The sequence below is a fragment of the Oncorhynchus clarkii genome, chromosome 28, assembly GCF_045791955.1.
Source record: "Oncorhynchus clarkii lewisi isolate Uvic-CL-2024 chromosome 28, UVic_Ocla_1.0, whole genome shotgun sequence".
NCBI classification, from domain to species: domain Eukaryota; kingdom Metazoa; phylum Chordata; class Actinopteri; order Salmoniformes; family Salmonidae; genus Oncorhynchus; species Oncorhynchus clarkii.
Genome location: NC_092174.1, coordinates 5,917,272 through 5,989,360, shown reverse-complemented (window position 1 = coordinate 5,989,360; position 72,089 = coordinate 5,917,272). Strand labels below are relative to the sequence as shown.

The 72,089-nt window shown below is 43.3% G+C and overlaps 1 long non-coding RNA gene across 1 annotated transcript; it reads right to left on the bottom strand.

Annotated features, from left to right (window-relative positions):
• Window positions 1-16,985: 16,985 nt before the first annotated feature.
• On the bottom strand, window positions 16,986-43,552 carry LOC139387421 (uncharacterized). The gene is made up of 3 exons (XR_011629159.1): window positions 43,415-43,552; window positions 42,210-42,443; window positions 16,986-18,973 (listed from the first exon to the last, which is right to left on the bottom strand). It is a non-coding gene; the product is annotated as an uncharacterized lncRNA (long non-coding RNA).
• Window positions 43,553-72,089: the final 28,537 nt, after the last annotated feature.

The window sequence follows — 72,089 nt, the reverse complement described above, 5'->3', positions numbered from 1 at the left end:
TCTGGACCGTTTTTCGAAATTCTTTCATTTTTTTGTGTCAATTACACATGTATAAGAACTGTATCAACATACTTCAGTCATATTTTATTATCATTTTTTTTTACTTGTGCATAAGGCATATGTTTTCTCCATTTGCAATATGATTTCATAGGAAGTCAAAAGTAAAAAATAGCAAAAAGTTTGAAAAAACGTATCACCCCCTTAAAAAAGTGCTTTCTGGACCGTTTTTCGAAATTCTTTAGATTTTTTTTGTCAATGAATCATGTGTAAGAACTATATGAATATACTTTTGTCAAATTTTATTAATGCATTTGAGCCAAGCAGTTGTGACAAGGTGGGAGTGGTATACAAAAGATAACCCTATTTGGTTAAAGTCCATATTATTGTCATGGTTCCACCTGTCACCAGAGGGCGACAGAGACTGTCCTAGAATCATTAACGACACCCAGGTGTGTCCAATTTACTCATTAATGATTTCCCTGTTAAAAGAGGTGTGTTTTCTGTTGTCATTTGCAGAAGTTTTAATTGTTTACTGTGTGCGGTCGTTTCCTGAGTGAGTTGTCGAGACTTAGTGTTTTATTTTTTTTCAAGTGTACTGTGATCCTGTGGGAGTAAAGTATTATGTTTATCCTTAACCACTGATACCTCCTCTGATCTCTTCTCTGAACCTGGGTCCAACCTTATCATGTCTCAATTATGTCAAGCACAGCTCAAATAAGGAAAGAGAAACAATAGTCCATCGTTACTTTAGACATGAAGGGAAATGTGAAACATTTCAAGAACGTTTAAACTTTTTTCAAGTGCAGTTGCAAAAACTATCAAGCGCTACGATAAAACTGGCTCTCATGAGGACTGCTACAGGAACGGAAGACCCAGAGTTACCTCTGCTGCAGAGGATAAGTTCTTTAGATTGAACTGTAACTCAGATTGCTGCCCAAATAAATGCTTCACAGAGTTCAAGTAACAGACACATCAAAACTGTTCAGAGGAGACATTGTGAATCAGGCCTTCGTGGTAAAATTGCTGCCTAGAAACCACTATTAAATGACACAATTAATAAGAAGAGACTTGCTTGGGCCAAGAAACACGAGCAATGGATATTAGACCGGTGGAAATATGTCCTCTGGTCTGATGAGTCCAAATTTGAGATTTTTGGTTATTTTGTGTGACACAGAGTAGGTGAACGGATGTCTTCATCTGTGGTTCCCACCGTGAAGCATGGAGGAGGGGGTGCTTTGCTGGTAACACTGTCTGAATTCAAGGCACACTTAACCTCTAGCGACGAGCAATCCCGTATCCGGGAGCGTAATCATAGCCTCAAGCGCATTACCATAACGCAACGTTTCCTATTCATGAAAATCGCAAATGAAATGAAATAAATATATTGAAACACAAGCTTAGCCTTTTGTTAACAACACTGTCATCTCAGATTTTCAAAATATGCGTTACAGCCAACGCTAGACAAGCATTTGTGTAAGTTTAGCATGGCATAATGATATGCTAGGCTGTGCTGGCAGCAGGCAACATTTTCACAAAAATAAGAAAAACAACCAAATTAAATCATTTACCTTTGAAGAACTTCAGATGCTTTCACTCAGGAGATTCCCAGTTAGATAGCAAATGTTCCTTTTGTTCCAAAAATAATATTTTTGCAGGCGAAAAACGTCACGTTTGTTCATCCTGCTTGGCTGAGAAATCGACCGAAAATACTTCAGCTATAACGCCAAACTTTTTTCAATATTTGCTCCATAATATCGACAGAAACACGGCAAACGTTGTTTAGGATCCATCCTCAAAGTGTTTTTAACATATGTATTCAATAATATATCCGTGGAGGCAGTTGGTTTCTCATTAGAAACTATTGGAAAAATGGCTACCTCAGTATTTTACGCAACGTTTTCTCCGGGAGACACCATGCGTCCACTTGCCCTATTTGGTCTCTTACAGCCATTCTCCAATGGAAATGCCTAAAAAGACGTCACAATGCTGCAGACACCTTGGGGAAAACGTGGAAACCATAAGCTGACTCCTAGCTGCTTCACAGCCATATAAGGAGTCATTGGCATGAGTCTGTTTCAAAAAATGGAAACGTCAGAGTGTTTTCTTATCAAAGCTGTCAATTATATGCATAGTCGAGCATTTTTTCGTGACAAAATATCTTGTTTAAAACGGGAACGTTTTTCATCCAATAATTAAAATAGCGCCCCCTATATACATGAAGTTAACCAACATCGCTACCACAGCACTCTGCAGCGATGCAGCGATACACCATCCCATCCAGTTTGCGCTTAGTGGGACTATCATTATCAACAGGGAGATGAGATGAGATGAGTTGGACTGCAGAGTGAACGAAAAGCAGCCAGCTAATGTGTGAACTCCTTCAAGGCCATTGGAAAAGCATTCCAGGTAAAGCTGGTTGAGAATGATTGTGCAAAGGGTAGCTATTTTGAACAGTCTAAATATTTTGATTTGTTTGACACTTTGTTGGTTACTACATGATTCCACATGTATCATTTAATAGTTTTGATTTCTTCACTATTATACAATGTAGAAAATAGTAAAAAATAAAGAAAAACCCTTGAACGAGTAGGTGTGTCCAAACTTTTGACTGGTACTGTATACATATATACAAATCTTGCATGTCTTTATTTACTTTCACAATTAACAAATAATATGCGTAATAATGTATGCAGTTCATACCAACGATTGTTACCTATAACCAGGATTGGCAATAGAAAAATGTCATTTTTGGCAGGAAATTATTATTATTATTATTTGACAAACAAGTATTGTGATTCATCCTGTATTGTCCCTAACATCCATTACCCCATAGCAACATATATGGGACACACACATATAAGTGCAGATGTTCAACAGTTGTTCCAACCCGAGCCCAACTTAAGAGAAGACTTGATGTGCGAATGCATATACAGTTGTAGCTGTTTGAGAAGGCATGCAAAATTGAATAAGAATGGGGAGATATGATTAACCAATGTCATGTCCTAGCTGATGGCGCTCAGACACACCACCCTACTCTGAAAGAGACGCACACACTGGTCCCCCGTTGTCACCATTTTCCCAAGCATCTCTGTGCAGTCAGACCTCTAGATTATTTTGTGTGCCACCAGGGCCACAATAATTTGCTTGTAATTGTTATTTGAGTTGACTGAGAAAGCATTTTAACTCAAATGACCCAGGGAAAGTTCACAGTTGACCAGATGAATGGTGATCTTTGAACAGAGGGAGTAGTTCTGCCTACTGGCCCACCAAACCCATTAGGTACCAAATGGAAAAAAGTGTAATGAAACATGGAGGAACTACCTGGATTTGTCAAAAAATAAGCAGCAATTTTCGTTTTCTGTTGCAAAACGTTTTTAAAGGTTGTGTGCCCTAATGAATACGACCCATCTCCCATTCAAGTACCAGTGTCACTCAGGTCCAACCCTGCTTAAAACGAAAGCCAGATGAAAGCCTGCCCTGTGGAGGGATGCAGGTTGGTTTTGATGAGTCACTGAACAACTACGCAGAGTATGATACCGCTACAAAACCCACTGCAGAAAACCAAAGGATGTCAGGGGTTGTTCACCTGTTTGTCGAATCACAATGCATGAGTCCCTGCCCAGACGACCAGGAATTGGAACTACCTCAATATCTTATTTTTACAGAAGTATTTTTAGAAGTCCAACCTCGGTTCGACCTTGTTTAAAACCACCAGGCCTACAGTACTTATGCTTATCAACCTTAAACTTGTTTTGGGTGGACTTTCGCTAAACCAACTCTATTAATATCACACCCACACTTGATGGCTATGGTGAGTAAATGAAGGCCATGGTGACTTCTATGTTCCCTCTTAATATGATGGTGTTTCTTCTTCTTCTTTGTTCCTCTGGTGAAGCTAATAGAAAGTGAAATAATACATTAACCCCTTTCTTTGGCATTTGGTGGTCCAAATGGGGGGTCCAGCATGCTGCGTAGGGGGGATTGGGTGTGTGTATGTAATGGAGTCATGAAGGGGTCAGATGAGTGAGCTTGGCTGATAGTTGGAGGGTATATGTGTGCGTGTGGTGGGTGTTATGCGCACTGGGTGGGAGAGTGCTGGTGGGAGTGCGTCAGGCTTGGGGGGGTGTTGCCGGCAGGGTGGTGTGTGTCTGAGGTTGGTGGTTAAGGAAGTGGGGGTGTGTTAGAGGCCCTGTGTGTGGTAGTGGAGTCATCGCCCCCTACCACACAAACAAAACACACTTCCTTTAGAAGACACCCCCCCCCCCCCATCCAGAGGAGCTGTGACTAAAAGGCAAGACACCCTCCAGCAGGAAATCAGGAGTGGCGCTCCCGACATGAAGTGACAGCGATGAGCCCACCCGTAAATCTTGTTTTTATTCTAATTAGCCTCAAAAAAGAGGGGAAAGAAAGGAAGGAGAATGGCAGAAAGACTTGAATACCCCATTTCCCCTCGATACACTCAGGGGGAAAGTATTTGTATTTATAATTATTATGGATCCCCATTACTGACAAAGCAGCAGATACTCTTCCTTGGGTCCAGCAAAATTTAGGCAGGTTATACAATTTTAAAACATTGCAATACATTCACAGATTTCACAAAACACTGTGTGCCCTCAGGCCCCTGCTCCACCACTACCACGTATCTACAGTACTAAATCCATGTGTATGTATAGTGTGTATGTTATCGTGTGTGTGTGTGTGTGTGTGTGTGTGTGTGTGTGTGTGTGTGTGTGTTATGCTTCTCGACCAGTTTAGGCCAAACATTGGTGTCAAGAAGCGTGTTTTAGCGGACTGGTAAGGCAATGCAAGACCCGTGGGTTGAAATATATATTTTTAAAATTACGTTACATAAATGCAAAATAAATATCCGCTTCTTGTGAGTCGTATAATGTGTCATTTCTGGATTGTGGCTTACGTTGGCACATGTGGCCTTCGGTTTGGCTGCTGGTTACTTGTTTGATTTTCAATGGACTTGATGCTGATTATAAGCAGAGCGTGGTATTTTGGCTAAAGTCTCTTACCGAACTTCATTTGACTGTACCTGCCTTTTCATGCATGAGGTAACGATGAAAAGTGAACCCTAGTGCTGACATTTATTTTTAACTTGTTAACAACTTCTTAATGCACCCATCCCGTTAGCGGGATTTTTTTCGTCAACATTTGCTGAATTGCAGAGAGCCAAATTCAAATTAAATTACTAAAAATATTTAATTTTCATGAAATCACAAGTGCAATATAGTGAAACACAGCTTAGCTCGTTGTTAATCCACCTGGCGTGTCATATTTCAAAAAAGCTTTTCGGAGAAAGCATACCAAGCGTTTATGTAAGGACATCTCTCTCAGCAGACAAAACATTACAAACCGCTAGCAGCAAAGTAGATTGGTCACGAAAGTCAGAAAAGCAATAAAATGAATCGCTTACCTTTGATGATCTTTGGATGTTTGCACTCACGAGACTCCCTGTTACATAAAGATTATTTTTATATCCAAAATACCTCCATTTGTTTGGCGCGTTATGTTCAGAAATTCACAGGCTCGAGCGGTAACGACGGGGCAGACGAAAATTACAAATAGTATCCGTAAAGTTCGTAGAAACATGTCAAACCTTTTTTATAATCAATCCTCAGGTTGTTTTTACAATATATAATCGATAATATTTCAACCGGACGGTAGCTTCTTCAATAGGAGAGAGAGAGAAAATGTCGGCTCCAAACTGTTGCGCATGCAAACAGCTCCAAGCTGTTGCGCTGCTGGCACCCAGCCATCCAATGATGCAATGTGATCTTTCTCGCTAATTTTTCAAAATAAAAGCCTGAAACTATGGCTAAAGACTGTTCACACCATGTGGAAGCCATAGGAAAAGGAATCTGGTTGATATCCCTTTAAATGGAGCGAAGGCATGCAATGGAACAGAGAGCTTTCAGGAAAAACAGCACTTCCGGGTTGGATTTTCCTTAGGTTTTCACCTGCAATATCAGTTATGTTATACTCACAGACAATGTTTTTGACAGTTTTGGAAACTTTAGAGTGTTTTCTATGCTAATCTGACAATTATATGCATATTCTCGATTCTGGGCCTGAGAAATAGGCAGTTTCATTTGGGTACGTTTTTCATCCAAACATCAAAATACTGCCCCTTACACTCGAGGTTAAAATGTGAAAATGAGTGTATGACTTTCTGAACATACTTTGGACAACAAAATGAGGAAGATTGTTTAGTATTTTTGTTCCACTCACTACAAAGAGGTGTGTATAAGGCAGAGACATATTTTACTTAATTATACACATTTTAAAGAGGTAGAAGTAGATCAGCATAACTAAGTTACAGCAGGATGCATACTGCAACCTGTTTCAAACAACCAGTCTTGCTCAGACAGCTATTGTTTTGGATTCTACTGTGTAAGGGGCCTATTGTTTTACACTGATCTTCACTAATACAGAATTGAAAAGCGCAAGAGTAACAACTTATCTGGATGGTTGTTTGGGTCTCCTGTTTATTTCTAGGTTGATTGATACTCAGCAAGGCATCCTTCCCTGTGTGAAAAACTGTTTACGGATATTCATAATACAACCTAGGCTTTTTGTGCATGTGAGATAAGAACATAGCGTGCATTTTTGTTTAGTTTTAAATACCAGGATATTAATTTATCCTGTCCATTTTGCAGGTATTTGCTGTATTCTAGTTCTATTCAGGAAGTAAATTACTATTTCAGTCCCACAATTGATTGGAACCGGAAAATGGTAGAAGGAGTAGATAGGAGTTGACCTATAGAGATAGGCCTATGATGTTGCAAGAGAAATTATGTTTAGGAAGAGACATAACACTTTAACTAGTGAGTGTTGGAGAATTTTAAATAGTTCATGTTTTCATAAAATGACTAACAGGCTGCAAACTCAAGAAGCTGTCAGAATCACACCAATTTAGCCATATAGTATCCCAATTAGATAATAAATCTCATTAGCAGCACATTTCTTTCTAACTCCCCGCTTCCACATCAATAGAAAAACATATCCTATGTTGTTTATCTTTGTTGTCAAGTTACCAAAGACAACAATGTTTGTGGCGCAAAATACATGTACAACGGGATCCATATTAGGACAACCTTAGTCACAAGGAGTTGGTGTCAAATTATGGTCACTGTACCGGTACAGTAACTTCTGCTACAAAACATTGGTTGTCATAAAATGTCAACTTACTTAAGAATTGGAAATTATTTCCATTGAAAACCAGATTGGATAAATTCACATACCTCTGCTATTTCAGCATTTTGTGGCATTTACTTTTGGGGTATTAGCTCCTTTGAGGATAATCTTTATCGCTAAGTAAACAGCGATAAAATAAAATCATGGCTGATTCTCGAGTGAGGCATTAAATATGTTATTGGATTTAAAATGAATACATTATAATAGAATATTTTTCAAAGCAATGTCAACCACGGAACCTTTTAGTATTTTTTTTATGGTGGCTTTGAGCTCCAGAAAGGGCTGACTCTAGCCTTTAGGGGCCCTTAAGCAAGCTTTTGTTGCCCCCCCAACAAGAGGGCCAAAAGAAATTGAAGTTGGTCACCCCTTTGCTGCTATAACAGCCTCCACTCTTCTGGGAAGGCTTTCCACCTGAACATTGCTGCAGAGAATTAATTCCATTCAGCCACAAGAGCATTAGCGAGGTCGGGCACTTATGTTGGGCGATTAGGCCTGGCTCGCAGTCGGTGTTCCAATTCATCCCAAAGGTGTTTGATGAACCATTTCTGTATGAACCTTGCTTTGTGCATGAGGGCATTGTCATGCTGAAACAGGAAAGGGCCTTCCCCAAACTGTTTCCACAAAGTTGGAAGTACAGAATTGTCTAGAATGTCATTTTATGCTGTAAGCATTAAGATTTCCCTTCACTGAAATTAAGGGGACTAGCCCAAACCATGAAAAACAGCCCTAGACCATTATTCCTACTCCACCAAAATTTACAGTTGGCAATTTGCATTGGGGCAGGTAGCGTTCTCCTGGCATCCGTCAAACTCAGATTCATCCGTCGGACTGCTAGATGGTGAAGCGTGATTTATCACTCCAGAGAACTCCAGTTTCCACTGCTCCAGAGTCCAATGGCGGTGAGCTTTACATCACTCCAGTCGACACTTGGCATTGCGCATGTCAGACAAATCAGCCCAATGCAATTTTACTGTTAACAAACTGACAACAGATATTCACCACGCTTATAAGGAAGGACTACAAGCACAGCACTTACACAAAAGACTGATGATTGGCTGAGAGAAATAATTGAAAAAATATTTTTGGAGCTGTTTTGTTAGACTTCAGTGCAGCTTTTGACATTATCGATCATAATCTGATGATGGAAAATCTTAGGTGTTATGGCTTTATTGTGGATAAGCTATATTGTGGATAAAGAGCTACCTGTTTTACAGAATACAGATTAATGGAAGCCTCTCTAACATAATCCAGGAAGAATCTGAATTTCTCCAGGGCAGCTGTCATGGCCCCTTACTTTATTCAAACTTTACTAATGACGTGCCACTGGCTTTGAGTAAAGATGACTCAACACTATACACGTCAGCTACTATAGCGACTGAAATGACTGCAACACTTAACAAAGAGCTGCAGTTTGTTTCAGAGTGGGTGGCAAGGAATAAGTTAGTCATAAATATAAAAAAATAAAAAAACATTGTAATTTGGGACAAATCATTCACTAAACCCTAAACGTCAAATCTTGTAATAAATAATTTGGAAATTTAGCCAGTTGAAGTGACTAAACGGCTTGGAGTAACCCTGGATTGTAAACTATCATGGTCAAAACATGTTGTACAACAGCAGCTAAAATTGGGAGTCTGTCAATAATAACTCTCTGCTCTTCCTTTTGAACAACACTATAAACAAGGCCGATCTTACAGGCTCTACTTTTGTGGCATCTGGACTACTGTTCAGTCACGTGGTCAGGTGCCACAGAGAGACCTCGGAACATTACAATTGGCTCAGAACAGGGCAGCACGGCTGGCACTTAATCGTACACGGAGAGATAACAATGCATGTCAATCTCTCATGGCCCAAAGTGGAGGAGAGATTGACTACATCACTACTTGTTTTTGTAAGAAGTGTTGACATACTGAATGCACCGAGGTGTCTGTTTAAACTACTAGCATACAGCTCAGATACCCATGCATACCCCGCAAGACATGCCACCAGAGGTCTCTTCACAATCCCAAAGCCCAGAACATAGTATGGGAGGCACAGAGTACTACTTAGAGCCATGGCTATATGGAACTCTATTCTACATCAGGTAACTGATGCAAGCAGTAGAATCAGATAAAAAAAACAGATAAAAATACACCTTATGGAACAGCGGGGACTGTGAATAGACACTCACACACACATGCACAGACACACATACACATGATAAGATGCATTCTACACAGACGGACACATGTAAATATGTGATAATGGAGTAGTGGACTGAAGGAACACACTAAATGTATTGTCTAAAGTGTTATGAAATGTAATGTCAAGTAATATTTTAAATTGTATATAACTGCCTTAATGTTGCTGGACCCCAGAAAGAGTAGCTACTGCCTTGGCAGCAGCTAATGGGGAGCCTTAAAAAATACAAATACCGGGAAGCTCTTGCAAGGCAGAAATTTGAAGAACTGACTTGTTGTAATGGTGGCATCCTATGACGGTGTCACGTTGAATGGGTGTCCACGTGTAGTGTATTATTAGTGTACTATTATTATTATTTTTTGGGGTGGGTCGGCTAAACAACCGCTTATGTCGCTTATGCCTGGTGCCGGCTCCAGGGAAAAATCGCACTTTGCGTTACTTGACAAACAAAATATATCAAGTCAGACATTTCAAATAAGAGATGTTTATGAGGCAAAGCACGAGGGAAGAAATTAGTTGAGTGTCTTGTGATCCGACAGCCCGACTCCAAGGATATAAACATTGTTGTCCAGGTGGGATTGCAGACAACACTGGTTTGGAAGCACGCACACACTCTCCCCCCCCCCACACACACACTGTTCCCATTATGCTGTTAAAAGAAAGGGTACTGGGACTTCTCATGGGGCATTGATGGAAGGTCACCTACAACCTACATCTGGTTATTCCTTTAATAACCTGTCATTTTCACTCTGAAATCATTTTTCTCCAAGTGCTTTACCCATTTTTCAAAACCCTAAGGAAATAAAATAAATATTGGAAATAGACACCATACACTTACTGTAAATGGAGTACAGGTGTACAAAATGGGGAGTGACTCCCTGTCAGGGTCAGACAACTGTACCGTATATTCCCAATGTATATTATGTGAAAGTATACATTGCTACTGTAAAAGCAATTACAGTAGCAAAAATGGCGTGATACCAGATATACTAACACGCACGCACGCATGCACGCGCACACGCACACTGACATCCACAACCACACACATTGAATAGTGTGGATAGGGTAACGCAATGGTATACCAAACTCTTGTCTGGTGAAGCAGAGGTTCGGCAAGGGCACGGCACAGCATGGGGCTGCTCTAGTAACAGCTGGGAGATGGTGCAGGTGTCAGCCCGAGCATGGGGTCTCTCAGTGGACCGGTGTATTGATCTGACAGTGCCAAGGAGTGTGGATAGGCTGGGGGTGGTGGAAGGATACATGGCCGAAGCACTAGTCTTGTCGATGCCCCCTGGTGCCATTGCTAGGTAACCGAGCAAGCTTGGCTGATTCTAATTAGCTCTTTCGATAATTCACATGTGCCATTGCAATCCTGGCCACACACAGGGATACACACAGACTTGGAAGCATACACACATGCTAAATCTCTCTCTCTTACACACACATGCGCGCACACACCTATTTCCTCTGAGTTTTGATGTTGTGCAGGTTTTAGCTTGTTGCCAGGTTACTGGATTTGTCTCCTAGATTGTTTTAAGCATTGCAGCGCAGTTGTTCGTTTTTGGAAATTGTTATCCATTGTATAAAAGTGATAATGCCCAAAGTTGACGTTGATTTCCTGTTGACGTCAGGACATTGTCTGGTAATATCGCCTGTCACGGCCTGATCTGTTTCACCTGTTCTTGTGATTGCCTCCACCTCCTCCAGGTGTCGCTAATTTTCCCCAGTGTATTTATCCCAGTGTCTCTCTGTCTCTCAACCAGTGTGTTTTCTCGTGCTCCTGTTTTCTATTCTCTTTTTCTAGTCTTCCCGGTTTTGACCCTTGCCTGTTTTTTCTGGACTCCGTACACCCCTGCCTGACCCTTCTGCCTGCCCTGACATCGCGTCTGTCTGCCACTCTTTACTTCTTGGACTCAGGAGCTGGCTTTGACCGTTTGCCTGTCCGCGACCATTCTCTTGCCTACTCCTTTTGGATTAAATAAACTACAAAGACTAACCATCTGCCTCCTGTGTCTGCATCTGTGTCTCGCCTTGTGCCCTTATAGTACGAACTTGAAATGACAGACCCAGCAGACTTGGACCAGCTCTGCCACTATTAGGAGACCCGAGGAGCTGTTACAGGACCTTCTGGAAGGGCTCCGTTCCTTGACGGAACGCCACGACCAAGGGTTTAAGGAGCTTATGATGCAAATCAGGGAGTTGGCTCAGAGGCTGCCTCCTACCTCTGAGAAACCCCAACCACCCAGCAATTTTTTCCCTATTAGTGGTAAGCTTGTACAGCCTACCCCGGCTCCCCGAGAACCCCGCTTACCCACTCTGGAGCAATATTCTGGGAATCCTGGTACCTGCCGGGGTTTTCTTTCTCAGTGCGCTCTTATTTTTGACTTACAGCCATCTTCGTTTCCTTCAGACCGATCTAAGATATCGTATGTTATTACGCAAATGTCGGGAAGGGCGGTCTCCTGGGCTACGGCAGTTTGGGAGCAACAATCTGCCATTTGTTGTAATCTGGAGGATTTCATGGCAGAAGTGAGGAAGGTATTTGATTCTCCGGTATCCGGGAAAGAGGTGGACAGTAAACTTCTTGAATTACATCAAAACTCCCGTAGTGTGGCAGACTATGTGGTTGATTTTCGCACGTTGGCTGCCGAGAGTGCCTGAAATCCAGAGTCTCTTTTCGATAATTTTCTTCACGGATTATCTGAGGTGGTAAAAGATGAACTAGCTGCTCGGGAACTACCGGTGGACCTCGACTCCCTCATCGCCATCACCGTTAGAATTGATGGACGCCTAAGGGAACGCAGGAGTGAGAGGAGGTCTGGTCTCAGGCACAGTCGTTCTTCCGCAGTGGCTTGCTCACCTCCGAGGGAACCCGGAAGTCCCGGAGGATGATTTTTCCGAGAGGATCCGAAGCCACCCGAGCTCCCTCGAGACTCATCGACGATGGGCGAGTCGGATACACCAGAACCTATGCAACTGGGAAGAGCTAGATGATCGCCTAGGGAACGTTCACATAGGCTAAGCTCCAACTATTGTCTGTATTGCGGTGCTACAGGGCATTTCATTGCTACCTGTCCAGTGAGGAGACCTAGATCATTAGTAAGTACATGTACTCTGGTGAGTCAGACTGGAAATTCCCTGAATCCAATTACCCAGAGTCCTTTTGCTGTTATTCTGCTGTGTGGAGACCAGTCAAAGTATTTTTGGGTGCTCATTGACTCTGGGGCTGATGAGAGTTTCATGTACTCCACCCTGGTATCTGAACTAGGTATTCCCACTCAACCCCTTTCCGTTCCCATGGATGCCAGAGCACTGGACGGCCGTTCCATTGGCAGAGTCACGCACAGCACAGTTCCCATGATATTTGGTCATCACAGTGAGTCAATACAGCTGCTTCTCATTGAGTCTCCTGACATCCCTGTGGTTTTGGTATTTTCTTGGCTCCACAAGCACAATCCCAATATTGACTTGACCACGGGTTCAATCCTGGGTTGGAGCCCATTCTGTCACTCACACTGCCTAAAGGTGGCGCGGTCTTCCCCTAAACATCTGCCTGCTGGGTTAAGTTTGGCCTCGGATCTCTCTGTCGTTCCCACAGAGTATCATGACCTCCCTTGGAGGTTTTCAGTAAGGCTCGTGCTACCTCCCTTGCTCCACATCGTCCTTACGATTGTGCGATTTAACTCCTCCCAGGCACCACACCGCCTCGAGGCCCGGATATATTCCCTGTCTGGCCCTGAGACCAAGGCTTTGGAGTAGTATATTGATAACTCTCTGGCGGCTGGCGCAGGGTTCTTCTTTGTGGGAGGGTTCTTCTTTGTGGCAAAGAAGGACAAGACCCTGCGTCCATTTATTGATTACCAGGGTCTCAATGACATCACAGTCAAGAACCGGTACCTGCTACCACTACTCTCCTCGGCTTTCAAACCTCTCCCGTGGGAAACCATATTTTCTAAACTGGATCTCCGGAATGCCTACCACCTTGTTCGGATACGCAAAGAAGATGAGTGGAAGACTGCTTTCAATACAGCAAGTGGACACTATGAGTACCTGGTCATTCCGCTTGGACTCAAACTCTCCTGCTGTCTTCCAAGCTCTAGTTAACAATGTGCTCTGGGACATGTTGAATCGGTTTGTTTTTGTATACCTCAACAACATCCTGGTTTTCTCCCATTCTGCCCAAGAACACGTTCTTCAGCACCTTCTGGAGAACCAGTTGTTTGTTAAAACAGAGAAGTGCGAATTTTTCCGCTCCACAATCACTTTTCTGGGATACGTCATCTCTGTAGAGAATGTTCAGATGGATGTGGAAAAAGTGAGAACAGTGGTGGATTGGCCCCAACCCACGTCCATGGTGCAGTTGCTAATTGCTCATTTTTACCGCCATTTAATTTGGGGCTACAGTAACCTGGCGGCTCCATCTTTGCACTCACCTGTCCCAAGGTACCATTCACATGGTCCCCAGCAACAAACAATACTTTTGTAGATTTGAAGCAATGATTCACCACTGCCCCATCCAGATCTGACCCGTCAGTTTGTGGTGGAGGTTGACACTTCTGACATGGGAGTAGGGGCCGTTCTTTCCCAGCGATCCGTCCAGGACCAAAAGCTTCATCCCTGTGCCTTCATGTCCCATCATCTCAACTCGTCGGAAAATAACTATGATGTTGGCAACCGGGAACTCCTAGCAGTAAAGATGGTCCTGGAGGAGTGGAGGCATTGCCTGGAAAGGGCAGAACATCCATTTTTGGTTTTCACCGATCACAAGAATATGGAATATCTCTGCACAGCCATGCCCCATAACTCTAGGCAGGCCCGGTGGGCTCTTTTATTCACTAGGTTTAATTTCACAATTTCCTACCACCTAGGGTCCAAAAATGTGAAGCCAGACACTCTTTCCCGCCTGTACAGTTACACTGCCACACCCTTTGAATCAGAGACCATACTCCCTGCCTCATGTTTGCCGGCTGCGGTTGTCTGCGGTATTGAGGCTCTGGTTCGCAAAGCACAACATTCCCAGCTGGACTCTAGGGGAGGCCCGGCTAACCGGATGTTCGTTCCTGGTCCGGTCTCAAGTCCTGGAATGGGCTCATTCCTCCAAGCTTACCTGTCATCCTGGTGCTCGTCGTACACTGGCTTTCCTCCGACAGAGATCTGGTGGCCCACCATGGCTCCTGATGTCTCGGCCTTCGTCGCCGCATGCATGGTGTGTGCCCAAAGCAAGACTCTGCGGCAAGCTCTGTCTGGTCTCCTTCAGCCACTTCCTTTTCCTCATCGCCCCTGGTCCCATATTTCCCTGCATTTTGTCACCGGGCTTCCTCCATCAGATGGCAACACCACCATCCTGACGGTGGTTGACAGATTCTCCAAGGTCACCCATTTCATCGCTCTTCCTAAATTACCTTCCGCCAAAGAGACGGCCCAGCTCATGGTGCAGCACGTCTTCTGAATCCGTGGACTCCCGGTCGACATTGTCTCAGATCGGGGTCCTCAGTTTTCGTCATGATTATGGAAGGCCTTATCGGGTCATCGGCCAGCCTGTCCTCCGGGTTTCATCCCCAGTCCAACGGCCAGTCGGAGCGAGCTAATCAAGATATGGAGATGGCACTCAGGTGTCTTGTTGCCAGTAACCCCACCAACTGGTCTAGGTGGAATATTCCGGGAACACTCTCCCCTGCTCGGCTACTGGACTATCCCCCTTCGAATGTTCCATGTGATATCAGCCCCCGCTCTTCCCAGAGTAAGAAGAGGAGGTACACATGTTTGTCTGTCACTGTCAGGAAAAGAACTCGGATGGCTCTTCTCAAGACAACCTCCAGGTATCATCGACAAGCAGACCTCCACCGGACTCTGGCTCCTCGCTGTCGGGCAGAGGGTATGGTTGTCAACTCAGGAACTACCCCTTCGGATAGTATCCCATCAACTTTTCCCCCCCATTTCATTGGTCCTTTTCCCCATTTCTAGAGTCATTAGTCCCACTGCTGTCCGTCTGCTGTTGCCCTGTACCCTCCGTGTTCACCCTACTTTTCATGTGTCCAGTATTAAGTCCTTGACTCACAGTCCTCTGCCTTCTGTTTCTAGGCCCATCCCTCCCCCCAGGTCATCGATGGCCAGCCGGCGTATACGGTGAGACGCCTCCTGAGGGTTTGACCACGGGGCAGGGGTTTCCAGTACCTGGTTGACTGGGAGGGTTATGGTCCGGATGAGAGGTGCGGGGTTCATGCTAATGACATCCTGGACCCAGCCCTCATCGGCAATTTTTTTTTCACTGTCAAGCCTGATCTTGTTTCACCTGTTCTGGTGATTGTCTACACCTCCTCCAGGTGTCGCTTATTTTCCCCTCTCTGTGCCAGTTCGTCTTGTATGTTTTCAAGTCAACCAGTGTGTTTTCCATGATCCTGTTTTCTATTCTCTTTTTCTAGTCTTCCCGGTTTTGACCCTTGCCTGTTTTTTTCTGAACTTCATACCCGCCTGCCTGACCCTTCTGCCTGCCCTGATATCACGCCTGTCTGCCACTCTTTACCTCTTGGACTCAGAATCTGGTTTTGACCTTTTGCCTGTCCGCAACCATTCTCTTGCCTACTCCTTTTGGATTAAATAAACTACAAAGACTCTAACCATCTGCCTCCTGTGTCTGCATCTGGGTCTCGCCTTGTGCCCTTACAATCGCCATTTGGAAAGTGACTATATATACAGTGCCTTCAGAAAGTATTCACACCCCTTGACTTTTTCAACATTTGTTGTGTTACAGCCTGCATTGAAAATGAATTACAATTACATGTCTTGTCACTGGTCTACACACAATACCAGATAATGTATTTAGTCAATAAGCAATTAACACTTTGTTATGTGACATCTAAATATGTCCAGAAATAAACATTTGCTTAACAAATATAAAACATTTCATGGACTCTGTGAGCATGGTGAAGTTATTCATTACACGTTGGATGGTGTATCAATATATCTAGTCACTACAAAGACAGACATCCTTCCTCACTCAGTTGCCGGAGAGGAAGGAAACCACTCAGGGATTTCCACGTGAGGCCAATAGTGACTTTAAAACAGTTAGAGTTAAATGGCTGTGATATGAGAACTGAGAATTGATCAACAACATTGCAGTTATTCCGCAACACTAACCTAATTGACAGAGTGACAAGAAAGAAGCCTGTAAGTGTAACGATCGTCGTTGGAATGAGGTGAGGACCAAAGCGCAGCATGGTACGTGTCTCCATGTTGATAATTTATTAACATTGAACACCAAAAACAAAATAACAAGGAGAACAAACGAAAATGAAACAGTTCTGTCTGGTGAAGAGACAGAAAACAAACACCCACGAAACACAAGTGGGAAAAGGCTACCTAAGTATGATTCTCAATCAGAGACAACTAACGACACCTGCCTCTGATTGAGAACCATACCAGGCCAAACGCATAAACACAACATAGAAAACAGAACATAGACAACCCACCCAACTCACGCCCTTACCATACTAAAACAAAGACATAACAAAGGAACTAAAGGTCAGAACGTGACAGTAAGGAGGTTTGGGAGGGCAGGTAGCCTAGTGGTTAGGTGTTGGGCCAGTAACCAAAAGGTTGGGCCAGTAACCAAAAGGTTGCTGGATCAAATCCACAAGCCGACAAGTTAAACATATGTTCTGCCCCTGAACAAGGCAGTTACTGTAGGCCGTCAACCCACTGTAGGCCTTTATTGTAAATAAGAATTTGTTCTTAACTGACCTGCCTAGTTAAATAAAGGTAAAATATATATTTTACAAAACATGCATCCTTTTTGTACTAAAGTAATACAGCAAAAAATGTGGGAAAGCAATTACCTTTTTGTACTGAACACAAAGTGTTATGTTTGGGCAAATTCCAATAAAACACATTATTGAGTACCACTTTCAAACATAGTGGTGGCTGCATCATGTTATGGGTATGGTTGTAATGTTTAGGATTTTGCCTGTGCTTTTTTATCGTGAAACTTCCCAGTCCTTGAGAAAAACCTGGTTCAGTCTGCTTTCCACCAGACACTGGAAGAGGAATTCACTTTTCAGCTGGACAAAAACCTAACTCACAATGCCAAATCTACACTGGTGTTGCTTACCAAGAAGACAGTGAATGTTTGAGTTACAGTTTTGACTTAAATCTACTTGAAAATCTATTTCAAGACCTGAAAATAGTTGTCTAGCAATGATCAACTATCAGGAATCAAGGTAAGACCCAAGTGCAGACTGTGTGAAGTAATTTTTTTTATTGTAATCACAGGGGCAGGCAAACGACAGGTCAAGGCAGGCAGGGGTCGATAATCCAGAGTAGGAGCAAAGGTACAGGACGGCAGGCCGGCTCAGGGACATTCAGAGTTCAGTAATCCAGGGGTGGTGTCACGCCCTGACCATAGTTTGCGTTGTTTGTTTCTATGTTTTGTTTGGTCAGGGTGTGATATGAGTGGGCATTCTATGTTGTATGTCTAGTTTGTCTGTTTCGATGTGTTTGTCCTGATATGGTTCTCAATCAGAGGCAGGTGTTAGTCATTGTCTCTGATTGGGAACCATATTTAGGTAGCCTGTTTTGTATTATGGGTTGTGGGTGATTGTTCCTGTTTCCTGTGTGTGTGTGTTCACGTTACGGGACTGTTTCGTCTTCGTTCATATTGTCGGTTTATTGTTTTTGAAGAACGTTACAGGTGGAGTGAAGGTACAGGATGGCAGGCAGGCTCAGTGTCAGGGACGGGCAGGTACAGGGTCAAAAACCAGGAGGGCGAGAAAAGAGAGACGGGGAAAAGACAGTAGCTGACAGGACGAATGCTGGTAAGCTTGACAAACAAGACGAACTGGCAACAGACAAACAGAAAACACAGGTATAAGTACACAGGGGATAATGGGGAAGATGGGCGACACCTGGAGGGGGTGGAGACAAGCACAAAGACAGGTGAAACAGATCAGGGCGTGACAATCAACAACCAATTTGACAGGGCTTGAAGAATTTTGAAAATAATAATGTTTCACAATCCACATGGAACGCTCTTAGAGACTTACCCAGAAACACTCACAGTTGTAATCACTGACAAATTTGACAATTTTTATTTATTTTATTTGCTATTTTTTCTTATTTATTTTTATCCCTTTTTCTCCCCCAATTTTATGGTATCCAATTGGTAGCTACAGTCTTGTCTCATCGCTGCAACTCCCGTACGGACTCGGGAGCCGTGCTTACTCCGAAACACAACCCAACTAAGCCACACTGCTTCTTGACACAATGTCCACTTAACCTGGAAGCCAGCCACACCAATGCGTCAGAGGAAACACCGTACACCTGGCGACCGTGTCAGCATGCATGTACCCGGCCCGCCACAAGAGTCACTAGAGTGCAATGCGACAAGGACACCCCTGCCGGCCAAAACCTTTTACCTAAACCGGACGATGCTGTCCAATTGTGCACCATCCCATGGGTCTCCCGGTTACAGCCGGCTGCGACAGAGCCTGGACTCAAACCAGGATCTCTAGTGGCACAGCTAGCACTGTGATGCAGTGCCTTAGACCACTGTGCAACTTGGGAGGCCATCCAATGTGACGGAGCTTGAGAAGATCTGCAAAGAAGAATGGGAGAAATGATTTTAGCGTCATACCCAAGAAGACTTGGGTATGCCGAAGGTGCTACATCAAAGTAATGAGTAAAGGGTCTGAATACTTATGTAAATGTGATTTTTCAGTTTTTTACTTTTAATACATTTGCAAAAAAAAAAAGCCTTCTTTGTCATTATGGGGTATTGTGTGTGTAGACTGATGAGGGGAAAAAAACGATTTAATCAATTTTAGAATAAGGCTGTAACGTAACAAAATGTGGAAAAAATCAAGGGGTCTGAATACTTTCTGAATGCACTGTATACTGTGTAAGAACTGCCCTCAAGACTTTTCACACCTTCTTTTCACACTAAGCCCCCCAGCCCATTCACTTTGTTGACTGATTTTTCCTCTCAAAAGCAGGTCCCAATGTCCCTCATTGTGTCCCTACACAATACGCTAGCCTGTTTCTAAACCTGTGTTCACAACCATGTCTTTGAAGGAGATGTGCAGTACCAGCAAATCTTCTGCCAGAGGACCAAACAGTTGGTGGTTAACAAAAGGCTAAGCTGTGTTTTGCAATATTGCACTTGTGATTTCATGAATATGAATATTTTTTAGTAATATTATTTGACTGTTGCGCTATGCTATTCAGCGGTTGCTGACGAAAATGATCCCGCGACACGGATGGGTAGCGTCAAGAATTAAGAAGGTCTATGAGCCTTGCACTCACCACTTCTAGCAAAGTCTTATCCAGTTTGCCGTACACCTCAGACAGGACAAGACCATTCGCCACTAGCACATAGTGTCTCGGCTTCCACAGTCCACCATGCCAAACACCATTGCCAGTGTCGAAGTTTGATATAGGACATTGTGGATCAACATAAGACCTTGTAGAACCTACATGAAAATAATTATGGATATTTTCTATCAATCTTCAGTAACATTTTACGACACAGTCAAAACATATCATAATGTCATAAGAGCTAACATAACCTGTCATAATATGGTCATATCACTTTCATGACCCATATATTTACACCTGTTTGACATATATTGCATTATTTTATGGCTGGTTATGACACCTACATGAGGCTGTCTAAACCCACATTTATTCAAATGTGTTTTTTATCTTGCAAAGATGTTTCCTGTCATTTGAAAGTTGTTTTCTTAAAGTCCTTTGTTGTTGTTGTAATGAATTCTTTACAGAAATGTTTCTGTTGTTGTTTTTTTCATCATATTTTAAATAATCTTGTGTCACTTGTACTAAGAAAATGCACTTTTTGACAAGGTCATAGAGCATTATGACCATCATAATCATATAAGCCAGATAGGCCTATCAGGTACATGCCTTTATGTAACTCATTAGTAACAGAGGGTGCCTTGTCCTGCTCCTGAAATATGCTCCTGCATTCATCCCAGTCATCAGAAACAGCATTGGGGTTGGTGCATGTCTGACATCAATGTGTGCGCAATTACAACTATAATTTAATATAGTCCATTTCTGAAAATGTTAATTAACATAAACATACTATTGACACGTAGGCTATGGTGTAATGGAATGTTTTGCCTTGTGTGGTAGGTTTTGCGGGTTTTGACACTATTATGTAGTTGTGTCAGCCACAAAATAATGCTATATACACTGCTAAAAAAAAGGGAACACTAAAATAAAACATCCTAGATCTGAATGAATGAAATATTGTTATTAAATACTTTTTTCTTTACATAGTTGAATGTGCTGACAACAAAATCACACAAAAATGATCAATGGAAATCAAATTTATCAACCCATGGAGGTCTGGATTTGGAGTCACACTCAAAATTAAAGTGGAAAACACACTACAGGCTGATCCAACTTTGATGTAATGTCCTTAAAACCAGTCAAAATGAGGCTCAGTAGTGTGTGTGGCCTCCATGTGCCTGTATGACCTCCCTACAACGCCTGGGCATGCTCCTGATGAGGTGGCGGATGGTCTCCTGAGGGATCTCCTCCCAGACCTGGACTAAAGCATCCGCCAACTCCTGGACAGTTTGTGGTGCAACGTGGCGTTGGTGGATGGAGCGAGACATGATGTCCCAGATGTGCTCAATTGGATTCAGGTCTGGGGAACGGGCGGGCCAGTCCATAGCATCAATGCCTTCCTCTTGCAGGAACTGCTGACACACTCCAGCTACATGAGGTTTAGCATTGTCTTGCATTAGGAGGAACCCAGTGCACACCGCACCAGCATATGGTCTCACAAGGGGTCTGAGGATCTCATCTCAGTACCTAATGGCAGTCAGGCTACCTCTAGCGAGCACATGGAAGGCTGTGCGGCCCCCCAAAGAAATGCCACCCCACACCATGACTGACCCACCGCCAAACCGGTCATGCTGGAGGATGTTGCAGGCAGCAGAACGTTCTCCACGGCGTCTCCAGACTCTGTCACGTCTGTCACATGTGCTCAGTGTGAACCTGCTTTCCTCTGTGAAGAGCACAGGGCGCCAGTGGCGAATTTGCCAATCTTGGTGTTCTCTGGTAAATGCCAAACGCCCAGCACGGTGTTGGGCTGTAAGCACAACCCCCACCTGTGGACGTCGGGCCCTCATACCACCCTCATGGAGTCTGTTTCTGACCGTTTGAGCAGACACATGCACATTTGTGGCCTGCTGGAGGTCATTTTTCAGGGCTCTGGCAGTGCTCCTCCTGCTCCTCCTTGCACAAAGGCGGAGGTAGCGGTCCTGCTGCTGGGTTGTTGCCCTCCTATGGCCTACTCCACGTCTCCTGAAGTACTGGCCTGTCTCCTGGTAGCGCCTCCATGCTCTGGACACTACGCTGACAGACACAGCAAACCTTCTTGCCACAGCTCGCATTGATGTGCCATCCTGGATGAGCTGCACTACCTGAGCCACTTGTGTGGGTTGTAGACTCCGTCTCATTCTACCACTAGAGTGAAAGCACCGCCAGCATTCAAAAGTGACCAAAACATCAGCCAGGAAGCATATCAACTGAGAAGTGGTCTGTGGTCACCACCTGCAGAACCACTCCTTTATTGGGGGTGTCTTGCTAATTGCATATAATTTCCACCTGCTGTCTATTCCATTTGCACAACAGCATGTGAAATGTATTGTCAATCAGTGTTGCTTCCTAAGTGGACAGTTTGATTTCACAGAAGTGTGATTGACTTGGAGTTACATTGTGCTGTTTAAGTGTTCCCTTTATTTTTTTGAGCAGTGTATATCACACAGGTCTAACTAAATATGTGTGTCATGACAGTGTAATGACCATATGTGATCGACCGGCTCGATTCGGTCTTTTGTTGCAAAATTTTAAACTATATTTTTTACATTGAATAAAAGCAGAGACTCAGAGCTGGAAAATGGTATATCATACACTACAGTTGAGGAACAATGGGAAAGTAATTATGTTTTGAAAGTTGATAAACTTGTAAACTCACTTCTGAGAAAACGGCCCTTAAATGTTTTGGTACCTACCAGCGAGCTCTTCTTTGTCTACACACATTCTGCATCGTTCACACCCTTTTAAGCTTTAGCCCCACCTATCTCTTTAAGGATTCACATGTGAGGCTATGTACTAAACAACCAAAGATTTCAATATTAAAGGCTTGTTTATTTTTTTATTCTACCTTTATTTAACTAGACAAGTTAGTTAAGAACAAATCCTTATTTTCAATGACGGCCTAGGAACAGTGGGTTAACTGCCTTGTTCAGGGACAGAACGACAGATATTTTACCTTGTCAGATTTGATCTTGGAACCTTTCTATTACTAGTCCAACGCTTTCGGTCACTAGTCCAACCACTAGGCTACTTGACACCCCATTTATACTACTACGTGTGTTTGTAAATTTAATGTGCTCTGGGCATTCGTAAACTCAGAGCGTTTCGCTCTCAGAGCGTTCAGAACGAACACTGGAAGCTCTGACCGAAAACATTGGCTAGCTTGCTAACGTTGGCTAGTTTGCTAGCTACTTCCAGAAGCAAATGAGAGAACAGCTCACTGACCATTTTACTCACCATTGCATAGCTGGTTAGGCTGTTTTTTTGTTATCCAGAGCATAGGTGACTGCAACTGTGCTGCTGGCAACAATTTAATTACGCTATTTTGCCAACATTTACTGACACCAGCCATATTCAACAGGTGTTAAACGTTGGTAAATTTGTCAATTATTCTGTGCTCTAAGCACACTCAGACTAGAGTGCTCTGAAATTGGAGTAGGTAGTCAGAGCAAATTTACCAGCTACGTCTATCGACAGTTGTCTCAGTGACATCATAAACATTCTATTGAAATAGTTACTTGCAAAGTGGAATCTTTTGTTTAGACATGTAGCTAGCTATCTAAACAATTAACCATAATCCCAACTCATAATGTTACTACCCTGCATGAATCTGCAAGTAGCTAACCAACCATGTTCAATGTTAGCTAGCTAACAGTAGGCTATAACTAGCAATGCAAATGGCTCTGAGATACAAATAGTATTACTACACAGATCATACACAACATTAGATAGCTTGCTAACAGTACACTTTAACTTGAAATGAAAACAGCTTGTAAAAATGTAGCTAGCTAGACTCTCTTAACTGTATACATGGATGGCAGTTTCTCCCTCTGCCATGGTTGCGCTCAGTTTGAAGATGTAATCCGGAGACAATACTGACGAGCTCATATTATATAATGAAGCGTGCAACACGGCAGACCAATCTGAACTCATCTCTCAGCATGTCCAGCCCACTCATTATCTCAGCCAATCATGGCTAGCGGGAAGGTTGCTGTCCTTTTCCATGGCTAAACCAACTAGGCTTGTAATTTAACAATGTTATTCATATTTACAGATGGCATACAAGTTTGTTATGAAGGCACATGAAAGTTCACATTTTCCAGAAGGCATTTCTGCCAAACAAAATGTAATAAAAAAAATATTTAAAAAATTATGTTCAAACTTCCTATGCAGTAGTTTCCTGAAACGAGTCACATATTATGACAAGGTTATGACCCCGTCATAACGTGTTATGATGCTGGGTGTCAAGTAAAGTGTTACCCAATAGCCTGAATTTGTCTGCCATTATGGATTCACATATGATATTCATATAGTCTGTAAAAGGGCTATGTAGCATCAAACCGATGTAAGAAATTCAGATATATCAAAATAAAGTTTATTTGTCAAATCATAAAATAGTGTAAGTCAACACACACAAATACACCACTGACATACACTCACCGGACAGTTTTTTTTAGTACACCACCTCATTCACAAAATTGGATCTCTCCTACAGACATTTAGTCATGTGGCCATGGCTTGCTAAACAGAGCAGGCAGACAGGCATCAGGGCATTCAGTTATTGTTTGATTGAATGTTGCAATGGGAAAAACGAGTTTGAGGGTGGTATGCTCGTCGGTGCCAGGCACACCGGTTCCAGTATCTCAGAAAAGGCTGCCCTACTGGGCTTTTCACGCATGACAGTGTCTACGGTTTATCGAGAAATGTGCGACAAACAAAAATGGGCTGGGCTATTGCAGCAGACGACCACACCGGGTTCAACACCTATCAGTTAAAAACAAGAAGAAGAACCTCCAGTGGGCCCTTGATCACCAACACTGGACAATTAAGGAGTTGAAAAACATAGCCTGGTCTGACAATTCCTGTTCTTGTTGCGTCATGTTGATGGCAGAGTCAAGATTTGGCGTAAGCTGCATGAGTCCATGGACCCATACTGCCTTGTGTCAACAGTACAGGCTGGTGGTGGTGGTGTACCGTCGTCCATTCTGCAGCAACTGCGTGATGCCATTGCGTCATTATGGACTAACACCCCTGTGGAACATTTCCAACTTGTAGAATCCATGCCCTGAAGAATTCAGGATGTTCTGGAGGCAAAGGGGGTCAGACCTGGTACCAGATAGGTCTACCTAATAAACTGGCGGGTGAGTGTATAAGGCAAAACATACAACATCTTACCAGATCCATATTATACAACTTATTATATTTTTGTATAATAATCTTCTTCTGCCATACAAGATTCTTATTTGAATTTCAAGATTATTTTCCATATGGGTTACTGCTATGGGGGCACTCACAATGGCCACCAGTCCATCCATTATGGCATAATTGACCTGAATGGGGACACCTGTTCTACTCATTCTAATTCTATATTTGGATTCAGTGTTGCCAGCCTTAATCACACCGTCTGACAATCCAGAGCCGCATTGCAACTGAATAAAAACAACTTCTGTTTCATGTTTGAACTCTTTGAAGCTTTTCACCTTATTGACATCTTCCAAGTCAAGGTGTCATCAAGCTCCAAAAACAACAGCAACATATAAAAAGGCTACTCCCTTCCCTCCTTTCTTATTTCCTTCACTTCATCCATCTTTACCTCCCTACTCTTTTTCTTCCTTCCTCCCCAACTCCCCCTCCTTCCTTCCGCCGTTCCTTCCTTCCTTACCTCCCTTACCTCCTAATTAGTATGGCTGGGTTAAGTCTATGCAAAGCAGATGCACCAGGGTATTCTCAGCCCAGGAAACAAACACACTGTGTTGACGGGAGAGTGACAGCTCTTTAAATGGGAGATGTCGTTATCACACACAATCCCTCTGCTGGAAACCCACTTTAATCAGGTGCTCACAAAGACACAGGAGGCTCTGCGAGTTTGGCCTGGACCCTGACTCCCCCTTCCTCCGCACGCAGTGATATTGAAATGAAGGGGCGGAACAGAGAAACACTGTGAAAGAGACAACAACAAGGAGTTGGCTTTTCGAGAGGGATGGATGGGAAGAACAAGTCACAATTTTGCTGTAAAGATGAGAGTCGAAGTGGAGTTAGATGTAGACCTGGGTTCAAATAAAGCATAAGCACGGTATTTGAATGTTTGGTTTGTTAAATGTGTAACATCCATTTTATTAGTTTACTTCGCTACTCGAGTAATCTCTCTCCACTCTCTCCGCTTTCAACACATACAGTACCTAGCCCTGCCCCCTGTCACTCAAGGAGTGCATTTGTTGTTGCTCAACCATGAGACATTTGCGTTCAGTCATTATGGTCAACGCAGCACATGCAACAATGTTGATGACTATACTGTTTCCACTTTGCTTCTTGATTCTTCGAATCCACAAGCATTCTATAATTGCACTATTAGTGTTTTTTACATCTGCAAACAGCTAGTTTGTCTTAGCAAGTTGTGTATAAAATATGTTAGCAGCTAATGCTAATTGCTAATTAGCTGGCTAGCTAACTAGCTAATAAATGTACTGAGTCAGACCAAATGTAGCTAGCTATACAGCCTGATACCAGTGATGGTATAGGCCTAAATCGGGATGTTGTTTGTGCAACAGTAACTTCTAAGTCAAAGAGGAATAGGTGAAGGATGTGTTAGCTACATGAAGTAGCTAAGAGAAAACATTTAATGTAGCCAAGGATTATAGGGTCCCCTAGGAAACAATGACTAACACACTGACTCCACAAAAAGTAGGGATTCAACAAGGGTTCTTCTCGAACCTCAAAGTTCTTTGAAGAACCTTAGGGTTCTTTTCACTGAACATTTCCCCCAAAAGGTTCTTCCAAGACCCCAATAGTAAGTGGAGTTCATCAAGGAACCTCCTTAGCTGGTGGGGGTTCTTGCCGAAACATTTGGATTTTAATTAGAAAGGACAGCAGGTGCAGGCACTTAACTGGAAAATGTAAAGATCTCCTCAATTTGAGGAAAGGTTTGTCCCTTGTATGATCTAAATTGATGTTGTTTTATGATGATACCATCTATCTTTTCATGTTTGTGCAAATCTTTCTAAAAGAGAAAATAGACACAATATAATGGATATCAATCCACAAAGAGGTAAGAATATGTAAGCTATAAGAATATGTTGAAGGCTAGCTGTATTGGTGCAGATGACTGAACTGCTCACTTTTGTGTCTGTGTCTGCAGGTATACAGACAACGAGGCATACAAAGGTATATCAATTGGTACTGGTATGTTATGCAGAGCACATTTACCATCCTCTTTCCTTACCTCTTCAATGAATATACCGTAGGCCTCTACATTATGGACAGGGTATGTGTATGAAAACCATTATCAAAACAGTTTTTTTCCATTCACAATTACCATGAAAACCAGGGTATGAATAATGTTGTGTGCATGTTTTGTTAATCATCTGTATAATAAAAAAGTGTTGTATTCACCTCCCTACACCTTTGATGAATATAACAGGAAACCTGTTCGATCAACATGCACTGCAAAATCATTCTGACAATGGCTATGGAGAACATCAACACTAACATCAACAAGCCAGAGGACATACCATCACAATAACTCCTCCCTGGCATTTTCATTAGTTGTCATGTCCAACAACACTGTATTCAATGTGTCCACTATTATCTTCTAACTATATAATTAGTATAATCATTCTTGTTCCATGATTCAAACAGTTCACATAAGTATTTTGATATAAATCACAAGTAAAATCGCAATTGCAACAATTTGTCAGATTCTCCCTAGGAGAGGTGGGTGTGGAGTCAGGCGCAAGAGATTAAGAGTTACAAGAAGGGTGTTTTATTTAAGTCCATCAACAAAACAGGCACAGGACCACAACAGCAGCCACAAAAACACAGGAACTCAGTCTAGTCGAATACGGAGGAAAACACTCCTCTGACTCAACAAACTTGCAGAAAAACAGTCCGGTGAAAAGACCTGTTAAACTGAACAAACAAAACGCAACCCAAAGCAACAAGATACACAAACAATCCTGCACAAAACCTAGTGGGTAGGGAGAGATTAAATACCTCACAAATGAACCTAAACTAGACACAGTTGAACACAAGACAGACAAAAACCAAACGAAAAAGAAAAGGGATCGGTGGCAGCTAGTAGACCGGTGACGACGAGCGCCAAGCGCCGCCCGAACAGGGAGAGGAGCCACCTTCGGTGGAAGTCGTGACTGTACCCCCCCCTGATGCGCGGCTCCCGCAGTGCGCCAACGCTGGCCTCGAGGACGACCCGGAGGGCGAGGCGCAGGGCGATCCGGATGGAGGCAGTGGAACTCACCCAGCAGAGATGGGCCCAAGATGTCCCCCACCGGCACCCAGCACCTCTCCTCCGGACCGTACCCCTCACAATCTACGAGGTACTGCAGACCCCCCACCCGACGCCTAGAGTCCAGGATGGAACGTACTGTGTACGCCGGGGCCCCCTGGGGGGGGGGGGGGGGCGGAGGGACCTCCCACACCTCAACGTCCTGCAGTGGACCAGCTACCACCGGCCTGAGGAGAGACACATGAAACGAGGGGTTAAAACGATAGTAAGGGGGGGCTGTAACCGGTAAAACACCTTGTTTATTCTCCTCAGGACTTTAATTGGCCCCACAAACCACAAGCCCAGCTCCAGCAGGGCAGGCGGAGGGGCAGGTTTCTGGTCGAGACCCAGACCCGGTCCCCCGGTATGAACACGGGGGCCTCACTGCGGTGGCGGTCAGCGCTCTCATCGTACCGTCCACCGGCCCGTTTCAGGGATTCCTGGACAGCTCTCCAGGTCTCCTATGAGCGCTGCACCCATTACTCCACTGCAGGAGCCTCGGTCTGGCTCTGATTCCACGGCACCAGGACCGGCTGATAGCCCAAAACGCACAGAAACGGCGACAGGATCGTGGAGGAGTGGCGGAGTGAATTCTGAGCCATCTCGGCCCATGGGACGAACCTCGCCCACTCTCCTGGCCGGTCTTGGCAATACGACCGCAGAAACCTGGCAACATCCTGATTCACTCTCTCCACCTGCCCATTACTCTCAGGGTGAAAACACAAGGTCAGGCTGATCGAGACCCCCAGACGCTCCATGAATGCCCTCCTAACACGGGACGTGAACAGGGGACCCCGATCAGAAACGATGTCCTCAGGCACCCCGTAGTGCCGGAATACGTGTGTAAACAGGGCCTCCGCAGTCTGTAGGGCCGAAGGGAGACTGGGCAAAGGAAGGAGACGGCAGGACTTAGAAAACCGATCCATAAATACCTCAGTGGTGTTCCCCTGTGACGGAGAAAGATATGTGAGGAAGTCCACTGACAGGTGTGACCAAGGCCGCTGTGGAACGGGGAGGGGCTGTAACTTCCCTCTAGGCAGGTGTCTAGGAGCCTTACACTGGGCGCACACCGAACAGGAGGAGACATAAACCCTCACGTCCTTAGCCAAGGTGGGCCCCCAGTACTTCCCCCTAAGACCCCGCACCGTCCTATCAATCCCCGGATGACCAGAGAAGGGTAGTGTGTGGGCCCACTTGATCAATCTATCGCAAACACCAAGTGGGACGTACTTCCGAACAGCTGTTCACCGTGGCGTGGCGTAGGTTCTAACTGTGACGCCCGCTCTATGTCCGCGTCCACCTCCCATACCACCGGTGCCACCAGAGAAGAAGCCGGAAGTATGGGGGTGGGATCGATGGACAGCTCCTCGGTATCATAGAGACAGTGCGTTGGCCTTAGCGTTACGGGAACCTGGTCTATATGAGATGGTGAAACGAAATCTGGTAAAAAACATCAACCACCTTGCCTGATGACATCCTCGTCTTCTACCGCTCCCCCCAAGAACACGTGATCCATGTCTGGCAAGTTCTCCAGCACCTTCTGGAGAACCAGTTGTTCGTTAAGTTGGAAAAGTGTGAGGTCCATCGTTCCACCATTCCCTTTCCCTTTCTGGACTACATCATCTCTGCTGAGAGTGTCAAGATGGATCCCGAGAAGGTGAGAGCGGTGGTGGTTTGATCTCAGCCTACGTCCAGGGTGCAGCTGCAATGCTTCCTGGGGTTCGCTAACTTTTATCGCAGCTTTATCCGGGGTTACAGCACCTTGCCCTCCCCCTTGTCTGCCCTCACCTCTACCAAGGTTCCATTCACGTGGTCCACGGCCGCAAACTGGGCGTTCTGGGACCTTAAACATTGCTTCACCACGGCTCCGATCCTGGTTCATCTGGACCCTTCCCAATAGTTAGTGGTGGAGGCCGATGCTTTTGATGTCGGGTGGGGGCTGTTCTGGCTCGACGGGGCGGAACATCCGTTCATTGTGTGGACCTAACATAAAAACCTGGAGTATCTTCGCACCACCAAGTGCCTCAACTCCAGGCAGGTGAGATTGGTCCTGCTGTTTACTCAGTTCAGCTTATTCCTCTCCTAGTAGGAGACCAAATACTTATTTTCCACCATAATTTGCAAATAAATTCATTAAAAATCCTACAATGTGATTTTCTGGATTTTTTTCTTCTCATTTTGTCTGTCATAGTTGAAGTGTACCTATGATGAAAATTACAGGCCTCTCTCATCTTTTTATGTGGGAGAACTTGCACAATTGGTGGCTGACTAAATACTTTTTCCCCCACTGTATATTGTGGATAAGGAGTTACCTATCTAACAGAACACAGAGGGTGTTCTTTAACCTCTCTGATCTCCCAAACCCGGATCCGGTATCGTGACTACAGCCTCAAGCTCATTACCATAACGCAACGTTAACTATTCATGAAAATCGCAAATGAAATGAAATAAATATGCCATCTCGCAAGCTTAGCCTTTTGTAAACAAAACTGTCATCTCAGATTTTCAAAATATGCTTCTCAACCATAGGAAAACAATAATTTGTGTAACAGTAGCTAGCAAACAAAGGATTTAGCGTTAGCATTAGCGTTAGCATCCAGCACGCAACATTTCAACAAAAACATAAAAGCCTTCAAATAAAATCATTTACCTTTGAAGAACTTCTGATGTTTTCAATGAGGATACTCTCAGTTGGATAGCAGATGCTCAGTTTTTCCAAAAAGATTCTTTGTGTATTAGAAATAGCTCCGTTTTCTACATCACATTTGGCTACCAAAAAAAAACCGAAAATTCAGTCCTCAAAACGCGAACTTTTTTCCAAATTAACTCCATAATATCGACTGAAAACATGGCAAACGTTGTTTAGAATCAATCATCAAGGTGTTTTTCACATATCTCTTCATTAATACATCGTTCTTGGACACATGCTTTCTCCCCTGAATCAAATGGTAAAGTAGAAGCAGCTGGCAATTGCGCACCGAATTCGACGCAGGACACCAGGCGGAAACTTGGAAAATGTAGTCTCTTATGGTCAATCTTCCAATGATATGCCTACAAATACGTCACAATGCTGCTAAGACCTTGGGGAACGACAGAAAGTGTAGGCTCATTCCTTGCGCAATCACAGCCATATAAGGAGACAATCGAAAACAGAGCTTCAGAAATTCTGCTAATTCCTGGTTGATGCATCATCTTGGTTTCGCCTGTAGAATGAGTTCTGGGGCACTTACAGACAAAATCTGATTCTGAAACTTCAGAGTGTTTTCTTTCCAAAACTGTCAAGAATATGCATAGTCGAGCATCTTTTCGTGACAAAATATCGCGCTTAAAACGGGAACGTTTTTTATCCAAAAATGAAATAGCGCCCCTAGAGATCTAAGAGGTTAAGGTCTTACTCACATCGGCTGCAGAGAGCGTGATCACACAGTCTTCCGGAACAGCTGGTGCTCTCATGCATGTTTCAGTGTTATTTGCCTCAAAGCGAGCATAGAAGTAGTTTAGCTCGTCTGGTAGGCTCGTGTCACTGGGCAGCTCTCGGCTGTGCTTCCCTTCATAGTCTGTAATGGTTTGCCACATCTGACTAACGTCAGAGCCGGTATAGTATGATTCGATCTTTGTCCTGTATTGATGCTTTATCTGTTTGATGGTTCATCAAAGGGCATAGCGGGATTTCTTATAAGCTTCCGGGTTAGAGTCCCGCACCTTGAAAGCGGTAGTTCTCGCCTTTAGTTCAGTGAGGATATTCCCTGTAATCTATGGCTTCTGGTTGGGGTATGTACGTACTGTCACTGGGGGGCCAATGACTGATGTGGTGTACTCCTCAATACCACTGGAGGAATCTCAGAAAATATTCCAGTCTGTGCTAGCAAAACAATCCTGTAGCTAAGCATCTGCTTCATCTGACCACTTTTTTATTGATCTAGTCACTGGTGCTTCCTGCTTTAACTTTTGGTTGTAAGCAGGAATCAGGAGGATAGAATTATGGTCCGATTTGCCAAATGGAGGGCGAGGGAGAGCTTTGTATGTGTCTCTGTGTGTGGACTAAAGGTTGTCCTGAATTTTTTTCCCTCTGGTTACACATTTAACATTCTGATAGAAATTTGGAAAAGTGGATTTAAGTTTCCCTGCAATAAAGTATTTGGCTACTAGGAATGCTGCATCTGGGTGAGAGTTTTCTTGTTTGCTTAACTTCTTGAATGTAGTGGGCAGGATTTTAATTTTTGATTTGAAACTGCCTATTTCTTAGGCTCAGAAACTAGAATATGCATATAATTGTCAGATCAGGATAGAAAACACTTTAAAGTTTCCAAAACTGTCAAAATATTGTCTGTGAGTATAACAGAACTGATATTGCAGGCGAAAATCTGAGGAAAATTAAACCAGGAAGTGCTGTTTTTCCTGAAATCTCTCTGTTCCATTTGGATGCCTTGCCTCCATTTAAAGGGATATCAACCAAATTCCTTGTCCTATGGCTTCCTCAAGGTGTCACCAGTCTTTAGACATAGTTTCAGGCTTTTATTTTGAAAAATGAGCGAGAAAGGTAACATGACGTCAGTGGATAGCTGAGTGTTCGCAACAGAGTGGGGCAGCCATTGTCTCTCCCTCTCCTATTGAAAAAGCGACAGTCCTGGTTGATATATTATTGATTATATATTTTAAAAACAACCTGAGGATGGATTATGAAAACGTTTGACATGTTTCTGTGGACATTACGGGTACTATTTGGAATTTTTGTCTGTGATGTCGTGACCGCTCGAGCCTGTGGATTTCTGAACATAACGCGCCAAACAAATGGAGGTACTTTGGATATAAAAATAATCTTTATGGAACAAAAGGAACATTTATTGTGTAACTAGGAGACTCGTGAGGGCAAATATTTGAAGATCATCAAAGGTAAGCAATTTAATCTATTGCTTTTCTGACTTTCGTGACCAATCTACTTGGCTGCTAGTGTTTGTGTAATTTTGTATACTTAGAGAGATGTTCTTACATAAATGCTTGTTATGTTTTCTCCGAAAATAAGTATTGAAATCTGACACGCCACATGGATTAACAACAAGCTAAGCTGTGTTTTGCTATATTGCACTTGTGATTTCATGAAGAAAAATATTTTGAGTAATTTTATTTGAATTTGGCGCTCTGCAATTCAGCGGGTGTTGATGAAAATGATCCCGCTAAAGGGATGGGGACAGTAGCATCTCACCTCTTCAACAGCCAGTGAAACTGCAGGGCGCCAAATTCAAAACAACAGAAATCCCATAATTAAAATTCCTCAAACATACAAGTATTTTACACCATTTTAAAGATACACTTGTTGTAAATCCAACCACAGTGTCCGATTTCAAAAAGGCTTTACGACGAAAGAAAACCAAACGATTATGTTAGGTGAGTGCCTTTTCACAGACTTTTTTCCAGCCAAAGAGAGGATTCACAAAAAGCAGAAATCTAGATAAAATTAATCACTAACCTTTGATGATCTTCATCAGATGACACTCATAGGACTTCATGTTACACAATACATGTATGTTTTGTTCGGTAAAGTACCTATTTATATCCAAAAATCTGAGTTTACATTGGAGCGTTATGTTCAGAAGTCCCAAAACATCCAGTGATTTTACAGAGAGTCACTGTCACGGCTGTTTGAAGGAGAGGACCAAGGTGCAGCGTGGTGAGCGTACATTTTCCTTTGATAATCAAAATGACGCTGACAAAACAATAAACAATACAAAAACAAATTGTGAAGCTCAAAGGCAAAGTGCCATAAAGAAAGTCAACTTCCCAAGACAGGTGGGAAAAAAGGCACCTAAGTATGGTTCCTAATCAGAGACAACGATAGACCGGACCTTGTTGTACTATCTTGTCTCATTGCTACAACTCCCGTACAGGCTCGGGAGAGACGAAGGCTGAATGTTATGCGTCCTCCGATACACAACCCAACCAGCCGTACTGCTTCTTAACACAGCGCGCCTCCAACCCGGAAGCCAGCCGCACCAATGTGTCGGAGGCTACACCGTGCACCTGGCAACCTTGGCTAGCGCGCGCCCGGCCCACCACAGGAGTTGCTGGTGCGCGATGAGACAAGGAGATCCCAACCGACCAATCCCTCCCTAACCCGGACGACGCTAGGCCAATTGTGCGTCGCCCCACGGACCTCCCGGTCGCGGCCGGTTACAACAGAGCCTGGGCGCGAACCCAGGGATTCTGATGGCACAGCTGGCGCTGCAATACAGCGCCCTTAACCACTGCGCCACCCGGGAGGCCCCTGTTTGTTTTTCTATGTTTGGTTTCTGTTTCGGCCTAGCATGTTTCTCAATCAGATGTCATTAGTTGTCTCTGATTGCGAATCATACTTAGGTAGCCTGGGTTTCACTTTTGAGTTGTGGGTGTTTGTTTCCGTGTGAGTGTTTGTCGCCACACGGTACTGTTCCGGTTTTGTTGATGCACGTTATTGTGTTTTGTTCTAGTGTTCTGTTGTTTTTCGTATTAAACATAACGGACACTTACCACACTGCTTCTTGGTCCGATCCTTACTCCTCTTCAAACGAAGAGGAGATCTGCCGTTACACACCCAAAATCCAACTCAGTACAAGTACCCCTCACAGAGCTAGAAAGAATAATAAGATCCCTCCTCAAGCCAATTTCATTCAACATACAGTGTAAAAGCATATGCATGCATTTCTCAGCCTTGCCTGAGAGTATAGTTATTCACCAAACACACTCTTTATTGCAAACACAACAGGCAATCACTCCTTTGATACAATGCACATTCAATGATTCAATATGATGATAATGTCCACCCCCTTCTCATTGGTCTTTTGAGCACCACTTATATTGGTTGAAACCTGTGATCAGGATTAGGATCCTCATTATCCTCGACATAGTCCGGAATTTGATATATGTCAGGAAGTACACCATCTATTACATTCTATAACAATTGATGTCGGTCTTGATAGGTACGACAATCCCATTTTCCCAGGATTGAGTCCAAACAGTCCCAGGCATGGGAATCATGTACATCATTGTTCTTTACTTCCTGTTGTAGTCCTTTCAGCTTGGTCAATGCCTTACTTACTCACTCAACGTGGTCAATGCAGCAGAGTCTGTATAGTTAATGAATCTTTGTCGGTTATAGTAAATGTAATTTATCCAGTCTGTTTTTGTAAGGCGATATAAAAATACATATTTATTCAAATCCTGACTTAACCTCATCTCCTGCCTTGTATTCCTTGGAGAGTCCTCTAGGTTGGCCTATTCCATCCAAATAGACCTTGGGGTCAGACTTATATTCTCTCCTTATTCTATGTTTTGTACTTTGTGGCTTAGCATTACCAGGATTCCATTTAATGATAGTTATCTGTTGAATCAATCTAACCCTTGCACAAAGGCCTGTCCATCCTTTTGATAATGTTGCCCTTAATCTCATCCCTTCACATATCCAGAAGATATCTGCCACTACCACTGTCTGTTCTTCATATGGTGCAATTAATGGCAGTGCTAGGGTTTGATTTCAACAACTATCAGGAGTTATTACTGTCTTTATTTCCACTGTCTGTTAAGAAGTTGATAGTAGGGAAGGTTCCTTCCCATTCTCCTGTCGTTGTTTCTCCGTCCCCTTTGACAGTGCCTCCGTCAAGGGTATCTGGGTAGGTGTGTCATCAGGAGCAACAGGCATGTCACTCCTCCTCATCTCTGGACTCTCTGAATCTTCAGGCGAGTATATCTGTTAACTATTGTGAGTTGTGCCGTGATCCTTTCTCCTTCTGTTTCCTCCAGGCCCCAGCCTGGTGTATTAGCATCTTCTCCTTCCATTCCCTCCAGGCTTCTGCCTGGAGTAAGAGCATCCTCATCTCTCGTTCCTTCCAGGCTCCTGCCTGGAGAATGAGCATTCTCTCCTTTCGTTCCCTCCAGGCTCCTGCCTGGTGTCCTCTGCTTCCTCATCTCTCAATGGTTGCTCGCGATCCCCTCTGGTACTCTGGTACAGTGGTTTAGATTGCACCACAAAGTGCTTCCTTTCACCTGGACGGTTGTTGGTGTTGCTAGGACCACTTCGTAAGGACCCTCTCGCCTTGGCTCGTTCCACTTCCTCCGGAATACTCGGACCTGGTCCCCTTGGATCACCGGACGTGAAACCTCTGGTCCTGGTTCTGGTTTTTGCCATCTTTCTCTGAGGCTTTCAAACTCAGAGACTTATGGCCTCTGTTCTATAATTACACCATGCTCTATCTTATTTTCCATCTCTCATCACCTCCACTTTTTCCTTCTGGTTCCTAAGAGAGTCTATTCTACCACCATTCTACCACGCCCAGAAATCTGCTCCTTTTCTTCTCAGTCCCCAACGCACTAGACCACCAGTTTTGATAGCCTTTAGCCGTACCCTCATCCTACTCCTCCTCTGTTCCTCGGGTGACGTGGAGGTGTCCCCAGGCACTCTCATTTGTTGACTTCTGTAACAGAAAAAGCCTTGGTTTCATGCATGTTAACATCAGAAGCCTCTCCTTAACTTCTTGCGTCGCGCAAACCCGTATCCGGGAGCGTAATCATAGCCTCAAGCTCATTACCATAACGCAACGTTAACTATTCATGAAAATCGCAAATGAAATGAAAGAAATATATTCACTCACAAGCTTAGCCTTTTGTTAACAACACTGTCATCTCAGATTTTCAAAATATGCTTTTCAACCATAGCTACACAAGCATTTGTGTAAGAGTATTGATAGCTAGCATAGCATTAAGCCTAGCATTCAGCACGCAACATTTTCACAAAAACAAGAAAAGCATTCAAATAAAATCATTTACCTTTGAAGAACTTTGGATGTTTTCAATGAGGAGACTCTGTTAGATAGCAAATGTTCAGTTTTTCCCAAAATATTATTTGTGTAGGAGAAATCGCTCCGTTTTGTTCATCACGTTTGGCTAAGAAAAACCCCTGAAAATTCAGTCATTACAACGCCAAACTTTTTTCCAAATTAACTCCATAATATCGACAGAAACATGGCAAACGTTGTTTAGAATCACTCCTCAAGGTTTTTTCACATATCTATTCGATGATAAATCATTTGTGGCAGTTGGGTTTCTCCTTGGAAGCAAACAGAAAAATACATGCAGCTGGTGATTACGCAATAATTGCGACGGAGGACACCAAGCGACCACCACTACTATATGTAGTGTAAAATGGTCAATCTTCCAATGATATGCCTACAAATACGTCACAATGCTGTCAACACTATGGGGAAACGACAGAAAGTCTAAGCTCATTCGTGACCCATACACAGCCATATAAGGACTCATTGAAACACAGCGCGTTCAAAATCTGGGGGCACTTCCTGTTTGAAATGTCATCTTGGTTTGGCCTGTAGCATCAGTTCTGTGGCACTCACAGACAATATCTTTGCAGATTTGGAAACGTCAGAGTGTTTTCTTTCCAAGGCTGTCAATTATATGAATAGTCGAGCATCTTTTCGTGACAAAATTAAAAGAGCGCCCCCTATATCAAAGAAGTTAAGTTTGTTTTACTCACTGCCTTAGCACACTCCACCAACCCTGATGTCCTTGCCGTGTCTGAATCCTGGCTTAGGAAGGCCACCAAAAATTCTGAGATTCCCATACCCAAATACAACATTTTCCGTCAAGATAGAACTGCCAAAGGGGGAGGAGTTGCAATCTACTCCAGAGATAGCCTGCAAGGTTCTGTCAAACTTTCCAGGTCTATGCACAAACAGTTCGAGCTTCAAATTCTGAAAATGAGTCTCTCCAGAAATAAGTCTCTCACTGTTGCCACCTGTTATAGACCCCCCTCAGCCCCCAGCTGTGCCCTGGACACCATATGTGAATTGATCGCCCACCATCTAGCTTCAGAGTTCGTTCTGTTAGGTCACCTAAACTGGGACAGTCCTACAATCTAAGCTAGATGCCCTCAATCTCACACAAATTATCAAGGAACCCACCAGGTACAACCCTAAATCTGTAAACATGGGCACCCTCATAGATATTATCCTGACCAACTTGCCCTCCAAATACACCTCTGCTGTTTTCAATCAGGATCTCAGCAATCACTGCCTCATTGCCTGCATCCGCAATGGGTCCTTGATCAAACAACCACCCCTCATCACTGTCAAACTCTCCCTAAAACACTTCTGTGAGCAGGCCTTTCTAATCGACCTGGCCCGGGTATCCTGGAAGGATAATGACCTCATCCCCTCAGTCGAGGATGCCTGGTCGTATTTTAAAAGTAATTTCCTTACAATCTTAAAAAAGCATGCCCCTTTCAAAAAATGTAGAACTAAGACCAGATATAGCCCTTGGTTCACTCCAGACCTGACTGTCCTCGACCAGCACAAAAACATCCTGTGGCGGACTGCACTAGCATCGAATAGTCCGCGCGATATGCAACCTTTCAGGGAAGTCAGGAACCAATACACGCTGCCAGTCAGGAAAGCAAAGGCTAGCTTTTTCAAACAGATATTTGCATCCTGTATCTCTAACTCCAAAAGGTTTTGAGACCCTGTAAAGTCCATGGAGAATAAGAACACCTCTTCCCAGCTGCCCACTGCACTGAGGCTAGGTACCATTGTCACCACCGATAAATCCACGATAATCGAGAATTTCAATAAGCATTTCTCTACGGCTGGCCATGCTTCCTCCTGGCTACCCCAACCCCGGCCAACAACTCCGCACCCCCCGCAGCTACTTGCCCAAGCCTCCCCAGCTTCTCCTTTACCCAAATCCAGATAGCAGATGTTTTGAAAGACCTGAAAAACCTGGACCTGTAAAAATCAGCTGGGCTTGACAATCTGGACTCTCTCTTTCTAAAATTATCCGCTGCCATTGTCGCAACCCCTATCACCAGTCTGTTCAACCTTTCTTTCGTATCGTCCGAGATCCCTAAAGATTGGAATGCTGTTGCGGTCATCCCCCTCTTCAAAGGGGGTGACACTCTACACCCAAACTGTTACAGACCTATATCCACCCTGCCCTGCCTTTCTAAAGCCATCGAAAGCCAAGTTAATAAACAGATCACCTACCATTTCGAATCCCACTGTACCTTCTCCTCTGTGCAATCTGGTTTCCGAGCTGGTCACGGGTGCACCTCAGTCACGTTCAAGGTACTAAAATATATCATAACCGCCATTGATAACAACAGTACTGCGCAGTCGTCTTCATCGACCTGGCCAAGGCTTTCGACTCTGTCAATCACCGTATTCTTATCGGCAGACTCAACAGCCTTGGTTTCTCAAATGACTTCATCGCCTGGTTCACCAACTTTTTCTCAGAGAGAGTTCAGTGTGTCAAATCAGAGGGCCTGTTGTCCGGACCTCTGTCAGTCTCTATAGGGGTACCACAGGGTTCAATTCTCGGGCCGACTCAATGATGTCGCACTTTCTGCGGGTGATTCCTTGATCCACCTCTACGCAGATGATACCATTCTGTGTACATGTGGCCCTTCTTTGGACACTGTGTTAACTAACCTCCAAATGAGCTTCAATGCCATACAACACTCCTTCCGTGGCCTCCAACTGCTCTTAAACGCTAGCTAAACCAAATGCGTGCTCTTCAACCGCTCGTTGCCCGCACCCGCCTGCCCGACTAGCATCACTACTCTAGACGCTTCTGACTTAGAATATGTGGACAACTACAAATACTTTGGTGTCTGGTTAGACTGTAAACTCTCCTTCCAGACTCATATTAAACATCTCCAATCCAAAATTAAATCTAGAATCGGTTTCCTTTTTCGCAACAAAGCCTCCTTCACTCACGCTGCCAAACATACCCTCCTAAAACTGAATGTCCTACCGATCCTCGACTTCGGCGATGTCATTTACAAAATAGCTTCCAATACTCTACTCAGCAAGCTGGATGCAGTCTATCACAGTGCCATCCGTTTTGTCACCAAAGCCCCTTATACCACCCACCACTGGGACCTGTATGCTCTATTTGGCTGGCCCTCGCTACATATTCGTCACCAGACCCACTGGCTCCATGTCATCTAGAAGTTTATGCTAGGTAAAGCTCCGCCTTATCTCAGCTCACTGGTCACGATAACAACACCCACTCGTAGCACACGCTCCATCAGGTATATCTCACTGGTCATCCCCAAAGCCAACATCTCTTTAGTCCGCTTTTCCTTCCAGTTCTCTGCTGCCAATGACTGGAAAGAATTGCTGAACCTGGAAACTTATATTTCCCTCACTAGCTTTAAACTTCTTGCTCCTACTTGAGACGCAGATGTCTCAAGTAGACACCTGGAAATGCAAATGCGCTACGCTAAATGCTAAATGTACTCGTTAAAACTCAAACCTTAATCAAAATTCACATGCAGGGTATTGAATTAAAGCTACACTCGTTGTGAACCTAGCCAACAAGTCAGATTTTTAAAATGCTTTTCGGCGAAAGCATGAGAAGCTATTATCTGATAGCATGCAAAACCTCAAAATGCCTGAATGCGATGTAAACAAAGATATAGCTTAGCCGGCGCTACACAAAACGCAGAAATAAAATATAAAACATTCATTACCTTTGACGAGCTTCTTTCTTGGCACTCCTATATGCCCCATAAACATCACTATTGGGTCTTTTTTTCGTTTAAATCGGTCCATATATACCCAAAATAGCTTTCTATGGAAGCTGTGTCATCCAGAAAAAAACATCGTTTTTAAACGCTGCGTCATTTTTTCAAATTAAAAAAGTCGACGATAAACTTTCACAAAACACTTCGAAATACTTTTGTAATCCAACTTTAGGTATTAGTAAACGTTTATAATCTATCAAAATGATTACAGGGCGATATATATTCAATAGCTCCTCGTTTTCAAATCAATGGCTGCCAATGTGCACATTCAAAACATCCTGGTGGAGACCGGAAGAAATGGAATCCAGTAAGTTGGATTTACAAAGAAAAAAGTCCCTTGAAAATGACGACAATGGCGACATCGTGTGGAATCTGTAGGAATTGCATGCAGGTCGATAATTAATTTTGTGCCCTTTTAACAACCTATGAAAGTGACGCATGGAAATAATTTTTAGCTTTCAGAGAGCAGTTTTTCTTGCGCTTTTCAATGAAACACACGATCTGTTATAGTCACAGCCGTGATTTAACCAGTTCTAGAAACTTCAGAGTGTTTTCTATCTACACATACTAATCATATGCATATACTATATTCCTGGCATGAGTAGCAGGACGCTGAAAAGTTGCGCGATTTTTAACAGAATGTTCGAAAAAGGAGGGGGTAGACTTAAGAGGCTATCTGAGCAGCTAACCGATCGCTGCAGCTGTACATAGCCCATCTGTAAATAGCCCACCCAATCTACATACCTTATCCGAAAATATGTTTGTTCAAATGTACTTTTCTGCTCTTTTGCACATCAGTTTTTCTACTTGCACATCATTATCTGTTCATCGATCACACCAGTGTTAATTTGCTAAACTGTAACTACTTCGCTACTATACCCTATTTATTGCCTTACCTCCTCACGCCATTTGCACACACTGTATATAGACTTTCTTTTTTTCTATTGTGTTATTGACTGTACACTTGTTTATTCCATGTGTAACTGTGTTGTCGTTTATGTCGCACTGCTTTGCTTTATCTTGGCCAGGTCGCAGTTGTAAATGAGAACTTGTTCGCAACTTGCTTATCTGGTTAAATAAAGGTGCTAGCACAAGGCTTGGAAAGCAATGAAAAACAAAATGTAACAGTATTAACAATGTGATAAGTTATGCATATGTATATATGCATGAAAACCAAAGTCTGAGACCATGACAATTCTCACTTTCTCTTCACCTGTCTCTATGCTTCCAGGATACTTTTCTGCTGGACTTCACAAAAATAAAAGCCAAAAAAACCTTCCTCATGCTTTCGCCCAGTCTTCCCCTTTCGACCCCAGGTTCTGAGAGGTGTTCTCAAGCCATGTCATTTATACTTTTTTTATTGCCACTTAATAGGCATATCACCTGATAGACAGGTGCGTATCCCTAATCAATGCTGCATCCTCTTCAGGTAACTTGGCACTGTATGTGCTCTCACATTGATGCCTTCAGCATGTTGTTTAGAGTACAATTACCCTAACATCTATCCACTTTCATATGATGCATTAACCAATAAAGGAAGTAGCTCCTAGACTTAACCCATCCTCATGTATGACTACAGTGGAATCTAGTCTCTCTCTCTCTTTATCTCCGCTTCCTCTGTCATGGTGTTTTCAAGCTCACCCATTATGCAGCTGGACCTTACTTCTTGTGAGAATTATGCACCCACCGAAGAGAGACATGACGATCTTTACCACTGCAGGTGCTGTAAGGAGTACCGTATGTTGACCACAACCAATGCTGTCCCAACACCCCCAGGCTGGTGTATCTTGATGTACACTCAATCTCCAGAATTCAGTCTATGCCCTTGGTTATCTCTGGCTCCTTATGTGCTGCTTTCACCTGAGGACATACACACTGCAACACATGGGTCATTTACTGACAACAGACTCTCTTCTTATGGCAAGATCACTAATTTGTCATATTAAAATAAGAGCCCCATGTAAACATTCTGTCTCAAACACCTCCCCTCCTGCTACAGATACATTTACACATAACAATTGCCCAATTTCGGACCCTACAGCAACTGCCGTAAGAATAACTAGCGCATGTAATCTGTCAAGTGCCTTCCAGCTGTTAAAAATTAAGAAAAATACCTATGAGTTGGAAGAATATCCAACCTAACAAAACTCTAAGTCATAAGTTTATCAAACTTTTACCATAGTGTTCAGAATGCCACCACTATCACTTTTACTCTTAATTGTCCCTCAATTTTACATCCCTATATTTTACACAGCCAGCTTTCCTTCCTTTCCCATGAGCTATCTCCTGTAACAATATACATAGTCTCTAGAAATAACACTCCCATAACCTTAATTTGTGAGCCCCCTCAGATCCCCAATGCAGTCACAGTCCATCTAACCCATAACACATTAGTCACTACTCCAATTTACTACCAGAGTTAGATACATACTAAAACATTCTCAAATCAATTTAGTCAATATATAACAGTACCTCCTCAGGAATACAAATTTATGTTCCAGAAAATGAAAAATAAATTGACTAAAGAAGAAAAAAGAAAACAAAAAATTATAATAACAGCACATTACCCATGCATGCGACCAACATTATGTGTCTGAATACATTGGAAAACAAAAGATAACAAAAACCCTCATGGTTAAACCCTAGCTATCATCCAGTGAGTACTCTTAACAACCTCCCTGTCAGAGGACACTTAGAATGAATGTTTCTGGAGCCTCCCCTAGCCTAATATATTTGAGTAGAGCTTTCACCGTTCGAAAGCAACTCTTTCTTTATATCTGAATAATAACAACAATATTTTATAAATTATCCCACCCAAATTCAGAATGACATTCCTCAATGCTTACTTTGAGACTATGACTAAAATTCCTGCTTCTTAACTTAACATCATCCCGGTTAGAATGAACGTTTGTAAACGGAACCTTTCGTTGTCGTTCATAACTCTTCACATCACAACCTCCCTTCGTTCCTGGTTACCTTTCACAAGTGTCCTAGAAATAAAAGACCAGTTATCACTATGCATCCTTAGTCTACACTTATTCATTGTGAATAGACACCTGTTCCCCTTTAGTCTCCCTTCTCCCAGGGACATACCATTCCAGCATGTCTATTTCAGATATAGTTCACAGGTCATCTTCCCAACGGACACAGTTGTCCCTCACTCTTCAGCCGATTAGGGAGGGTTTGAGGTTCACACACACTAGTTGTGGTGAAAATATCCCTACCATGCATTAAGACACGATCTGATGTCACCTTCCATGAGAACGTCCTTATTCTACTGGCAACATCTCAGACGAGTTAGAGATTATAAAGTTATCAACATAACCCCTAGCAGAAACCCACACTCCAGTATCCCAATCTTGCGAATTTTGTATTGAAACAAAACAAAATGAAATCATCGATACGCATACCACAATCCATTCCAAGTATCTGTCATCCTTTAATTTCATATATTTTCCCTTCTATATTCAGATTGAACAAAGAACCTCTGTATATTTACCCAAAGACCACAACTCCCAGGGAACTGGTACTTTTCCCTTAGAATACATGATTAAAAAATGACGTGTTAAATCAAAATAAACAATTTGAACAACTAATCAATTTAGGAAATTATAAAGAGTTGTAATTCTAAGGAAATAATATAATTTCAAAGTAATACACTTTGAATAAAGACTGGTGTTTCTTAGTCATTTTATAATTAAATCCCTCCTGTTCCGATCATTTCTAGTGAAGTTGATCAGTCTTCACGGGAAATTTTAGGATTCAAGGCATTTGACACCATTAAAATGTTTTCTCTCCCTTTTCATTCCCTGTCCTTCAGAAACCACTCAAATACCTTTTAAAAACATTTCCATCCTTCTGTATACCCAGTTTAAAACTGAATTGAAAAACGTCCATCCAAAATAAATCCCACACTCCAGTGTTACCACCGCTATCGCATAAATTGTGTGTGTGTGCGTGCTGGTCTGTGTGATAAACCATGTGTCAAAAATAAACAGAAATGGCCAGGCCTTCCCAAGCATGTACTACCCTTAGTCACAATGCACACCCATATGGTATTATATAATTGGTCTCTTGCTGTCATAATCATGTACAAATATCCTGGTATTGTTAATAGACCAATGTCCAATCAACACATTTAATAGCTGTTTCACCTTAGATTGTTCCTGTTAGCCTATTCTAAATGTAATATGTTGCAAATGTAGTCAATTTCTCAGCTGAAGAAATCAGTGATATTTGATCCTAGGCATCTAATAAAAAGTTGTTTTAGACATGGTCACCTATGTCTCCCTTAATTAACTTACACACTGTATTGGACTTCCATGTTTCCTGGAAGCAAGAATTCTATTCAAGACCCATCTCAGATAATAGAGTTTTGTTCCGTAATCCACTGGCTCAAAGGCGGTCAAAACATGCAGATGAATACATCCTAATAGTACCGGTGAAGTTCGTCGAAACATGTCAAACAATGTTTATAATTTATCCTCAGGTTGTCAATTGTCTAATAATTGATAATATTTCAACTGGACAATAGTATATTCAATAGAAATGAAAAACAACGAAGGGTGCGCAGTAGGTCACGCGCAAACCAGCACTGCATGATTCTACAGTCCACTGACAGAAAGGTCTCATTCTTCCTAATTTTTCAGAAAACAAGCCTGAAACAATGTCTAAAGACTGTTGACATCTAGTGGAAGCCATAGGAACTGCAATCTGGGTCCTAACCCATTAGATACTCTATAGACATTCAATTGAAAAAACCCACATGAAAAAAATCCCACTTCCTGGATGGATTTTCCTCAGAATTTTGCCTCCCATGTCAGTTCTGTTATACTCACAGATATTATTGTAACAGTTTAGAGTGTTTTCTATCCAAATCTACCAATTATATGCATATCCTAGCTTCTGGGCCTGTAATAGTTTTCCTCCTCTTCGTCTGAAGAGGAGAGGCGAGAAGGATCGGAGGACCAATATGCGGCGTGGTAAGTGTCCATGGTTGTTTATTAAACAAATAAACTGAACACTCTATACAAAACAATAAACGTACCGTGAATAACAAAAACCTAAAACAGTACCGTGTGGTGTAAAACACAGACACGGAAACAATCACCCACAAACAAACAGTGAAACCCAGGCTACCTAAGTATGATTCTCAATCAGAGACAACTAACGGCACCTGCCTCTGATTGAGAACAATACCAGGCCGAACACAGAAAAACAACCTAGACACACAAAACATAGAATGCCCATCCAACTCACATTCTGACCCACTAAAACAAACAATTAACACAATAACTAGGGTCAGAACGTGACAGTACCCCCCCCTCCCAAGGTGCGGACTCCGGCCGCAAAAAACCTGAACCTATAGGGGAGGGTCTGGGTGGGCATCTGTCCGCGGTGGCAGCTCTGGCGCTGGATGTGGACCCCACTCCACCATAGTCTTAGTCCGCCTCTGTGGTCCCCTAGAAACGGCGACCCTTGCCGCCGACCTTGACCTGGGAACCCTAAACAACAGGCCCACCGGCCTGAGGGACACCTCTGGACTTAAGGGGTAGCTCAGGACTGATGGGTAGCTCAGGACTGAGGGGTAGCTCAGGACTGAGGGGTAACTCAGGACTGAGGGGTAACTCAGGAGTGAGAGGTAACTCAGGACTGAGGGGTAGCTCAGGACTGAGAGATAGCTCAGGCTGGTTGACGGCTCTGGCAGCTTCTGGCTGACTGACGGCTATGGCGGCTCCACGCTGACTGGCAGCTCTGGCGGCTTATGACAGACTGGCGGCTCTAGCAGCTCTGTACAGACGGGAGACTCTAGCAGCTCTGGACAGACGGGAGACTCTAGCAGCTCTGGACAGACGGGAGACTCTAGCCGCTCTGGACAGACCGGAGACTCTAGCCGCTCTGGACAGACCGGAGACTCTGATGGCGCTGGGCAGAAGGGCAGCTCAGGCGGCGCTGGGCAGAAGGGCAGCTCAGGAGGGGCTGGGCAGACGGGCAGCTCAGGCGGTGCTGGGCAGACGGCCAGCTCAGGCGGCGCTGGGCAGACTGGAGGCTGGAGAGGAGGAAGGCTCTGGCAGCGCTGGACAGAGGAGCTCTGGCGCCTCTGGACTGAGGGGTTCTGGCGCCTCTGGACTGAGCGGCGGAAGCTCTGGCAGCGCCGGACAGGCGGGCAGCTCCGGCAGCGCTGTCAAATTTGCAGAGACCCTTTGGTGACCTACCTCTGAAAACAGGTTCCTAGAGCGGACCACACAAGAACTATAGGTAAGAACTCAGTTTTCCGTCTTAACATGCGGTCGCTTGTGTTTTGTGCAGTCTGTCAAGGAAACCCATTCACAGCTGCAGATTTTCACCGTCTCTGGTTCCTTTACGCCACTCCTGGCTAGCTCGCCATTTATGTCGTGGAAATATTTGGTCAATCATATTTCACAAATACCAGAGCATGTGAGTTCAAATAGACTTTTTATTACTTCATAATAAAAGCCGAGCTGGATCATGAAACAACTGCCTTCCAGTCTTCGCACAAACTACTTATAGATTTGTCCTCCTTACCTCATACTCATAGTAACTCCTCTTAATGATGTATCACCTCTGGCATTCAGCCACCGTTATCATATTGCCTTCATATTAGGACAATCAACCTGTAGAGTCACATACATAGTTTCATGCATGTATGACCATAGCAACAGGCCTTGGCACTCTACAGGAATAACCAATAGATGTTATCCTGCTGGCTCCTCTGAAAGGGACACCCCTGTTCTGGAAAAACCCAAGAGGTGTAACCATGTGTAACCATACTTGGCCACAACAGTTACAAGAATAACCACGTGCATGTCTAATGGTGTCATATGACCTAGAGCACATAGAGTGCACTAGTTTTGCTGGCTCCTTCTGAAATAAATAATTGCCACATATGTACTGAAAAATTCATAATATAGCTAGATAGAGAGGTCTTAAGCTTATCGTGAGATACTCTACCTCAGGCGAGCAATAGCTCAAGACTTCCTTAGATATTGTGCACCAGCTGTTATTTGCAAAAACACGGTCCGCCGCCCCTTGTCTTACCAGACGCAACTGTTCTATCCTGCCGGTACAGCGTATAACCAGCAAGCTGTATGTTGATTGTGTCGTCGTTCAACCAGGACTCCGTGAAGCATAAGATATTACTGTTTTGAATGAGTTTAATCTTCTGCGTAGGTCATCGATTTTATTCTCCAAAGATGCACGCTTGCTCGCATTTTGGAAGGAAGTGGGGGTTTATTCGATCGCCTACAAATTCTCAGAAAGTGTCAAATTCCCTTTTTGGCTTGTTCCCGAGAAAGCAGTATATCATTCACGTTGGACTCGTCAGACTGGTTAAAGGAAAAAAAGGATTCTGACAGTCCGTGTTGAGTAATCGCAGTCCTGATGTCCAGAACTTATTTTCGGTCATAAGAGACGGCAGTGGCAACATTATGTACAAAATAAGTTTAAAAAATAAGTTGCAAATAAACAAACAAAAAAACACAATCGGTTGGGGACACGTAAAACCTCAGCTTTCTTTTCCGGTGCAAAACAGCACCCTACAGAGAGAAATGTCCCCAATCACCGCCCTAGGGAATTGGGATATAATTATTTTTAGACCAGAGGAAAGAGAGCCTCCCACTGTCCCTCCAACACCACTTCCAGCAGCATCTGGTCTCCCATTCAGGAATAGACCAGGACCAACCCTGCTTAGCTTCAGAGGTAAGCCAGCAGTTGGATGCATGGTTTTGGCCCTAGAAGTTTCAGCGGATAAAGAAGAAGTAATATGAACCATTTCTAAAGTTGTGGTTTGTTTTCAGCAAGCATACCTAATTAAGCATGTGTATGGGACGAGGGGAGGAACGTATGGTCTTGCCACAGAGTACTGAACACGGTTATAATCCACTCTGGCGCAGTGCGCCACTCTACACAGTTAGTCCATCAGTATGAGTGTGTGTTGTCTGTGTGTGTGAAGGACTGTGTCTGTGTGTGAAAGTGAGTGAGTATCTTCCTGTCTTGGTGTGTGTGTATACGTGGGTATCTTCCTAAGCCTATGTTTGTGTGTTTACAGAATGTGTACTATGCATCAGTCCAGAATGCATCCATGCGGAATTATTGCCTCTGTGTGTGTGTTTGTGTGTGCATGCCAGCATGCCTTTGTCTGTGCGCACATGTGTCTCTGATAATACTCTACCCTGCACCGAGTGTATTTGTGCATGCATCACTCACATTGGATCGTGTGGTGTCTTGTTGCTGTTGTGCTATCAGTTTGACAGTGCCAGCAACCTCTTGCCAGAAACGTCACTCCTCACTCTAAACCGGGTATCAAACTGAATGTTTCATTCAGTAGTCGACATTTCCATTTTACTATCCCAACACTTTGATCTGAAAGCCACGCTTTTTCTTCTGTGAGAAGGGAATAGGAAAACGGGTGTGAAAGCAGGAAGCGACATATCGTAAATGATCATGTCAAAAACTGTGCGTTGGTATGTTACCTTTGCCGCTTCTGAGAATGTTCTTCTTCAGGCTTTTGACTGCTTACAAATGTGTTCACAAATACATTTGACTGATTGATTGAAGTGTCAACATCAACAGTTGTCACAAAGTGCTTTCTAAACTTGTGTTAGAAAAACATGAATAAATGTAGCAACAATGATGTCAAGGTTGGCGTTGCATTGCATTGGTTGTAGCACTGTGAATTGACTAAAATATGTGCTTTGTGTATAACGAGTTAGAAAACAGAAATTGATGATAATAAACATGAATCCGATAGGGGGGATAATTATATATAGGCTTATTTAATGAGTTAATGATCACACATTTTAGACATCGCATGTTATTCCCAAACAATTGTACTAAATCAACATTTCCCTCAAAGTAGCAAGGAAACATTTTCCCCAAAAAAATCTGTAGAAGGAAACAGGTTCTCAGATATCTACACACCGCAAACACAAGTTACATTGTGAAAGAGACCTTTTGTGCACCCTATATTTTACCTCACAGAGCAAAACTGGCACACACTCTTACATGTTTGTATTCTCGATCTTCAGAAAACACTTATAGGACTGTAGATAAAGCCAAATGTTTTTGACTATATAATCACACAACTATATTAGATAAAAGTTAAACCTAAACAATCTTGCATATGCGCAGTATATAATGGTTATGCTAGCTGTTCCTGTAGACTTCCAGTCTAGTTAGCATGCCTTCCTTTCCAAAATCCTGAACTATCCCTTTAATGCCAAGGAATCATGTGCACTCATGAAATGAAATAGAATTAGTTCTGCATTTTAAGCAGATCAAATAGTTATTTGGATATGATTATTGTCCGGGAGGAACTAAGATGACTGCCATTAGGGATCGGTGTCCCGCTAGCGTTCCACAACGACATCATCCTGTGAAATTGCAGAGGGCGAAATTCATAATAGAAAACTCGTAATATTAAACATTCCTGAAAATATAAGTGTCTTACATTATCTAAAAGCTTAACTTCTTGTTAATCCAACCGCATTGTCAGATTTCAAAGTCTTTATGGCGAAAGCATACCATGTGATTATCTGAGGACAACACCCCACATCAAAATACTTTTTCAAACCAGCACAGGCGTCACAAAATCCCAAATAGCGACAAAATAAATCACTTACCTTTGAAGATCTTCCTCAGTTTGCAATCCCAAGGGTCCCAGCTACACAATGAATGGTCATTTTGTTCAATAAAGTCCCTCTTTATATCCAAAAAAGTCTGTTTAGTTGGCGCCATTGATCTCAGTAATCCACTCGTTCAACATGCATACAAACAAATCCAAAAAGTTGCCGATAAAGTTCATCCAAACAAGTCAAACGATGTTTCTAATTAATCCTCAGGTACTCTAATATCGAAACACAACTACTCAAAAAACAAGCCTGAAACCATTTTGAAAGACTGTTGACATTTAGTGGAAGCCATATGAACTGCAATATGGGTCCTATCTATTTGTTTTTCCAATAGGCTATAGTCGAAATGGCCTGTGACCTCAAAAAAATTCTGGATGAATTTTCCTCAGGTTTTCACCAGCCATATCAGTTCTGTTATACTCACAGACATTAAGTTAACCGTTGTAGAAACATCAGAGTGTTCTATCCAATGCTACCAAGTACATGCATATCCTAGCTCATGGGCCTGAGTAACAGGCAGTTGACTTTGGGAATGTCAGTCATCCGAACTTCCGAGCCGTAACCTGTTGAGTGTATTTTGATATTTTAATGTTTGGATGAAAAACGTACCCAAATTAACTTCTTGGATATAGGGGGCGCTATTTTAATTTTTGGATGAAAAACGTTCCCGTTTTAAACAAGATATTTTGTCATGAAAAGATGCTCGACTATGCATATAATTGACAGCTTTGGAAAGAAAACACTCTGACGTTTCCAAATCTGCAAATATATTGTCTGTGAGTGCCACAGAACTGATGTTACAGGCGAAACCCAGATAAAAATCCAATCAAGAAGTGCCACATTTTTTGAAACCGCCTCATGCCAATGACTCCTTATATGGCTGTGAATGGGCCACGAATGAGCTTAGGCTTTCTGTCGCTTCCCCACGGTGTCAACAGCAATGTGACGTATTTGTAGGCATATCATTGGAAGATTGACCATAAGAGACTACATCTACCAGGTGGTCGCTTGGTGTCCTCCGTTGCAATTATTGCGTAATCTCCAGCTGCAGTATTTTTCCGTTCGCTTCTGATGAGAAACCAACTGTCACGACTGATATATTATCGAATAGATATGTGAAAAACACCTTGAGGATTGATTCTAAGCAACGTTTGCCATGTTTCTGTCGATATTATGGAGCTAATCTGGAAAAATGTTTGGCTTTGTAGTGACTGCATTTTCTTTTTCTTAGCCAAACGTGATGAACAAAACGGAGCTATTCCGCCAACACAAATAATCTTTTTGGAAAAAATGAACATTTGATATCTAACTGAGAGTCTCGTCATTGAAATCATCCGAAGTTCTTCAAAGGTAAATTATTTTATTTGAATGCTTTTCTTGTTTTTGTGAAAATGTTGCCTGCTGAATGCTAGGCTTAATGCTATGCTAGGCTATCAATACTCTTACACAAATGCTTGTGTAGCTTCGGTTGAAAAGCATATTTTGAAAATCTGAGATGACAGTGTTGTTAACAAAAGGCTAAGCTTGTGTTTCAATATATTTATTTCATTTCATTTGCGATTTTCATGAATAGGAAACGTTGCGTTATGGTAATGAGCTTGAGGCTATGATTACGCTCCCGGATACGGGATTGCTCATCGCTAGAGGCTAAAGTGCCTATTTCTCAGGCCCAGAATTGAGAATATGCATATAATTGGCAGATTAGGATAGAAAACACTCTAAAGTTTACAGAACTGATGTTGCAGGTGAAAACCTGAGGAAAATCCAACAAGGAAGTGGCTTCTATTTTGAAAGCTCCATGTTCCATAGCCTGCCATCGCTCCATTTAAAGGGATATCAACCAGATTCCTTTTCCTATGGCTTCCCCATGGTGGGAACAGTCTTTAGACATAGTTTCATGCTTTTATTTTGAAAAATTTGCGAGGAAGATCACATTGTGTCATTGTATGGCTGGGTGCAAGCAGCGTTTTGTATACAGCTTGGAGCAGCCATTTTCTCTCTCTCTCCTATTGAAGAAGCTACAGTCCCGGTTGATATATTATTGATTATATATTGTAAAAACAACCTGAGGATTGATAATAAAAAACTATTGACATGTTTCTACAAACATTACGGATACTATTTGGAATTTATCTGCGATGTCGTGACCGCTCGAGCCTGTGGATTTCTGAACATAACGCGCCAACCAAATGGAGGTATTTTGGATATAAAAATCATCTTTATGGAACAAAAGGAACATTTATTGTGTAACAGGGAGTCTCGTGAGTTTTTCGGACTTTCGTGACCAATCTACTTGGCTGCTAGCTGTTTGTAATATATTTTGTCTACTGAGAGAGATGTCCTTACATAAACGCTTGGTATGCTTTCACCGAAAAGCTTTATTGAAATCTGACACAGTTTTCAGCTGTGCTAATATAATTGCAAAAGGGTTCTCTAATGATCAATTAGCCTTTTAAAATTATAAACTTGGATTAGCTAACACAACGTGCCATTGGAGCACAGGAGTGATGGTTGCTGATAATGGGCCCATGTACGCCTATGTAGATATTTCATTAAAAAATCAGCCATTTCCAGCTACAATAGACATTTTAAACATTAACTATTTCTGATGAATTTTATGTTATTTTAATGGACCAAAAATGTGCTTTTATTTCAAAAACAAGGACATTTCTAAGTGACCCCAAACTTTTGAATGGTGGTGTAAGTATCCCAGCTCTGCAATACATTTCTGTGAAAACGAGCCCCTCTATAGAACACACACACTACCTTTAATCTGCAGTATGCAAGGTGGTCGAGCTAATCAATAAGAGGTATATTCATTGGCCTCCAGTGGGTTATGTGGGGGGAAGAAGAATCACTTGCAGATCAATTTAAGTGTCATGCCAATTAACATTAATGGATGTAATATCTCACTAACAGTATCAGCCTGTGTTTACTTCAATTGCTTTTAATTAAGGGAATGTGTTTCTGTACAGTTTCCTGGCACTATAAATTACACGCCGAACATGGAGCGGCCATGACAGCCCCTGGCCCCAATGCATGTTTCACATGGATTAATGTGGACCGGATCACACTGAGTGCTGCCGCAACTCAGATATTTAAGGTTCTTATGGAGCTGTCAGGAAATGGTGACGAGGGGTATCGACGGCAATACGAGAGGTATTGGGTGTTTTAATTCTTGCCAGGCCTTAGGGCTCGATTAAATCCGTAGCTCAACGCTATAGCGCGATTGGAATGTAAAGGTCATTTCCGATTGAGCCGATATATGCATTGTTTACCGTGAATGCAATCTCTGCGAATGCAGGAATATTGCCTTTCAATTGCACTATAGCTGTGGACTTTGGAATTACGGATTTAATTGAGCCCTGAGTTGTGGTAATGTGGTCCATTACTAAAGTGTTAAATTGAGATGGAGTCAGACATACTTGTGGAGGTACACTGTAATTGAGAGTTACTGAGGTTCCTCTAAAGAGAGGGCAACCACACATTATATTACAGCTGCAATGTGTGAAAATAACAAACATAAACCCATACTGAGACCACCACAGAATCTCTCTCTCTCTCTCTCTCACACACACACACACACACACACACACACACACACACACACACACACACACACACACACACACACACACACACACACACACACACACACACACACACACACACACACACACACACACACACACACACACTCTTCAGCAGCTGAGAATGGCTGAAGATGAGGTTGGCACCACATGGGCAAATGAGAATGTGATAAGGATGAGGGATATTGCTACACGGCTTGAGCCCTGATACACAACCCAAGGTTATCATCGCCCAATTCTGATTCGGGCACCTAGCATATATTTAGTATTCACCTCCACGCACTGGAATCACAATGGGCTCAAATACCAAACTGTGCACTATGAGAGACGCAGCTCTTTAAATTGGCTGTCTGGGCATCAAGATGACATTTGTGTTGTCACCACATTTCTTGTGTGATGGCTTATATGGTCTCCTATCTGCATCTTTATTATCAGGGCCTATTTTCAGGTTTCCATATTGCTCGTTCCAGTGGCATGCTACAATCAGATGATATTTAGATTTCTCATTATTTTAGAGAGGCAGGAGAGCATGATGGAGGTGCTCTGTGGTGTGTGCTTCAGGAAAAATGCCAGGAGCAGCACCAGTACCTGTTCATGGCCTTTGGAGACCACTACAAGGCCTTTGATATGGTCAACAGAGAGCTCCTGTGGGAAGTCCTAAAATTTGGCTGCCCTTAGGATATTTGTTAACATCCCGTGCTAATTCCCATGAGGGAAGATGGCACGTGACCGTAGGATGCCAGGAGTGTGAGTCACACAATCTCTTAGATGGAGTTTGTCCTTGAACTGTGAGCAGGCTTTCTTTGCGATGCTATAGAGCAATGAATCTAATGTATTTGTAAAGCCCTTTTTACATCAGCAGATGTCACAAAGTACTTATACAGAAACCCTGCAAAGGCTCTCCAACCCTGTTCTGGAGAGCTATCCTCATGTAGGTTTTCAATCCAACCCCAGTTGTAATTAACCTGATTCAGCTTATCAACCAGCTAATTATTGGAATTAGGTGCGTTAGATTAGGGTTGGAACGAAAACCTACAGGACAGTAGCTTTCCAGCAACAGGTTGGAGAGCCCTGCTATAGATTATTTAAATCTGATGGTAATAACAAATGCCAACACCAAGCCTTGCACATTGATGCTTGATGCAATGGTCTTAAAAAGAAAGAGGTGTATGATTTGTGGAGGGGGGACTCCTTTAAACTCTCACCTTTCAAGTGTGCACCAAGAGTGCATTTTTGCTCCACACCTGTTTAACATCTTCCTCCTATCAGTCACATTGCTTTTGCTTTAGAAAGAAAACAACAACAGTGTGACCACAACAAACACCTTAACCTACTGTTAGGTTCTAAGTGTTAGAGTAAGAACTCAGACACTGTCAAAGCTTAAACCAAGTTTATTCTTCCCAATGGATCGGACAGCTGAATCGACCAAGACATGGAGTCTCCTCCTTCTCGCTACACATTGCATCTTTATTGCTAGGCAGGAAAGTGATAGGGGCAATAAACTTTTCATTCTCCCTTAATAACATGACCTGACCTGAACCCCATTCATCACTAATCCATGGCTCTCTCCCCTTATCTCTCTCTCTACCCTGCTGCCACATGTGATCATTTTCTCTGCACATTCCAAGCTTAATAGCACCCCCCATATACCTGATAATTAACCCTATCCCACGTTTATGAGTTACAACCCAGAATCCATCAGTCTCCCATTTTGAACATTTAACTTCATACTGTTCGACATTACGTAAACTTGGAAATTACTTATAAATGGACAAACAATAATAAAACACAAAAATAAAATAAACATGATTGACATTCACAGTTAGGTTTACAAACTCAGACTTATGGCCTTTGTTCTATGATCACACCAAGCACACTTTCATTTCCATTTCTCATAGAACACTGATAATAATGTGTCTGCTGGAGCTGTTGACTTCTTGCATTTCAACTTTCTCCTTCTGGTTCCTAAGAGAGTCATAGCAAAAACTTTGAAAAACAACGACAAACACAAAACATAACAGTATTCACTTCTTGAGTGTAGGGGGCAGGATTTTCGTTTTTGGCAAAAAAAAACGTACCCATTTGAAACGGCCTATTTCTCAGGCTCAGAAACTATAATATGCATATAATTGTCAGATTAAGATAGAAAAACACTCTAAAGTTTCTAAAACTGTCATAATATTGTCTGTGAGTATTACAGAACTGATATTGCAGGCGAAAACCTGAGGAAAATCAAACCAAATGGATGCCTTGCCTCCATTTAAAGGGATATCAACCAGATTCCTTTCCCTATGGCTTCCTCAAGGTGTCAACAGGCTTTTATTTTGACAAACGAGCGAGAAAGATAACATCGCGTCAGTGAATAGTTAGGGGTTCGCAGAGTTTTGCTTGCGCAACAGAGTGGGGCAGCCATTGTCTCTCCCTCTCCTATTGAAAAAGCAACAGTCCCGGTTGATATATTATCGATTATTTATTTTAAAAACAACCTGAGGATTGACTATAAAAAAAGTTTGACATGTTTCTGTGGACATTACGGATTCTATTTGAAATTTTCGTTTGCGATGTCGTGACCGCTCGAGCCTGTGGATTTCTGAACATAACGCGCCAAACAAATTGAGGTATTTTGGATATAAAAATAATCTTTATGGAAGAAAAGGAACATTTATTGTGTAACTGGGAGTCTCGTGAGTGCAAACATCCGAAGATCATCAAATGTAAGCGATGTAATCTATTGCTTTTCTGACTTTCGTGACCAATCTACTTGGCTGCTTGGTGTTTGTAATATTTTGTCTACTGAGAGAGATGTTCATACATAAACGCTTGTTATGCTTTTGCCGAATAGCTGTATTGAAATCTGACATGCCAGGTGGATTAACAACAAGCTAAACTGTGTTTTGCTATATTGCACCTGGGATTTCATGAAAATTCATCTATTGACTTCTTTGGGATAGGGGGCATCATTTTCACTTTTGGATGAATAGCGTGCCCAGAGTAAACTGCCTCCTACTCAGTCCCAGATGCTAATATATGCATATTATTATTAGTAGTATCGGATATTAAACACTCTAACATTTCTAAAACTGTTTGAATGATGTCTGTGAGTATAACAGAACTCGTATGGCAGGCAAAAACCTGATAAAAAATCCAAACAGGAATTGGGAAATCTTAGGCTTGTAGTTTTTGAACACAGCCCCTATCAAATACACAGTGGGATATGGGTCATTTTGCACTTTCTAAGGCTTCCACTAGATGTCAACCATCATTAGAATGTTGTTTCAGGTTTCTACTGTGAAGGGGGGCCGGATGAGAGGGGATTGAGACAGAGGTCTGGCAGCAGCCTCGATCTGTCATGCGCATTTGACATGAGAGGTAGCTCTCGCTCCATTGCATTTCTACAGACAATGGAATTCTCCGGTTGGAACATTATTGAACTTTTATGATAAAAACATTGTAAAGATTGATTCTATACTTAGTTTGACTTGTTTCTACGACCTGTAATATAACTTTTTGAACTTTTCGTCTGACGTTCGGCTGGACCTGAACGCGATTTTGGATTTGTTTACCAAAGCACCCTGACAAAAGAAGCTATTTGGACATAAATGATGGACTTTATTGAACAAATCAAAGATTTATTTTCGAATTGGGATTCCTGGGAGTGCATTCTGATGAAGATCATCAAAGGTAAGTGAATATTTATAATGCTATTTCTGACTAATGTCGACTGCGCAACATGGCGGATACTTATTTTGGCTGTTTTGGGCTCTGAGCACCGTACTCAGATTATGCTTTTTCCATAAAGTTTTTTTGAAATCTGACACAGCAGTTGCATTAAAAACTCTTGATGATAGGGAGACGCTAGCGTCTCAACTGGCCGATTGCCAGAAGAAATGCAGAGCGCCAGATTCAAATAAAATACTATAAAATTCAAACTTTCATTAATAAAACTACAAACAACATTGTGTCAGGGCACTGAATCCAAGGATATGGGGAAAGACTACCTGAATTTTGCTTTGACAAAAATGGCAAACCTTTTCATCATAAATATGGTCCAGTATTAACGATGTGCATTGATTTGTGTTATTGCTTTTAGAAGGTGCAACCATTTAACTGTTTTGAAAGTCACAAACACATTTTTTGTAATCAAAATATAAATTTAAAGACAACATTGTTACAAAGTTGGTGATTAACCACACGACTTTAATTTAATTCCTGAGGAACATGAGCGAGCGAGTGGGATTCAAATGGGATTAAAATGGGATTGTCTGGGTTCTGCTGGATTTAGGTGCGATTGACAACACTTGACCCAGGAAGAAGGGATCAGGTAAGGCAGAACTGCCAGCTGTTGTACACATCTTCTACTGTGGTTGCAGCTGTTTGATCTGATTGATCAAGCACCGCTCAGCTTCACACGCAACTAGGATATCCTTTACCACTGGGAATATGCAGGCAGTGCCAGGCACACATAAACACACAAATCATTTCTGGCTTTAGTGCATGTCTACACTAGGCGAGGAAATGTAAATTGATTTCTTATGGCACGCAAGCAGGCTTATACTGTACATGTCACAGTGCATCTTAATTAAAGGGATAGGGCATTCTGTTTTCATACCTCAAAAGTGGTCTAATGTGGAGAAGTTGCTTTGGATTAGGTCATTGATTTTAAGATTCATAATCAAAGCGAGGGACCTGCACTTCAAAGTTTGTTCAAAGTCTTTGCTCAAGAAACTTCCTCAACATGGTAGGTATTTGTTATGCTCGATATGAACAAGCTTGGTGCTGCAGCGGAGTAAGAATACTGTGTAGCCTCTTCTCCCCTGAACTCTCCCCAGCCCTTGTCATTCAGGAGTGTTTTGTTTGCTCACCATACATGTAAAATATTAACTGGATACATCAATTAGAATTGTTCATGTTGATGCTCGTTACTCATTTCCACAGAGGGGAACACCAACTTACATGCGGAATAGTGATGTTTTTTCTGTGCTCAAAGTTACTACACAAGAGTTCTCTTCTGAGCCTTACAGAACTGTAGTTGGTGGAGGCTGAATTTTTGTCTCTATACCAAACGGTTTCAAAATCCATGTTGCAATGAACCATGTACCCTTAAGTGAACATGGGGAGTTTTAGGGAATATCTATTTCACTAATTGGGAATCTTGTAAATGTAGAAGCTGTGGTTGTATTTGATTAAAAAAAAATGCAGTATTGTAGAACCTAATTTCTATACATAGGACACCATCTTGGCTTCAATCATTGAAACAGTATTTTACACCAAAAATGTTTATTAAATATCATACATTTGTACAAAAAGGAATCTCATGCAACCGGTTTATTATGCATGCTTGTCAAAAGACAGACTAAATGTAACAGAACCCAGTTCAAGAGAATTAAAGCAAGCTCAAACCATTCGGGTGGCAGCAAAATATAACAGAAACAAATATGACTTGCCTCCTAGTTATCTTTTAATTAGATATGTGTATCTTAGCAAATATCATAAATTTGCTGCCTATTGACTTTGTACAGTAGTTGTGTACAGGATATGATCAGAGGGAAGATGGCATGTTGTTCCTCAAACATACTTTTTTAAGGACATAAATTGACATAACTACTAGACTAAAGGAGCAATCATTCTATAATCAATGTTTTGTTCTGTCACTGAAAGGCTAGTGCAGAGACCCTGTCAGTAAAAGTAATGAACTAGAACTACCATTAGGTGATGCAAGCTCCTGTAAAGCTTGTTCTTCTTAAGAAGGAGACTCTTTCTGAACATGTTGAAATGTCTGACTATTGGAGTTAGAGGAGTTGAAGCACTGCAGTATAGCGTTGTATCATGAAAAAAATGTTTTAAAAAAGCCTATATGTGTCACGTTCTGACCTCTATTTCCGTTGTTTTGTATTTATTTAGTATGGTCAGGGCGTGAGTTGGGTGGGCAGTCTATGTTTGTTTTTCTATGTTTTGGGGCATTTCTATGTTTTCGGCCTAGTATGGTTCTCAATCAGAGGCAGGTGTCATTAGTTGTCTCTGATTGAGAATCATACTTAGGTAGCCTGGGTTTCACTGTGTGTTTGTGGGTGATTGTTCCTGTCACTGTGTTTGTTGTCACAGGATAGGACTGTTTTGTGTTTTCACATTTCTTGTTTTTGTTAGTTTGTTCATGTGAAGTTATTTATTAAAACATGAATCAAAACAACCACGCTGCGCTTTGGTCCGCCTCTCGTACAGACGAACGACGTTACAGAATCACCCACCACAACAGGACCAAGCGGTGTGGTAATGGGCAACGGAAAAAGCAGCAGCAGGAGCAGCAACAGCAGCAGTGGGAGAGGCTGCACTATTTGGAGAGATGGACTTGGGAGGATATTCTAGACGGGAAAGGACCCTGGGCAGAGCCAGGAGAATATTGCCGCCCCAAGGCCGAGCTGGAGGCAGCAAAAGCAGAGAGGCGGCATTATGAGGAACTAGCACGGCAGAGCGGATGGAAGCCCGAGAGTCAGCCCCAAAAATTTCTTGGGGGGGGGCTCACAGGGAGTATGGCTACGCCAGGTAGGAGACCTGAGCCAACTTCCTGTGGTTACCGGGGGGCTAGAGAGACCGGGCAGGCACCGTGTTATGCTATGGAGCGCACGGTGTCCCCAGTGCGGGTGCACAGCCCGGTGCGGTACATTCCAGCTCCGCGTATCGGCCGGGCTAGAGTGGGTATCGAGCCAAGTGCCATGAAGCCGGCTCTACGCATCTGGTCTCCAGTGCGTCTCCTTGGGCCGGCTTACATGGCACCAGCCTTGCGCACGGTGTCCCCGGTTCGCCTGCATAGCCCAGTGCGGGCTATTCCACCTCGCCGCACTGGCAGGGCGACCGGGACCATTCAACCGGGTAAGGTTGGGCAGGCTCGGTGCTCAAGAGCTCCAGTGCGCCTGCACGGCCCGGTCTATCCGTCACCACCTCCACGCACCAGCCCTCCGGTGGCAGCCCCCCGTACCAGGCTGTCTCTCCGGCCCATCCTTACAGGGGCTTCCTCCTCTCCAGCGCTGCCGGAGTCTCCCGCCTGTTCGGCGCTACGAGAGCTACTCAGTCCGGCGCTTCCAGAGCCTTCCTCCTCTCCAGCGCCGCCAGTGTCGCTCGTCTGCCCAGCGCCGCCAGTGCCGCTCGTCTGCCCAGCTCCGCCAGTGCCGCTCGTCTGCCCAGCGCCGCCAGTGCCGCCCGTCTGCCCAGCGCCGCCAGTGCCGCCCGTCTGCCCAGCGCCGCCAGTGCCGCCCGTCAGCCAGGGGCCGCCAGTGCCGCCCGTCAGCCAGGGGCCGCCAGTGCCGCCAGTCAGCCAGGGACCGCCAGTGCCGCCAGTCAACCAGGGGCCGCCAGTGCCGCCAGTCAGCCAGGGGCCGCCAGTGCCGCCAGTCAGCCAGGGGCCGCCAGTGCCGCCAGTCAGCCAGGGGCCGCCAGTGCCGCCGGTCAGCCAGGGGCCGCTAGAGCCCCTCCGCCCAGAGGCGCCGCTGCCCCTCTGTCCCGAGCAGCTGCCCCTCTGTCCCGAGCAGCTGCCCCTCTGTCCCGAGCAGCTGCCCCTCTGTCCCGAGCAGCTGCCCCTCTGTCCCGAGCAGCGGTCCCTCTGTCCTGAGCAGTTGTCCCTCTGTCCCGAGCAGCTGCTTCACCTCTGTCCCGAGCTGCCCCTCTGTCCCAAGCAGCCCCTCTGTCCAGTGGGGTCATTGAGAGGGGTGGGCATGGTGAGTAAGCCACGGAGGCGGACAATAAGGCGGACTAAGACAATGGTGAAGTGGGGTCCGCGTCCCGCGCCAGAGCCGCCACCGCGGACAGACGCCCACCCAGACCCTCCCCTATAGGTCAAGGTTTTGCGGCCGGAGTCCGCACCTTTGGGGGGGGGTACTGTCACGTTCTGACCTCTATTTCCGTTGTTTTGTATTTATTTAGTATGGTCAGGGCGTGAGTTAGGTGGGCAGTCTATGTTTGTTTTTCTATGTTTTGGGGCATTTCTATGTTTTCGGCCTAGTATGGCTCTCAATCAGAGGCAGGTGTCATTAGTTGTCTCTGATTGAGAATCATACTTAGGTAGCCTGGGTTTCACTGTGTGTTTGTGGGTGATTGTTCCTGTCACTGTGTTTGTTGTCACAGGATAGGACTGTTTTGTGTTTTCACATTTCTTGTTTTTGTTAGTTTGTTCATGTGAAGTTATTTATTAAAACATGAATCAAAACAACCACGCTGCGCTTTGGTCCGCTTCTCGTACAGACGAACAACGTTACAATATGTCCAATTTGACTAGACTTCAATCTTGGGAAAATGTTTGGCAGACATGGAAAACTTCACTAACCTAACACATAATAGTCTTATAGTTCAGATATACACAATCCCAAGTGAGATTTGTCTAACATTAATTTAACTAGGCAAGTCAGTTAAGAACAGCTGGAGGCTGAGCAGAGGGAAGTGCCAAACACCATCTGGGAGGCGATAAAGAGGTGGTCGGTCGACCCAAAGAGAGTACCAGATTCCGCCTTGGAGTCGATGGAACAGCTTGACGAGGGATACGAGGGAGAGTGGAGTTGGCTAGGAGTATGCAGAAACGCAGGCGTTTGGAGGAAGCTGTCATCAGTCCGGTGAAACCTGGGCCGGCTCCATGAATCTGGCCTCCAGTGCGCCTCACCAGTCTGGTACGTCCTGTATCTCCTCCTCGCACTCTCCCTGAAGTGCGTGTCCCCAGCCCGGTACGTCCTGTGCCTGCTTCTTGCACTCGCCCTGAAGTGCCAGAGACTGTCAGGGAGGCATTGGAGAAGTTTGGAGAGCGAGAGATGAGAGAGATGTTGTGCAAGTGTGTTCTGCTCAACATCCGACCAGAGGATCCGGTTAGCAGTCTGGTGCAACCTGGGCTGGCTCCACGCTTCTGGCCTCCAGTGCACATCCCCAGTCTGGTACGTCCTGTGTCTCCTCCTCGCACTCGCCCTGAAGTGTGTGTCCCCAGTCAGGTGCGTCCTGTGCCTGCTCCACGCACTCGCCCTGAAGTGCGTGTCACCTGTACCGGCTCCACGCACTATGCCTCCAGTGCGCATTCACAGTCCAGAGCTTCCGGCGACGTTTCACATTCCAGAGCTTCCAGCGACGGTTCACAGTCCAGAGCTTCCGGAGAAGCTTCACAGTCCAGAGATTCCAGCGATGGTTCCCAGCCCGGAACATCCTGCGACAGACCACAGTCCGGAACCTCCTGCGACAGACCACAGTCCGGAACCTCCTGTGACGGTCCACAATCGGGAACCTCCTGCGACAGTCCACAGTGTGGAACCTCCAGCGACGGTCCACGGTCCGGAACCTCCAGCGAGGGTCAACGGTCCAGAGAGTCCAGGCACGGCGTCCAGTCCCGCTCCAGGGCAGGAGCCTTCCTCTGCGCCGGTGCCCAGTCACGACGTCCAGTCCCGCTCCAGGGAAGGAGCCTTCTTCTGCGCCAGTTCCCAGTCCAGGCACGGCGTCCAGTCCCGCTACCTACAGAATCGAACATGGGCAACTGCGGTGATAGCACGAAACCTAACCACTAGACATGCATGCACCTCAGAAATTGTTCTAATACCTGTAGGGCTCTATTTTAACAAACAGGGTATGTCAGAAATATATTTTTTACTATTTTCACTATCACAATTATTGGCACACTTGCTGGCGTTGGCATAAAATGGCTCGGTTTTGATGAATAAACAAGTTATGGGTGTGTTGAGCTTTCACTGGCCAATCAGAACGTGCTCCATGGCAAAATATGTGGTTGCTTCAAGTTGTGTATTTACAGTCTTATGTTTTGCCAACTCCAATTCCAATGTTAGTCCGTTATGTGTTAAATGGCTTACATAAACAAAATAACAGAATGTAGACCTATCTTTGCTAAATACGGTAAATTGAACCCATTAGCAGTCCACATTGTTCCAAGTAATTGCATTGCTTCAATAGCATTCACACTGATATAGGGGGCTAGGCCTATTGTAATTTGCATATTCGCTGAGCATGGACATTCAAACATTGTCAATAAGCAAGATTCAATTGATAAGGCCTAAAAAGAGAACAAATAATTATAATCAAATTCTAAACATAATGAAACAACAACTTGTTTTAAATACTCCCCGTGGACAAATAATATTAAGATAACGCAGACTGTGGCTTTACACACCTCCAAACGTTCCACAGTACCTGGACAAAGATCCAACAGAAATGCAAAGGGACGATGTCCAATCAACGTTATACTGCTCCCAAATAGGTCTATGTATTATGAACATGATCAGAGCCATCTTTTTTTATTTTTTTATTTTTACCTTTATTTAACCAGGCAAGTCAGTTAAGAACAAATTCTTATTTTCAATGACGGCCTGGGAACAGTGGGTTAACTGCCTGTTCAGGGGCAGAACGACAGATTTGTACCTTGTCAGCTCGGGGGTTTGAACTCGCAACCTTCCGGTTACTAGTCCAACGCTCTAACCACTAGGCTACCCTGCCGCCCCAGATCAGATCGCATTTACACATCTCCAGAAGTTGCATTGCAAGCATGCCACAGATGTTGTCACCATAAAACCAGGAAGGTGAATCACTTTTCTAAGTTTGGTTGTAATACAATTAAACAAAAAAACGAACACTACAATAAATACATGTAAAATGTAATGATATCACAAAACCCGACAGGATAGAAAATAGACTTATTTCTGTTGATCCAGCCTTTGTTATAGTAGGCCTAAGGGAGGGCTTGGGTTTTAAGCAAATGAAACGGAAAACAAGCATTTTTTACAGGTTACAGATAACTTCTAAATACGAGGTTCACCTGAATTCACTGAGGTTCTCATCTCTCGTTCCATGATGTGCATGGACACGTAGCTTACATCACAGATTATGTTTTACACATGTCCAAAATGGGACCAGCATGGCTAAAATAATGTGGGCCTGCCTACAATGCATAAATAAAAAGGGAATGTCAGCTCACTGTTTTACTCTTCTCAAACTTACTATTTTAACAAATCTTTGGTGATAAAATACGATTTATTTTAAGCGGTCTCAGGAGCCAAACCCTTTATCGACAGTCTTGACTTCTTCGAGATTGCATTGGGCAGATAAACAGCAAAAAAAAAAAATTTGAGATGAAGGGAGGGGGGAAGGGAAGGGGCTATGCATGGTTTTTTAATCAAATAAAACACTGTTTTTTTATTTTGTTAAATATGAAGTATACAGGCAACAAAAGCACATTAGTCTACTCTTTTTCCATGCTCATACGGGCAATGTGGGTCACGACAGGGTAGGCTGCATTTCCACTGTCAAAACTCATGTCATAACCAACTGTGTTACCTCTAAAACCAGCTTTGGTAGGTGTTATTAAAAACATCTATCAGCGCTGTCTGAATTTAGCAGTTTGAGTCATGTTTTTAAGGACACACCTTAAAACCCCATAAGGATCAGACCCTTTTTTTCAATTTTCACCTAAAATGACATACCCAATTCAAACTGTCTGTAGCTCAGGACCTGATGCTGTAACGCCGGGTGAGTGATGGGTGTGGAGTCAGACGCAGAGAGCAGAAAGTGAACGGGAAAAAAATGCTTTAATGCCCTAAACACAGGTGCAAACAAAGCCAAAACCACTGTTACAAAAACCCGTACAGCGAAAACCCAAAAGACAACGATACACCACTAACGTATCCAGTTGCAGCTTGTTCATATGAATCTTTTTAAAGGGTGCTTCGGAGCTCTGCGAGATTTCTGTGATTTTCTGTGATTTTCTGAAATAACACACACTCACTAAACCCTCCGTAAATAAGTCAGTTCTTAACATAAAGACTTAAAACTCAAAATTCTATAATTGCCTACCCCAAGGAGGATATGTGTTCACTTTCAGCTTCCTGTGTCAACTGGAAGTGCCTTAAAATGGTGTCATAGGTGCTGTTTCCATGGGTTAAAAAGGTCAGATCTTTTCAAAACTTCATAAGTGTGATTAGACAACCCCCATGAACTGTAAGTCAGTCATTTCTCCCAACAGATGTCAAAGAAAAGCTCTCTCACACACACACACAGCAAGGATGGAGTGACAAAGTGCGGTGCTTGAAGACACACAGAGCCTGCAATGAGATTTCCATATTCCCTAGGCCGTGCCGAGTTCAACGAGATGCCCCGCTTGACCGTAGCTCGCTCAGAGTGCAGCGACCGTGAAAAAAAGTAGGCCCAAAATGAAGCCTGGCCCTAAATGTAATTTGCTTTTGGGTGACAGTGAGAGAACCGTTAGGGCGAGAAGCACAATTCAACTTCAGGTACGATCCTGAGGTCCTCCCGATCTGTGCAAGCCTAACCTTGACCGTGTGGCATTAACCCTTAACAGGACAACTGAGTTTTTTGATCTCACAGATTACTATTGTCCATTTGCAATATGTGGGTTATAAATGCCTTATGAACCTGTCTTTGATGACAGTCCATCAGGACACTATGTGGTCTACCTGTGTCGATTCTAAGCTTCCTGAAGCAACCGGAAGTGGTTAAAATCACCCTAAATGTGTTTTTCCATACCCAACCAGCAATTTGTGATAAATAGTGCATTCAAGAATCATCAGATTAATATTGCCATTGAGAAAATCCAAAACAAAACGAGACATGACCTTTTTCAAGGTCAGTCTCGCAAAAATACGCATTCTTGCGTTCTAACTACCCGCTATTCAAAGTGCTCTGAACAAATTAAGGGAATTGTTCACAAACATTGGCACATCCTAAAATCCATTAAAGTCTCGGTAATGTGTTTTCGGACCTTCCCTTGGTCGTATTCTAGCGGGGCAGAAATCTCAGAGACCAATTGGTAAACTCTGATTTACCACCCCAAGATATTCCTGAACAACGTCTATTTGCGCCCCTACTGAATGGAAATTACAAATGTAATGGCTGTGCTCAATGCAATGGCACTTATAAATGTAGATCCTTCAAACACCCACAAACAGGGAAATCGATCCCAATAAAAGGTGTTATACGTGCTCCACTAAGACAGTTATTTATCTTTTAACTTGTCCTTGTGGTAAAAATTATGTAGGTAAAACAAAGCGTGAATTAAAAGTACGTATCTCAGAGCATCGTAGCACCATTAGGTATAAAAACTTTACTTATCCAGTTGCGGCCCACTTCTTGGAGGCAGGCCACTCGATTTCGTCTCTGTGTTATATCGGCATCGAACATGTCACCCTCCCTAGGAGAGGGGGTGACCTTGATAATTTATTGTTAAAACGAGAGGCTGCCTGGATCTTTAATTTAAAGACCCTTGCGCCCTTCGGTCTCAACGTAGACTTTGATCTGAAGCCATTCTTGTGACTTTGCCATTGTAATTGTTTGTAAACTTGTGTAGTTAAATTAATCTATGATCATATGCTATCCATTTGTTTGTATGCTGTTCTTTGTATGACATTTTAATATTTGATTATTAACCAATGGTATTAAGCCACTCTTGGCCATGATTGCAGACACCTGTGTCTTTTGACACTATATAAACGAGTCATCCCGCAGTGTTTGTGATTACACCCTGATGAAGACAGCTTGGCTGTCGAAACGTTGGTATTACATTTTTGCATCTGAGCTCCTAGAGTGTGCGGCTCTCCTTTATTTTCAAGTTTCTACTGCGCTAGCCAGAACCTCGTCTTTATAGGTGTGCGTTTCTTGTTCTTCTAAATAGTGCATTCAACCCTGTGTAAATCGGTCAGTTCTTAACGTAAACACTTAAAACTCAGGATTCTGTAAAGGCATAGCCCAATGAGGATATGTGTTTACTTATAGCTTCCTGTGCCAACCGGAAGTGCCATAATTGGTGTCATAGGGGCAGTTTCAAAGGGTTAAAAAAGTCAGATCTTTCCAAAACTTCATGTGTGTGATTAGGCAACCCCCATGAACTGTAAATCAGTCATTTTTCCCATAAAATTTCAAAGAAAAACTAAATCACACACACACAGCTTGGATGGAGGGCCGTATTGGGGTGCGGAGAGACAGACAGTGCCTGCAATAGTTAGCGGTCAGACCTAGAGTTCTGAAACTTTAGAAACCTGTTCTAGACCTCAGGTCGATAGTGCGTGGTGAGTTACGTGGCTCTAGAAGGTTCTCGGACCGAGAAACATCCTCGTACATTTAAACTTCAATTCATTTTGACCAATACGAAAATGACAACATTTAGAAAAGTCTCAGAGACGCAAGACTAGGTGCATTGAAACCGGCTCGGCCCATAGAGACGGACCCCAACGTTTCTGTCCGATAGTTAATTCAAGGACCCCGTAGCAAGGCATGGAAAAAAGTGGATTTTCAGCACCAATTAGGGTTTTGCTCGGGCACCGAAGGACCTTTCGAGCCGAAACTCGGGATTCGGGGTCGCCTCAGCTAGGCCTACACATAATGTCCGAACTGGACCCGCAGCTAGAACGTAACTACGTTTTTATTATGTTTTAAACTGAAGGCGCTGTGAATTATGGGCCTGCTCTGACTGATGGACACTGACTTGCTAGTTGACTTTTGTACATTTGCAATATGTTTAAACGGAGAGGGACCATCACCAAAATGGCATTCTGAAATCAACACAAAAAATGGCATCACCATAGTCTCAAGACTGTGCCGAGTTCAACGAGACGCTCCGCTTGACCGTAGCTCGCTCTGAGTGCAGCGACCTTGAAAAAAAGAAGGCCCAAAATGAAGCCTGGCCCTCAATGTCATTTGCTTTTGGGTGACAGTGAGAGAACCGTTAGGGCGAGAAGCACAATTCAACTTCAGGTACGATCCTGAGGTCCTCCCGATCTGTGCAAGCCTAACCTTGACCGTGTGGCATTAACCCTTAACAGGACAACTGAGTTTTTTGATCTCACAGATTACTATTGTCCATTTGCAATATGTGGGTTATAAATGCCTTATGAACCTGTCTTTGATGACAGTCCATCAGGACACTATGTGGTCTACCTGTGTCGATTCTAAGCTTCCTGAAGCAACCGGAAGTGGTTAAAATCACCCTAAACGTGTTTTTCCATACCCAACCAGCAATTTGTGATAAATAGTGCATTCAAGAATCATCAGATTAATATTGCCATTGAGAAAATCCAAAACAAAACGAGACATGACCTTTTTCAAGGTCAGTCTCGCAAAAATACGCATTCTTGCGTTCTAACTACCCGCTATTCAAAGTGCTCTGAACAAATTAAGGGAATTGTTCACAAACATTGGCACATCCTAAAATCCATGATAGTCTCGGTAATGTGTTTTCGGACCTTCCCTTGGTCGTATTCTAGCGGGGCAGAAATCTCAGAGACCAATTGGTAAACTCTGATTTACCACCCCAAGATATTCCTGAACAACGTCTATTTGCGCCCCTACTGAATGGAAATTACAAATGTAATGGCTGTGCTCAATGCAATGGCACTTATAAATGTAGATCCTTCAAACACCCACAAACAGGGAAATCGATCCCAATAAAAGGTGTTATACGTGCTCCACTAAGACAGTTATTTATCTTTTAACTTGTCCTTGTGGTAAAAATTATGTAGGTAAAACAAAGCGTGAATTAAAAGTACGTATCTCAGAGCATCGTAGCACCATTAGGTATAAAAACTTTACTTATCCAGTTGCGGCCCACTTCTTGGAGGCAGGCCACTCGATTTTGTCTCTGTGTTATATCGGCATCGAACATGTCACCCTCCCTAGGAGAGGGGGTGACCTTGATAATTTATTGTTAAAACGAGAGGCTGCCTGGATCTTTAATTTAAAGACCCTTGCGCCCTTCGGTCTCAACGTAGACTTTGATCTGAAGCCATTCTTGTGACTTTGCCATTGTAATTGTTTGTAAACTTGTGTAGTTAAATTAATCTATGATCATATGCTATCCATTTGTTTGTATGCTGTTCTTTGTATGACATTTTAATATTTGATTATTAACCAATGGTATTAAGCCACTCTTGGCCATGATTGCAGACACCTGTGTCTTTTGACACTATATAAACGAGTCATCCCGCAGTGTTTGTGATTACACCCTGATGAAGACAGCTTGGCTGTCGAAACGTTGGTATTACATTTTTGCATCTGAGCTCCTAGAGTGTGCGGCTCTCCTTTATTTTCAAGTTTCTACTGCGCTAGCCAGAACCTCGTCTTTATAGGTGTGCGTTTCTTGTTCTTCTAAATAGTGCATTCAACCCTGTGTAAATCGGTCAGTTCTTAACGTAAACACTTAAAACTCAGGATTCTGTAAAGGCATAGCCCAATGAGGATATGTGTTTACTTATAGCTTCCTGTGCCAACCGGAAGTGCCATAATTGGTGTCATAGGGGCAGTTTCAAAGGGTTAAAAAAGTCAGATCTTTCCAAAACTTCATGTGTGTGATTAGGCAACCCCCATGAACTGTAAATCAGTCATTTTTCCCATAAAATTTCAAAGAAAAACTAAATCACACACACACAGCTTGGATGGAGGGCCGTATTGGGGTGCGGAGAGACAGACAGTGCCTGCAATAGTTAGCGGTCAGACCTAGAGTTCTGAAACTTTAGAAACCTGTTCTAGACCTCAGGTCGATAGTGCGTGGTGAGTTACGTGGCTCTAGAAGGTTCTCGGACCGAGAAACATCCTCGTACATTTAAACTTCAATTCATTTTGACCAATACGAAAATGACAACATTTAGAAAAGTCTCAGAGACGCAAGACTAGGTGCATTGAAACCGGCTCGGCCCATAGAGACGGACCCCAACGTTTCTGTCCGATAGTTAATTCAAGGACCCCGTAGCAAGGCATGGAAAAAAGTGGATTTTCAGCACCAATTAGGGTTTTGCTCGGGCACCGAAGGACCTTTCGAGCCGAAACTCGGGATTCGGGGTCGCCTCAGCTAGGCCTACACATAATGTCCGAACTGGACCCGCAGCTAGAACGTAACTACGTTTTTATTATGTTTTAAACTGAAGGCGCTGTGAATTATGGGCCTGCTCTGACTGATGGACACTGACTTGCTAGTTGACTTTTGTACATTTGCAATATGTTTAAACGGAGAGGGACCATCACCAAAATGGCATTCTGAAATCAACACAAAAAATGGCATCACCATAGTCTCAAGACTGTGCCGAGTTCAACGAGACGCTCCGCTTGACCGTAGCTCGCTCTGAGTGCAGCGACCTTGAAAAAAAGAAGGCCCAAAATGAAGCCTGGCCCTCAATGTCATTTGCTTTTGGGTGACAGTGAGAGAACCGTTAGGGTGAGAAGCACACTTCAACCTCAGGTACGTTCATGAGGTCCTCCCGATCCGTGCAAGCATAACCTTGACCATGTGGCATTAACCCTTAACAGTAAATCAGGGTTTTTTGATCTCACAGATTACTATTGTCCATTTGCAATATGTTTAAACAGTGAGGTACCATCACCAAAGTGACATTCTGAAATCAACCCTAACGAGCGATGGAGAGGAACCAGAATCACTGCCCAGTCATCCCGAGTTCATCGGGCCAGTCAATTTCGCATTCCTGCAGGATTTTTATAGCTTGACAAATTCGTGATGGTAAATGCCCATTGAAACATTTTGCAAATGCACGTGCATTTGCAATATGATTCAATAGTGAAAAAAACATCACCAAATGGACATGATGAAATCCACACAACGAGCGATGGAAAGGAACAACTATCACTGCAAGGCCATCCTGTGTTCATCAGGCCAGTCAATTTTGCATTTCTGCAGGATTTTTGAGCACGTCAAATTTCTTATGTTTGGCACCAAAACAAGTGACTTTTGACTTCCTATGAAATCATATTGCAAATGGACAAAACATATGCCTTTACTCACAAGTAAAAAATAAAATAAAATAATGATAATAAAAGTTGACAAAAGTATAGTTTGAGCAAAGTATAGTTTGACTTTTGAGCATGCCAAATTCGTGATGGTGAATGCCCATTGAAACATATTGCAAATGCACGTGCACTTGCAATATGATTCAACAGTGAAAAAACATCACCAAATGGACATGATGAAGTCAACACAACGAGCGTTGGAAAGGAGCAGCTATCACTGCCCGGCCATCCTGTGTTCATCAGGTCAGTCAATTTTGCATTTCTGCAGGATTTTTGAGCATGTCAAATTTCTTATGGCATTTTGCCCCCAAAAAAGTTACTTTTTCCTATGAAATCATATTGCAAATGGACAAAGCATATGCCTTATGCACAAGTATTTTTATTTTATTTTAATTATGATAATAAAATAGGACAAAAGTATATTCATACAGTTCTTACACATGTGTAATTGACAAAAAAATCGAAAGAATTTCGAAAAACGGTCCAGAAAGCACTTTTATAAGGGGTTG